This window comes from Myotis lucifugus, unplaced genomic scaffold (genome assembly GCF_000147115.1).
Source record: "Myotis lucifugus unplaced genomic scaffold, Myoluc2.0 scaffold_948, whole genome shotgun sequence".
Lineage (NCBI taxonomy): Eukaryota > Metazoa > Chordata > Mammalia > Chiroptera > Vespertilionidae > Myotis > Myotis lucifugus.
Genome location: NW_005871996.1, coordinates 19,497 through 89,729, shown reverse-complemented (window position 1 = coordinate 89,729; position 70,233 = coordinate 19,497). Strand labels below are relative to the sequence as shown.

General features: G+C 50.4%; 3 protein-coding genes across 5 annotated transcripts; all 3 read left to right on the top strand.

Moving 5' to 3' along the window:
- Positions 1-12,102: 12,102 nt before the first annotated feature.
- Positions 12,103-50,028, top strand: LOC102432823 (secretoglobin family 1D member 2). Of its 3 annotated transcripts, none has more exons than XM_023747679.1 (3): positions 12,103-12,242; positions 13,805-14,041; positions 14,563-14,700. In XM_023747679.1, exons 1-3 carry the CDS (start codon positions 12,188-12,190, stop codon positions 14,577-14,579), a joined length of 309 nt encoding a protein of 102 aa, XP_023603447.1. In that variant the 5' UTR covers positions 12,103-12,187; the 3' UTR covers positions 14,580-14,700. The 3 variants fall into 3 exon arrangements, with proteins under 3 accessions (XP_023603447.1, XP_014304361.1, XP_014304362.1); XM_014448875.2 differs by having other exon boundaries at positions 12,104-12,242; positions 13,805-13,992; positions 14,563-14,705; XM_014448876.2 differs by lacking the exons at positions 13,805-14,041; positions 14,563-14,700 and adding exons at positions 48,618-48,805; positions 49,892-50,028 and having other exon boundaries at positions 12,106-12,242.
- LOC102431871 (mammaglobin-A-like) lies at positions 28,420-30,770 on the top strand. Its single transcript, XM_006106922.3, has 3 exons — positions 28,420-28,555; positions 28,949-29,136; positions 30,573-30,770. Exons 1-3 carry the CDS (start codon positions 28,501-28,503, stop codon positions 30,609-30,611), a joined length of 282 nt encoding a protein of 93 aa, XP_006106984.1. The 5' UTR covers positions 28,420-28,500; the 3' UTR covers positions 30,612-30,770.
- A 12,968-nt stretch (positions 50,029-62,996) lies between the features above and the next one.
- LOC102431559 (mammaglobin-A) lies at positions 62,997-65,208 on the top strand. The gene is made up of 3 exons (XM_006106921.3): positions 62,997-63,130; positions 63,524-63,711; positions 65,074-65,208. Exons 1-3 carry the CDS (start codon positions 63,076-63,078, stop codon positions 65,110-65,112), a joined length of 282 nt encoding a protein of 93 aa, XP_006106983.1. The 5' UTR covers positions 62,997-63,075; the 3' UTR covers positions 65,113-65,208.
- Positions 65,209-70,233: the final 5,025 nt, after the last annotated feature.

The window sequence follows — 70,233 nt, the reverse complement described above, 5'->3', positions numbered from 1 at the left end:
ATCTGCTGAGCAGCAGTGGATTCGGAGTAAACTCTGCTTTGGCAGGAGCCATGGTATCTGCTCCCTCTGGGCTTCCATGATGCAAAAGTCCCTCCAGAAGGTCTAGGAGAGAGAAGAGCAGGCATGAGAAGGGAACCCAGCCCTGACCTCTAAAAGGTTTGCCAACGACCCAGATACCAGGTGATTGTCTTGTCGAGGGGCTTGGAACTCAATTGTGAAGTTCCCTTGGGCACCTGTAGAGACGGAGAGGACGATGCTGCAGCCAACGGAGCCACACGGGCCAGGCCCAGCACAGCTGTTCCATGAGGAAATGCGGGACTGAAAAGCTTGGCTGCACCTGCTGCAGAGGAAGCAGGTCTGTTCTAAGACACGGTCAAGAGCAAACGCCAAAAGGGTGTAGAATCCATGGATCTTCAAGGAGCCGCCAGTAGGAGATGGCTCATCAGGTGTCAGGGCTGATCTCCCTACACTTTTAACTCATCACACGTGTGACTGTAAATCCGCTCAGTGGGAACCGCCACTGCTACCTCTGCCTTCGAAGTGGCTTTTCTCGCCTCCCGCCGTTTGGTTTCTCAACAACCTGCGCCTCGTCTTCCTGGGACCTGGAGGTGCCCGAAGGGGAAAGGTGCCGAGTGGTGCGCCCCCATCTCTGTCGCTGCCCTTTGCCTAGAATCTTGACCCTCAAGTCCATACCGCCTTGGGGCGAACCAACTCCGTCAGGCAGCTGACTTCGCATTTCATGTAGATGCTCTGCTTGTTCTTGGGGACGTGTGGGTCTCACACAAGCTGTACGGTCATCGGCAGAAGTGGGAGTTTGTGGGGCTTCTTTACCGGGAGCGGGATGGCTCATAACTTTGGCATTTGCTCATGGATTATTAATTCAACTATTTATGATCCCATTGGTCTCACTTATGTCCTCTGTGGGGTCTAATTTCCCAGATGTCAGACCTCTCACATGGATCGCGGGGTGAGGAGTGGCCAGGCAGGTCCCCAGGGGGACTGGCACCCAGCAGGGAGCAGCCTGAGGTTTCCTTACACTGAGCGCAACTGTGAGTCCTGCCCACCAGGGGCGCCGTTTCATGCAGAACCTGGGCTCTCCCTGAACACGTGCAATCTACCACCCAACACTAGGCGGCGCCTGTAGGCTTCCTCTTTGAATGCAATGGCCAGTGACTCCAAAAGGCAGTTTCACTTGGATTTGAAATCCTTCAAAACGACGGGCCAGCTGTTCTCTCCTTTATTTTTAATTCTCACCCAAGGATATTATTTCATTGATTTTTAGAGAGAGTGGAGGAGAGAGGGAAAGACAGAAACATTGATGTGAGAGAAACACATCCATTGGTTGCCTCCTGCACGGGCCCCAACCAGGGTGGGGCCCGGGGAGGACTCTGCAACCGAGGTAAGTGCCCTTGACCACAATCGAACCCGAAGCCATTTGGTTGGCACTCTATCCACTGAGCCAACCCGGCCAGGGCCAGCGGACTTAATGGCTGTCTCTTCCGATGTCACACCCACAGAGCAGCAGACTTACTGGCCATCTCTTCCGATGTCACACCCACAGAGCAGCAGACGAGAAACTGAGGCCACCAGGAGCCCCAGAAGCTTGAGACACAGATGCCGCTGAGCCCGGGGAAGGCATGAGCGTGGAGGGCACAGGCCTGGAGGGGCAGCAGGTGACCAGCCTGGTGGTGTGGAAGCACAGGAGGAGGCCGTGGAGGAGGAGCCGGGAGGGAGGAAGGTGACTCAGAAGTGCCTTCTCTGAGAGGAAGGTCAGGGTCTGCATGGACGGCTCCTGTCAGGGGATCATCTGACCGAGACCCGGTGCGGGGTCTTGTACAGATGCGATCGTTTAATTCCTGTTATTTTCTTGTAAAGACAGAATAGCCTCCAGGTGCTGACACTCAGACAAGTTAACTGCCTCTCTCCAGCTGACTGAGTCCACATGCGCCCCAGGTGGAAATTGGAACCCGCACCCCAAATCCTGATGCTGCTGAGCGTTCCCCTGCCCCCTCCCTGCCTCCCCGGGAAGGCATCAGGGCCCCCTCAGTGGTGGCTGCAGAGACAGGTTCCACGCTGGACCCCGGGAGCCGGGCTCGCTGTCCCCCTTAAGCGACACGGAAATGATCTCCCTGCTACCAAGGCCTCTCCTCTCTGTCACTATCATCCAGTGTCGGAGACCAAGGCTGTCAGGACAGAAACAATGTCCAAAGGAGAGTTAGAGGGAGTGATGTTTCCTTAGAAACAGCCCATAAACACACTTCCATCGGCCGCCACAGGTCAAAGCCCCGACCCCATGGGAATCCACATCACCTGGGCTGAGTCCACAGCACACACTGAACCTGGGGTTCATGCCTGCCCGTCCTCCTTTGAAATCCCCCCACAAAACCCACCAAATATTAAACACTAAACCACCAAGTGGCCTTCAAATCCACAACGTGATATTGAAGAACAAAGCAGTACAGTCCCCAGTGCGGTGGGCAAAGAAAGTGGCAACACCTGGTTAGAAGTGTGTCCACGCGGATGGAGAGCAGGTGGGGCACCTGCTGAGACATAACCCTGGGGAGTGAGGGCCCAGCACGGGCTGAGGAAACTCCTGTAGAGCGAGCAGATTTCTGTGTAAAGGAGGAATGGGGTGACGGGGGGAGGGGGGGGGCCTTGAATAATCACTGGAGCTGGAAGTAGGAAAGGGTGGGGCAAGCACATGGCCCCACTGGGCAGCTCCCTCACCCCAGCGCCCCCTGGTGCTCAGCAGGTGGTGCTTCACCAAAGGAGACAGAGGAAAAGGCCGCACAGCTGATCTCCTTTCTGGGCAAGGGGCACAGGTCAGCGGGTGACACGGGAACGACCGGCATCACAGCGTATCACACGGGCACAGTCATCGTGGAGCCGCAGGTCAGCAGCATTTCTGGGGTGTTGGTCATGGGGTGGTCATGTGCGTTTGGAGAGGTCAGGTTCCTGGCTCAGAGAATGTAACATCAGGGCCTCCGCTAGGCGGACACTTTAGTTTTCCTCCAACGGGCAGCCAGTGTGACCACACAGTCCTGAGCAGGAGGGGGCTTCTCCCTTCCCTGTGTGACTGGCATGTGGTGCGTTTCCATGCAGGCGACCCAGCGAGCTGTCAGGCGCCTTTCCCCGTGTTTGTCTGTTTGTGTTTCATAAAGGAACTAGGACACATTCTAGAGACAGGGTCTGGGGAGAATGTCGCCCAGCAGTTATGGTGGCGAGAAGCACGGCTCAGGGTCCCATCTATTTCTTCTCCAGTTGGCCCGTCGTCCTTGCTCTGCTCATGTCTGTCTCACTGCCTCACACATGTGCTCAAGGATCCTGGCTCTGAATCCTTCAGGAAAAATAGACTTCGGTGGGCTCCTCTGACTGCTTGCATGCTGAGAGGGATGAAGTTTTCTTTCAGAGCCAGAGATCCTTGCTCTCTATCAGAGGGACGATGAGGCACGGAAGTAGGTAGGCTTGTGACCTGGCAGAGATAAACTGTATTGTAAAATTTGGTTTGATTAAGCAATTAGAACGGCAAGAGTTACAACAAATGGTCTGGTGAAAGGGAAAGAAAACATTCCTATGGGGGCCCGAGCCTGCAGCCTGCGTATGTGCCCTTGACTGGAATTGAACCTGGGACCCTTTAGTCAGCAGGCCAACATTCTGTTCGCTCAGCCAAACCAGCTAGGGCAAAAGTAACTTTCTCTTTACTTGTGGTGTCTCGTTAATGCTGAGATTTAATACTTGCATAATAATTGTTAGTTTACTTTATAAATGGTCGCAGGAGAGATTTTAAATTCCTCCTTTTTATTAAGCTTAAATTAACTTTTAGACAGCATTCATTTTGGCTAGTGCTTATTTGCATATGTATGCAAATTTTACTTTGGACTTTGTCAGAACCAATTACTCATAAAATATTGACTTCTCATATAACTGAGCTTATATGAGACCTTGATTATATTGTGAAAAGCTGACTCATTAAGTAATTGAAGTATGCACCTTTATTGAAAAAGCAAAGTAAGCAAACTGATACATTTGACCCGTAAATACAGATGCCACCCACCCCCCAGCCGATCTGAAGAGCAGGCTGCGTGGTGGTATGAGGCATTATTCATGCTCCTGTCTTAAAATTCCGCTGCTGAATATTCCGGTTTTGCTTAAGAAGTACTCAGCAACCTCCTCCTGCCCTCCCTGTCTGTATTAACCATGTACTCTGTCCTTGGCAGGGAGATAAGGTAGTGGTGTAGCCTTTGTTTAAGCTACCCTGAGATTTTATGACCCTTTTAGAACTCTTGCGAATAGTTAACTTTAGAACTTATTTCTTTTTTCAGCATTTCTTTTTTTTTCTTATTACATACGCAACCTTCACAAAATTCACACTCTCAAATTAGCCTTCAAACCTTTTTCTATGTCCTTCAAAAATGCAAACCTTCCATTAACTACTTCTACTCTAATTTTCTTTCTGTCATACCACCAGCAACGTGTACGGACCTTTTCTTTCTTTGAAATGTGTTAGAATTCTTCACTCTCAGACACCTTAATTTTTCAATGTTTACCAAAAAGTAAACAGTCAGCATTTCTTAGATTAACATTTATGAACACATTTTAAACGCACTTTTACTTTCAAGAAAATATACCTTCAACAATGTACTAGAGACGTTCTGCAATAAAAACTAAGAGCAGGCAAATTAAAACTTGTCTTGCAGCTAATGTTTCAGGTTTGTTTTTTCTAAAAATTTAGATGTTTATCATTTAACCCAGCATTGCTCCAAAGTCTTTAAGTTAATAAAGACCTTGGAAAATTATGTATAGGCAGATGAGGCTAGAGAAAGAGGGAGCAGGCCCTAGCTGCTTGGATTTAAACTGCTACCTTCTTCCTTAGAGTGTGAATTTTGTGAAGGTTGTGTATGTAATAAGATCTAAGTTTACTGCTGTGGCTTCTGTTGCTGGCCTCTGGGCCAGCCCTTCTCCAGGCGACTTGATCTACAATTGTGAACATTATGTTAGCATTTTCTTGAGATGTCAGGCCAACTATTGGTGACAAACTGTAATTTATAATATTTCTTTGCCCAACAGGTCCTCGGGGTCTGGCCCAGAGTACTTTCTCATTTGATCTTTTAGTGTTGGTAAATTCAGAGGCCCTTCGTCTTTGCCTTGCTGAATATTGAAGGCTTTGTTTAGGTTCTGAGTCCCACTGGGGCTCCTGGGTTTGGAAATCTTACATCTGCTAGCACACCAGGGCCAGCCAGGTGCTCCCTTCCCCAGATGGCCATAGCCGACTTTCAAATCATTCCCCCTTCTTTTAGTCTAGCTAGTCAGCTGAGCCAGTGGGTCTTCCAGCAGAGTTTTTAGCTCATTTTTACTGCTCCAACTCCTTTGCAGTCTAGAAAAGCTGGTTTCTGATGGTGCAATGGGCTCATGGCGGTTGGAGCCTTATCAAGATAGCTCTCCTCCCAAGCCGGAGGCAGGGATTGAAAATCGCCATCTTGGCTGTTCCCTCAGGTGGTCCCTGGGTCGCATTGGGAGGGGAAGGCAGGAAAGGGTCTATTGCCCTTGTTCTCTTTTAGGCCTCTCTGCCTTTACAGGGAGAAGGAGGACTGGCCCCTTCCTCCAATAGAGAGCACAGTCAGTCTCCTCTTGAGTGGCTGGACTTCCATTTTAACATGTTTATAATTGTTACTGAAAAGCTTTATCTACATTCTTCATTTTTGTTACATTTATTTATTATATCTTAACAACTTTGAGATTTTTAAAGCCAATATTACCTAAAGCATTTTCTTGACCAATAACCATGATTTCCCTTTCTGTTCAAGGAAAGGACACGCTAATCTGGCTGGGGGTCGTATGCCCCTAGGAAGATCCGCCCATTATCATATGGAAGCATTAATCTTGTTACCCAAACCAGCCTGCATAGCTTGCTTCCTTATGTAATTTCAAATATATTGTCTTGGTCTAATTTAGTTCAAAAATATTTCTTTTTAGGAAGAGAGCAGATCTCTGTGTCACATCAGGGCCCTTGAGATGTCACAAAGCTGTCTCTTAGTTAAATTCTCGAAAATATTACATTCGGAAAAGCTGTCAAATACACCCAATTTAAATGTTATTAAAACTTAAACCAGTGTAACATTAAAGATTTGGTCTTGACCACAGAGTTAATTATTTTCAATTTAGCTATTAAATGTTTATATTGTAGTAATGTCACAGATACCATATACTTTGAATGTCAAAGAGAAAATGCTAGGAGGACACGCCTACCACCCACCCATTTCCTTGCTGCCCTACCCTCAAGGGCACAGAAGCTGCAAAGTTGGGACTGCTTCATAGCCAGTCTCAGTTCCGCCTTGGCGGGCCTGGGTGGGTTTGTGATGTCACAAGCAGGCGCCGGCCACCCGCTTCCCATCCAGTTCTGTCCTGGTTAATACCAATGCTGACAATGGGATGTTTAATGGATGTGATGCTGGGCGGGGTTTTGCAAATTTCTCTGCCTTGCCGAGTCAGCAAATTCCGCCTCCTATTGTGCTGCTTGGAAACTTCCCGCTTTTTAATTTCCCTTTCCCCTCCAGACTCAATCACCTATGAAGGTAATGGTTTGCTAATCACAATCAGTCTTGGAACTAGCTGGCCTTTGTTTTAAACTTCCCTGGGTTGCAACCTTTACAAATTGTACACTTTTACATTAACCTTAGAATCTTAAAATTTTAACCCAGCACAGAAAATCATAATTCAGGGAAGAGCAAATTAAAGTCCCTACTTTACAGACATAAAGACAGGAATCTCACTAGCTAGGAGTTTCTGGCGGGCTAATACCCTGACAGAAAGCATGATGATTCCCAAGAATAAGGATTCTTGGCAGCTGCTGGGACATCCTGCAATCTCTGTCACATGTTCAGCCTCACCACACACAGCTAGGCTTCCCCCAAAGCGGGACTTGCCCCATCTTTAAACAAATTAAACAACAAAGAGCCATAAAACATCAACAAACACCCCCATGTTTCCCATCCTCGACCATAAGCTGAGGGCCCTGATTTCAAGGAGAGACATCTGCATTGCAGGCAGCGGTCTGGGCTCTTCTTAAAATTCTTTAGCACACTCTCTAAGGCAGCAGGTTTAGAGGAGCTACTTCCCATATTTGCAGTTAGACCGTGTAATCCCCTCCCAGTGAACAGAGACACAGGACAACACAGGTAGCTTTTGCCTCGCCCAGGCTCCCACACTCACAATCAGACACCAGTCAGTCTGAGTTTTGACTTCCACCCACAGACAGTCCTGAACTGAGGCAAATAATTTGCCTAAGTTGTGATCAGCTACTTCTTCTGTTCCCAAAGTCAGGCCTGAACTCGGACTGGTCACCCAGGGGGGAAACTCACCAGTCAGATGTCTGGTTCCAGAAGAGGGCTTTCCTGTCCTCCCTGGAGTCCACTGGAGGGCCAGCAGGGGCCCTGGTTGCCTGGGCCCGATGAGGACTGGAACCCAGTAAATCACTGGAGTGCGCCTTCCCGTCATCAGGGGCTCGGTTGAATGGGCCCGCCCGCCTGCTCACACACAGTGGTGCCTCAATGGGGCAATTTTGGCTATGTATTGGCAGTCTGGGAATCATTTTTATGTTACAGATTTTACCAAGCGAACGAAAAATACACAGGAGTACTTGGAGATACAGGTAAAAACCATTTATTGTCAGATGTTTCGCATGTACTAGTACAGTGACTCAGGGGAGAGAGACTGTTTCTCTCCAAATCCGGAGCCCCCAAGTATGGAGGAAGCTCTCCCTCTATACCCTTTGGTTTCCTTGTCCCCCAAATATGGATGGGACTTCCAGACCTTTCTCGGGCTTTGCAAAAAGCCCTGTGTGTTGGGATGGGGGAGTTGGGTATTGTTCATGGTTTATGGCCTCTGTAAAATGGGACTTCTTAGGTAAACAGGTCTGGCAAGGCCAGATCGTGGAGAAAGGGGCAGTGACTTAATTATAGGCTATGAAGCATGTACATTAGGTCACTGGCACAGATTCAGATTGCTAGCCCCCCAAAAATGTCTTATTTTTCCCATCAGGCAAGGACATGGCCCTCCCAGCTGGGAGGCTTTCCTGCCCTGGCCATTGCTGTATGTCCCATCCGTTCCCAGGCGGAGCTCCAGTAACTGTAACCGAGCCTCACCTGGGCCTTGGAGCCGGGCTCCTGCTGGAAGGGAGTGAGGATGGAGGAGAGCCTTGAGGCTCAAGAGCTTCTGCCAGGGCTTATGTATAGAAGCCCTGTATCCATGAGTGATATTATTTATTGGGCAAACAGAGGCCATTGTAGTCATGGCTTCCATCCTCAGGGGCATAACTGCAAACATGCTTGTCACATGATTGTGCGGATGTGAGAAGAATGAGCCGTGTCACTCAATTCCATGGATCTAAAATGACCTGCGGTCTATCACTCACAATTATTTTAGCCCAGCCAGTGGTTGAGCATCCACCTATGAACCAGGAGGTCACGGTGTGATTCCAAGTCAAGGGTACAGGCCCAGGTTGCAGGCTCAATGCCCAGAGAGGGAAGTGCAGTAGGCAGCTGATCAATAATTCTCTCTCATCATGGATGTTTCTCTCTCCCTCTCCCTCAGGCTTCCTCTCTGAGATCAATAAAAGTATATTAAAATTACTTTTAATGAGTTGTCACCACGGCTAAGAGTCCTTCTTTAATTCCATTCAAAGCAAGGCCAGGGAGGCCACTGTCATAGAGTTCCACACACGTCACTGACGCTGCTCGTTGGCACGAGAGCTGTACCTGTGGAGTGAATGCCTGCAGGTCTGACCTGACGTGTGGGCCTCCGTCGTGTAACACGGAACAGGCTGAGTGTGCCTGGGACGGGCCCACGGGCACCGGTGTCTCCAGAGGCTACTTAGACGGCACAAGCCCATGGGGACATCACGACCCAGAAGTGACGTCTGAGACGCCTCCATGACCAGGCACCTGGGGACCAGTTAGAGCCTGAGCACTGGAGGGGCCCTGGGATCGAAGGGACACACGTGACCAGCGCCTCCTGCTGAGGACGGGAGTGCAGAGACCCTGAGGGCTTCGGGGACCTTATCCCTGTCCCCACCCACCCCCTCCTGTTCCCTGACTCCAATACCCAAGGTGAACGGTTAGAAAGTCCCAATAAGCCTGGTTTAGATGTGACCATTAAACTGTCAATTAAGTGACTGAAAAGTAACCAGCTGGTGGTGCCAGAGAGAAATCCCAATAAAACCAGAGCCAAATTCAGACGCCCATCAGCCCTGAGGGTAACCAACACTCCCCTGGCAGAGTCGGTGAGTTCGCCTGATATTGGCCTTTGGGATGAGGCGGTCTGTTCTGTTCGACTGTCACTCACATTTTTCCATTTTGGTGCATAATTGTAACAGCTGACACTGGCTGCCAGGGACTGCGCCCAGCATTTGTCCTGGATGAACCTACTTGGCCTAACACACATCTGTGCTGTCCCCTTATTTCCACACGAGGACACTGAGGCAGAGGGGTCAGCACCTGCTGGGGACCCCACAGGCGGGAAGCTCCAGAGCTGAGCTTGAACCCCGGGAGTCTGGCCCTGAAGATGGGCTCTTGCTCACAACCCACTGAGGGAAACGTCCTGCATTTGAAAGAGAGACCCCAACGGCCTCCAGATTCTCAGCAATGTGTGAAGCTGCCGGTTAGGGCTCTGAGGTGGCGGGACTGAAACTGCAACAATCTGAGAATAAGTTGTGCAATAAATGCTCTAATGTTCCTCAGGGGCAAGGTGTGTGCCTGGTGTTCTTAGATCCCTCGTCCCGTCTCTGAGGAAATGTTGGTGATTTCATGCTTCAGCGTTTGCCTGCTTCAAGTGTGTGGACGTCAGTGTGTTTTTGTTGCTGCTACAGTTCCTGTCGCCAGGGGGCCACTGTTTCTATTAGGTCCACAGTGACAGGTTTGCAAGAAGGATTGCTGTCCCTGGGCCAATACTATATTCAGATACAGCATCAACTTTCATCTGTTATAACTGTGTTTCTCACTAGATTATCTTAGATTTCTCTGATGGTTGATTAATTATCTACATACTAGTAGCCCGGTGCATGAAATTCCTGCACATTAAAAGGGAATTAATTAAAGGGTATATTTTAATATTGCTATTTGCTCTTTCTCTATAATAGAAGTTTTAGAGATGAAAGAAAATTAGTAAAATGTATATGAAAATCTACCTCCTGTCAGAGTCTGGGGCAGGCTGCAGGACCCAGAGTCTAGTCCCCGCCCACCTGCGCCTGCCTCGAAATTGCCTGAGACCCATACCGGGCCAGCCCAACCCTCATCAGGTCCTGCAGGGCCGGTGGCTCAGCCTCAAGTCCCCCAGCCTGGCGCTGGCAGATCTTGCAGCCTCAGGTCTTCTGTCAAGCCCTGCCCAATGGAGAGTAGAGCCTCAGGTCCCCCATAAAGCCCCGCTGGGTGTGGGGGCATAGCCTTAGTCCCCTGTAAAGCCCTGCTGGGTGGGTCACAGACTCAGGTCCCCTGGCCCCAACACTGGGGTGGTGGGTGTGGCCTCAGGTCCCCAGACCTGAGCTCATGTCTCCCTGCCCTGGTATGAGGGTGTGAGGGTGTAATGGCCATTTGCATATTAGCTCTTTATTATATAGGATTATGACCAACTTATTGATGGCTTTTTATATGCTTTCCCCCTGGTTGGAAGAGAATGTTGTCAACAAGTTGAGAGCCTCTATGTTTACTAGTCTTTATTTCACAGCAGCTTTTAGTTCACAGAAAACTTGAGCAGAAAGTAGAGAGAGCCTGGCCGGGGCATCTCAGTGGTTGAGCGTCACTCTGTGGGCCGATGGGTTGCCGGTTCAATTCAAGGGCAGGTCCCACACCAGCTGCCACCTGAACGCCCGTCCAGCACGTACAGAAGGCGCCCGCTGGGTGCTTCTCATGGCCCTGGTGGGATTACAACACAAAGAGAAAGTAGAGAGAGGTCGCACCTCCCCCTTCTGTCCGGACACACGGAGCCTCACGGGTTAGCACCCGGCCCGGTGCTGCCGGGACCCCAGGCTCTCAGGTGCTGGGCCGGGTGTGGTGAGAGGGCGTGTAGGTCACAAGGAACTGCCCGGCTGTCCTGCCGAGTGGCCGTGCTCCTGTGCATCCCTCCAGCAATGAGGACGCGTTACTGCTGCCCCGCACCCCTGCCAGCTCGTGGTGTCGGTCAGTGAGCTTCTCCAAACAGAGAAAGAAGAGAAAGGACTGAGCAGGTGGAGGAACGAGGGTGGCATCACTGAGGAAGGATTGAGTCAGACACCCAGATGCAAGCAGCTGAGCTAGAACGTCAGTGCCATGTCCCTCCCTTCCGTCTGACAGGTCCCCCCCGCCCGACACCTGACAGAATCCTGTCTGTGCTGCGTGGTCTCAAGCCCGCTGCCCTGTCACCTGCTTCCCACAGCCTGTCTCTGAGTCGTGCGGCCTCCCTGTGCCCCATGGAGCAGCGGCCCACGGTCGGCACAGGTGGGGGACTAGCCCTGTGGGTGCTTCTCCTGTGGAGCCCGATGACCACAGGGGCCACCTCTGAACCGACAAGTGAAAGTGTCACCAGGACACGTGAGCGTTGATGGATCTGAAGTTGTGTGCATGGCTTTTCCACAGGCGCTCGAGTAGGAAGGTGGCAGTGGGAGGGTGGTCCTCCTCTTGGCACTGTTTTCTCCGAGGAGGCGGACACCACGGACTTACTCCCTCCACTGCCCAAAGCAGACCTGGCACAGCGGGCACCATTTTACCCTGAGGGTGCAGCCCAGCCACACTGAGAGCTCGTTCACTCAGGGTCACGCATCTCCCCCAGGAACATGTGCTGACCCTCTTCTCTGTGCCAGGCCCTGGGCTGAGGGAAGAGCAAAGCCGACCCTGTCCGCACTGAAGGAGCTGAACCCCAGGGGCTCCCTCCACTGACGGGGCGCACACTGTGACCCTCCCACCTGGGGCGGTGCTGAGGGAGCCGTGCCCGGTGCCAGCAACTCCAGCTCTGACCAAGTCCCCGGGCTGTGACGCTGATGGATGGCATCAGGTGACCGTGAGGAAGGGTGGCTGGAAGCCAGGCCTTGTGACCTGCCCTGTCCACTGTGGCAGGACCAGTGAGGCTCACTGGGTACAAATAGCCCTGGGCTCCCCAGGCTGCTCAGTCCAGCTCCTCAGCGCTCACTGTTTGCTCAGCTGAACGCTCAGCCGCAGGAACCATGAAGCTGGCCCTGTCTCTGCTGCTGGTCACTCTGGCCCTTTGCTGCTCTGACGGTGAGTGTCACGTCCACTCAGACACCATCAGCCAGGAAGGGCCCTTTTCCGGTCCAGGTGACTTACATGGGGAGGGGGAGAGGTCAGAATAAACCTTTCGCCCGCCCTGTGGACCAGCCCCCAAAGACCAGCACTCGGGGTATCCGATCCCGGGGCTCTGGAACTTCTACAGAAACCCCCGCAGGCCAGTGTGGGCGGTCCCGTGGGAGGCCCCACTCCAGTCTGGTCTGTGTCGCAGAAGCAGCAGGACAGAGTCACCTTCTTGTGAGTCAGGGTCCTGCCCCTGCAGCGCTGTGGCCTGGAACACAGGCTGCATCTCCCCAGGCCTCTCCTCCCTGGATCCCAGCGCCCAGGAGAGAAGCTGGGGCGATGGCGGAGAGGAGGTGGTCCGAGGCCGCCCTGGTCTCACCGACGTCTCCTCACCAGGGTCTCTTAGGTGCCAGGTGAGCCCAAGCTGTTGGACTCCTAGGTTCAGACTCAGAGAATGTTCCAGCAGGAGAGGGCTCCGTTCAAGAGGAGCAGTGCCGCCTGAGGCTCAGAGTGGCCAGTGTCCACGTGGCTCTGAGACCCAGAGGCGCTCAGGGGCCCGACAGGCCCGCTCCTCCTCCAGGGGCCCAGCCAGGACGTTTTGAGCCAGTGGGAGCGCTAGGGCCACAACTGCCCTTTTCCAGGTGAATGTGGCCAGTGGCCAGCAATGCTGGGCGTGTCCTCACGCCCTCGGGGCTGAGCCAAGTCCTTTTGAGTCTGTTCCATCTGACTGTCTGAACTGGGTCCTCTCTCCCCACGTGACCTCTGACCTGACCCTCCACCTCCCTGCAGAGCGGCTGTCTCCCAGGTGGGAGGGGCCTGGTGGGCCCAACCCAGCTGTAGGTGCTTGCAGAGGGCTGAGGGTGGGGATGGAGAATCCAGACCCGGAAGTGGTTCCTGCAGGTCTCAGCACAACCCACTGGGTGGAAAGTCAGCCCAGTCCCTGCGCCCCCTCCAGGGGCTTCTGTCCTCAGGGCGGAACCAAAGAGCCAGTCGTGGTCTGGCCTCAGCGTCAGGTGTGACACTCACAGACTTCCTTGGTTAAGCCTGAGCCCTCTCTGTCCCATGACATGATCCCAGTGTTAGACTGAGCCTCCAAGGGCATCCTCCATCCCTTAGTAGCGTTCCTCCCTCCTCTCCGCATTTACTGTCTCCCCCTCGGCCCTCTGCCAGGACCTGACCCTACCCTTCCCTGGAAAGACTGAGGGCTAGAAGCTCCCTCCCCCAGTACCAGACAAAGGCAGGTGTGGCTCTGTTGAGGGGCAAAGCTGAGTCCTTGAAATCCAGGGACAGTGACTGGGGCAAAGCAGGGGACTCTTGGGAAGGCCTGGGTGTACTTGGTAAAGGGAAGACTGACCAGGGGTGGTCACCTGTGCTCCATCTGGGCTCTGCTGCGTGCTCTGTGACTTGGGGGAGTTTGCTTTGTCAAGGGAGGCGCCCATCTCGTCCTGGGTTCTTGTCTCCTTTGGGGTCACAGTGCCATGGGGAAAAGTGACTTTCCTACCTCAATGGTATTTCTTCTTCTTCTGTTCCAGCAAATGCAGAAGTGTGTCCAGCCCTTGGAAAAGAAGTGATAAGCTTCCTATTGGATACTAAAGCGCGCTTCAATGACAAGATTCAAAAATTCGATGCCCCTCAAGCTGCTAAACAGGCCAAGCTGCAAGTGAAGAAATGCGTAGACAACCTCTCCATGTGGGACCGAATAACAGTTGCCCACTTTGTGGTAACTTCATTCTTTCTGCATAGAGGCTGCTGCTCAGCTGCATGGCCAGGCGGGAGGAGCGTGCTGCCCTGGGGGGCACAGGTGGGGGGCATCTGCCCCTTTGCTCACCTTTGAGAGAGGGGCCTGTGGCCAAGGGTGGATGGTAACCACACACCCACTGAGCCAGCCTCAGGCTCCACAGCCTCTGCAGGCCCCTCCCTGGGCTCAGGTTCCCCACGTGTCCTTAGTGGGGACAGCCAGGGCCCAGGTGGTGATGGTGAAGGGCCAGACACTGCTGCCTCCCTGCCTGGGACCGTTCTGGAGGGTGAGGTCCCTCAGCTGGATGCAGGAAGCACTGTCCCTGGGGAATGCCATGGGGTGGGGGTGCACAGGGGGAGGCAGGGAAGGGAGGGAGTTGGCCCCACCCCGTGAGGAGGGAGGCTCCTGGGGATCTGGCTGCTTTTGTAGAGCCAGGCCCAGTCCCTGTGGCCTAGCCCCTTTCCATCCTCACCCATCAGGCCAGAGGGCAGGGCCCGAGGCATCTCCAGGGGCAGCGGGATTGATGGACCTTTCTCTCTGTATCTATTTCAGGAGAGAGTAAAATTTGAGTGTAACAAGCAGCATTCATAAACCCCACCTACGAGGGCCCCTGCTTTCAAGGATGCCCTGACCTTCCCTGGAAAATGTAGAGGTTTCAATGTCTTACTTCAATAAATCACTTGCCCTGCACGTGCCGCCTGTCTTGTTTTATCCCAGTCTCTGGCTGTGGGTGGGGGGCATCATGAGGGGGCCTTGGGTGGTGACAACAGAGCATCATGCTGACCCGATGGGCAGTGACCTGGCGCCTGAGGGCACGGATCACAGAGGGAACGTTGGCTCAAGGCCCGGCCCGTGTCTCTGCACAGGCCTCCCAGGCCCAGGCCCTGCATGAGCCACGCAGGCTCCCGCACCTCCATCCCCGAGGGGCCCCCTCAGCCAGCCGCACACCTGAGAGCTCAGACTCCTTTCCAGTGGCTGCTGCCAGGCCCGCTGTGCACTGTGGTCAGGGGGGTCTGTCCCAGGGGCCAGGACAGGAGGCTGCGGTCTGTCACTCTCTGCCCAGACCCCAGGGTGCGGAGGCCCTGCTGGCTGTGCAAGTCCAGGGGGAAGCTCTTCCTGGCGGCTTCCCGCTGGGAGGCGGATGCAGTCCTTGTCTGGCTGCATGGGCTCCAGGGCCCAACGGAGCTGACATTGCCCCTCCTTCCTGTGAAACCTCTGCCTCCTCCTCCCCCACATGTGGGATGGCAGAGAGCAGGCCCAGGAAATCCAGGGTTGTTGCCCCCACTCAGAATCCGTACCTTTATCGCAGCTGCAAAGTCCCCATAGAGAAGAGAGGGAAGTCCAGGGCTTAGGACAGTTATGGCGACCCTATGACATGCGTGTCAGAGGTGACACTCGAACTCATTTTTTTGGTTGATTTTTCTGTGTTAAATGGCATTTAAATATATAAAATAAATATCAAGAATATAAGTCTTTGTTTTACTATGGTTGCAAATATCAAAAAATTTCTATATGTGACACGGCACCAGAGTTAAGTTAGGGTTTTTCAAAATGCTGAAATGCCGAGCTCAAAAGGTTCGCCATCACTGGCTTAGGGCATGGAACGTTTGGGGGCTTATGACCCCACTGCAGCTCATCTGACTCCTGACACCTGTGAGCCACCCCGTTTCTCTGCACGGCCCCCTCCCTCCTACAGCCTGTCCTTTCCATCTGCACAACCATCGTCATCGTCCTGCCCTCATCCCTCTCGGCTTGTGCCCAAGGCTCCTACCCGGGCCCTGGGGGTGGAGCTGCCCTCCCTGCCATGCGCCTGCGCATCCACACCGCAGTGACCTCCCACAGGAAGGGGAACCAGCCCTTCTTCTGCACCTGAGAGCCTAGGCTAGTGGTCGGCAAACTCATTAGTCAACAGAGCCAAATATCAACAGTACGACGATTGGAATTTCTTTTGAGAGCCAAATTTTTTAAACTTAAACTATATAGGTAGGTACATTTTATTAACTTAATTAGGGTACTTCTAAGGCTTAGGAAGAGCCACACTTAAGGGGCCAAAGAGCCGAATGTGGCTCTCGAGCCGCAGTTTGCCGACCATGGGCCTAGGCCATGGTCCCCATGTTTCCAGGAAGAGGACGTCTCATTAGTCCTCAGCGTCTCCCATGATGAAGGGCACATGATGCCCACGTGACTGAGAGCATAGCCGATGGGGGCCCATGTTATCAGTGATGCCCCTCGCGGCCACAGTGAGTGTGTGTGTGTCTCATCGGGAAACCCGCACACTCAGTTGCCTCTTTTCTGAAGCACATGATGTGCTCAGTCTACAGCCTGTGCTCCGTGGACGCAGGATTCTCGAGCTCTTGCCACAGCCTGAGAGACACCGGCTGGGGTCCCGCTGGCAGGGCCGAGGCCCCCGCTGTCGCTGCTCACAGGGCCTCGCACGACCCATCCCTGCACCCTCTGACCATCTCCCTGCTCGGCCCGGATCTGTGCTCAGCCATCCTTGTCTTTATGCCACTCACACAGGCAGTACGTTGGGTCACACCCCCGCACGTGGGCATGTTGGGGTCCCTCTGCCTCCACATTGCTCCCTGCACAGAACAGGTGACCACCACCTCTGTGTGGTTCATTCCATGTCTCCCCTCAGGGGCCCTCTCTCACTCTCACCCCTAAAATAAACCTTTATGCACAGACACATAATTTATACTTAGCGACACTCAGAGTGATACACATATTTACACACACACACAGACCTCCCCCTGAGACATGCATAATGAGACTCGCGTGTATACACACACAAAAACACATATTGACATGCACACACACAGACATGCACACAGGTAGACAGGCACATAGCTAGGCATATACATACAGACAGACAAGCACACAGACAGACATGCACACAGCGGACACATGCACACACACAGGCATAGTGAGCCTCTGTGCTCTCTGTGTCTTTCTGTGATGTACTAGTCGCATCACAGCGTGGTTGTGAGAACACAGTGAATACATCCATAGTAAGGACAAATGGTCTCACCCATTGCTGTGAGTTGTAAACTGCCTCAGAGTTTGCCAGCAGCCAGCAGCCCCTGGGCGGACGGGGTCCGGGAAGGTCACAGTCCTGCCTGCCATTTCCCGGTGACTGGTCTCCAGGAAGGTGAGGGTCGTCACCGCCACCGGACATGGGGACGAAGCATGTGCTCCCACAGCCCCTGCAGCCTGGCTCAGGTCCTCTCAGAACCCTCCAGGAAGACTCAGAAGCAGGGATGCCCCCACCCCGCCTAGGACCAAGGTGTGGGATCAATGTGAGGAGAGCCCAGGTGGTCCCCAGGCCTCAGCTCCCGCTTGAAGGGGGGCCCCCAGTGTCTGGAAGGTGGGGACCATAGACCGGGGCGGACAGCAAGGCTGTGCCTGAGGGTGAGCAGCTTCCAGCACAGCAGAAGCCCGGGCACCCTGCCCTCGGGCCCCCTAGCTCTGCTCTCAGCTCCCCCAGCCCTGCCCTTGGCACCCCCAGCCCTGTGCTCAGGCTCTGCCAGCCCAGCAGCTGCAGGCCCGTCCTCACTCCCAGGCTCTGCCACTGAGACCCAGGTCTGCACAGGCCTTGCCCTCTGAGCTGCTGACCGAGGGGGAGGGGGCCACAGGCTGTACTGGTGGGGCTGGGGGAGGAGAGGTGACTGTTTAATGGGGGAGCTCCTGTTAGGGGTGAACCTGGACTGGACAGTGGTGACATAAAGACGGTGCATGCAGCAATACCATGAATTTTACACGCAAATAAGGTGAAATGGTAAATTGTATGTTGTGTGTGTTTTACCAAACACACAGTCAAGCCTCCCATACCCGAGGGCTCCGAGAGGCGGAGCAAAGGCACCTGGAAGTGGGAGCAGGGCCTGCATCCCACCCCATACACCCTCCAGGCTGTCCACACCTCATGTCAGGCCATGTCTGCTTTTCAACTCCCTACTCCCCCCTGGATGAGGGTGGCGCTCTTTCCCTCTCTCACCCTTCACACGTCTCCTCTCCGCACCCGCTAACCCTCCATGACAGCTCAGTGTTTCCCAGCCCCCAAGCACTGGCTTTTGGCATCTGCCCACTTTGGAGCAAACTTTTGTGTGTGTGTGTGTGTGTGTGTGTGTGTGTGTGGAGATATTAATTTTTTTAAAATTTAAATTAAATCTTTATTGTTCAGATTATTACAGTTGTTCCTCTTTCTTTCCCCCATAGCTCCCCTCCACCGGGTTCCCACCCCACCCTCTGCCCTTACCGCCCCCCCCCACTGTTCTCATCCATAAGTGTACGATTTTTGTCCAGTCTCTTCCCACACCCCCCACACCCCTTTCCTCACCCCGGCCCCGAGAATAGTCAGTCCATTCCCTTTTTATGCCCCTGATTCTATTATATTCACCAGTTTATTCGGTTCATCAGATTATCTATTTACTTGATTTTTAGATTTACTTGTTGATAGATGTGTATTTGTTGTTCATAATTTGTATCTTTACCTTTTTCTTCTTCTTCCTCTTCTTAAAGGATACCTTTCAGCATTTCATATAATACTGGTTTGGTGGTGATGAACTCCTTTAGCTTTTTCTTATCTTTGAAGCTCTTTATCTGACCTTCAATTCTGAATGATAGCTTTGCTGGATAAAGTAATCTTGGTTGTAGGTTCTTGGTATTCATCACTTTGAATATTTCTTGCCACTCCCTTCTGGCCTGCATAGTTTCTGTTGAGAAATCAGCTGACTTTTTTTCCCTTGCTGCTTTTAAGATTCTCTCGTTGTCTTTTGCTCTTGGCATTTTAATTATGATGTGTCTTGGTGTGGTCCTCTTTGGATTCCTTTTGTTTGGGGTTCTATGCGCTTCCTGGACTTGTAAGTCTATTTCTTTCACCAGGAAGGGGAAGTTTTCTGTCATTATTTCTTCAAATAGGTTTTCAATATCTTGCTCTCTCCTTCTTCTGGCACCCCCATAATTCGGATGTTGGTACGCTTGAAGTTGTCCCAGAGGCTCCTTACACTATCTTCATATTTTTGGATTCTTTTTTATTTTTGTTTTTCTGGTTGGGTGTTTTTTGCTTCTTCATATTTCAAATCTTTGACTTGATTCTTGGGATCCTCTAGTCTGCTGTTGGAACTCTGTATGATATTCTTTATTTCAGTCAGTGTATGCTTAATTTCTAGTTGGTCCTTTTTCATATCCTCGAGGGTCTCACTAGATTTCTTGAGGGTCTCACTAAATTTATCAGCGGTTTCTAGAAAATTCTTGAAAAACCTTAGAAGTGTGGTTTTGAACTCTATATCCAGTAGTTTGCTTTCCTCAGTTTCTGTCATTTGTGACCCATTTCTTTGTTTCCGCATTCTTTATGCTTCCTGTGTTGATAGAGTGGCTTTCTGTGCTAGGTGTCCTATAGGGCTTAGTGACTCAACCTCCCCAAGACCTGAGGTGGACACTCTTGGTGCACCCCTTTGTGGGCTTTGTGCACAGTCTTGTTGTAGTTAAGCCTTGATTGTTGTAGGTATCACTGGGAGGAATTGACCTCCAGGCCAATTAGCTGTGAGAATCAGCTGTGTCTACAGTGGGAGAACTTCTGTGCTGGAGACACCCTTCTGGGGCAAGACTTGCTTCAGTGGGGATTTGGTGCTCACTGAGTCTGCTCCCTGAGTGTGTCCCTTATGGATCTGAGGAGTTGTAATCTGGATGGTCCCACTCTGACCACTGAGTACACTGGCTCTTGGATCTCTAAGGAGGTGCTAATTTAGCCTCTTCCTGAGGCTACCCAGCAAGAGCTATGGAGAGTTATGCACATTCCTCTTCTTTGTTTGGGGTTTGGAGGTGCCCAGATGAGGCCCAGCTGTGAAGCAATGCAAGCTGCTGTGGGGTCTTGGGCCTTCTTTTGGAAGTTCTGGGTCTCTCTGACCCAGCTGCAGTTTGTTAGGTAATTTTCAGATTGCAAAGGGCCAGGCCTTTCATATGCAAAAGCCTCTGTGCATAACTTGGGTGGGGCAGGGTCTCAGGGGATCAACAGGGCGGGGCAAACACCTATGGCTGCTCCTCAGTCCAACTCTAAGAGGCCCCAAGTCTCAGTGTCCTGTGGTAATTGCTGCAAGCACCTCTGAGAGAAAGCCGCCCTCGATTTCCGACCGATGCCAGACAGTCTCGTTTCTCCCCGTATGAGGCTGGGTCCCGAGAGACTCGCCCGGAACTGGAGTTCAGAACAGTCAGGAGCTTGAGATTCCCTCCCGACTGAAAAAGACAACTGTGTCCTCAGTTGCCAGCCCTTTCCCCGTGCACCTCCGTACCTCTGCACTTTACTTCCGCAGCTCCTCTGAGTCTCAGTGTGCTTTTCTCTTTCCTTCTAGTTGTAGAATTTCCACTCAGCCAGCCTTCCTGTGGTTCTGGATGATGCCCGTTTTGTCTTTTAGTTGTATTTTTGAAGTGGTTGTGCGAGGCAGCAATTTCTGGTGTTTACCTATGCTGCCATCTTGGTTTCTCCTTTAAGCAAACTTTTAATGAATCTACATTCCTATAGTAGGAACTCAGTGTCTGCATTCAGAAAGCAGCCTCTTCTGGCCTGTGTGGGCATCACAACCTCTCTCGTGTCCCAGTGAGAACCTTGCCTTCCTTCCCTCCTTTACTTCTGCTCTTCTCTCCCGGACGCCACCATCATTTCTGACGTATCGAGGGCATGAACATGGAGAGAGACAGAAGACAGGCAAGCTATTCATCAGTACGTGTTCTTTGAGACTGGTCTATGCCCTCTGGGCCGGGAAGAGCTCTTTCTCCAGGGACCCTTTCCTGGGTCTTCAGAAAGCTCAGTGCCTGTGCTCGCTGTTGACTTCATGGGGAATAAACATTCAAAGTTAAGCAAGGTGCTCTGGGAAAATAAAAACATGATGGCTGGGAAATCATAAAGGGTTTGGAAGACAAAGCAGAATAATGTAACAAAGGCCTAAAAGAACAGAAATGTGAGCGAAAAGAACAGCATGGAGCTTCCATTCAGGAGCTCCCACTAACAGGATTCCAATATGAGAGCGATCCAGGCGGAAAGACAGTCACCAAGGAAATACATCAAGCAAATCTCCCCACAGTGAAGAATATGAAATGAGCCCAGCCAGCAGGTGATGAACCATCAACCGATGAACCAGGAGGTCACAGTTCCATTCCTGGTCAGGGCACATGGGTTGTTGCCTCAATCCCCAGTAGGAGGCATGTAGGAGGCAGCTGATCAAAGATTCTCTGTCATCATTGATGTTTCTATCTCTCTCTATCTTTCTCTCTGAAATCAATAAAAATATATCTAAAAATAGAATATGAGATGGAATAGCTCACTCATTCCCCACAATAAAACACCTTTGTGTGACTTTTTGGACCAGTACCCTAAAGAAAGGTGTTCCTTTCAGAATGAAACACTAAGTCACAGGCAAGGATGGGGAATAAAACAGAATCCACACAAGACTGGAAGCCACAAAGTAATACTGAAACTTCTGAGGCTCTGACCTATAATTGAATATGACTAGAATTCTACATGCAGTTAACTACCATTTGAGCATAAAGAGAAATAGAGACATTTCAAAGTGCAGATCTTCAAAAGTTTGATCTGCAATGTTCTTTCTCTCAGAGGCAGGGAGAAAGTCTGCTCTAGAAAAAGGGGTAGATGGAAAAACAACAGCAAGGCATGGAATTCAGTAAACACAGGATATAACATAGATGCTTATGATGAATCTGTATTCCTCACAAATAGTCAAATATTTCTGCAGCAGAAGACACAGTGCTAATGTTCTCATGGAAATTGTCTTTCAATATTTTCTTTATGGAACAATGCTCCGATACCATTATATATGTATATAAAAGGCTAAGCGACCATCCAACCATCCAGCCGTCCAATTGCCTGACCGTCTGACACTCTACCTGGTAGCTATGACATGCAATGACCACCGGGAGGCAGACGCTCAACACAGGAGCTACCGAGCTGCGGTGACTTGGCAGCAGCGGATCTCAGGTATGCACTCTAGAACCAGAGGAGGAAGCCAAATTCCAGGGTGCATCACCTGAGAACTGCCCTCTCTCAATCTGGGACCCTTGGGAGATGTCGAAGAGCCAATTTTGGCCCCATCCCTGCAGGCCAGCCTGAGGGACCCCATCTGCCAGAGGGAACGCTCACCCCAAAATTTAAATTGAGCCGGGTAGGGACCTTGGGAGGTTGGCTCCAGGGCATGCCCGGTCCATCTCACCCAGTTCCGCCCAACCAGTCACCTTCTAATTAATTTCTTTTCAATGTGCACGAATCTGTGCACTGGGGCACTAGTTTCCAAATAAAAATGTATAAAATTACAGGAAGTTGTAAGGCAGAAATGCAAAGGAATGTCAGGAGTGAAGAAAAAGAGCAAACAATGGTTGGGGACAAAATTTGGCAAAAATAAAAGGATAAAATGCTGCAAATCATTTCAGATAATTTGGCTTCTACATTGAACCAAACTTAGGAGAAACGTGATGTCTTTTCTTGAAAGGATTAATTGATTTCCTTAAGGAATCAATTAACATGTTAAATGACAAGACCTAAGACAGGGAAGAGAAGGGAGATATGCGGTGTAACACTAGCATGAGATTCTATCATAGAAATTAAAGGTCTATAGATATTCAAGGAAGACCAGGCCTTATGAGCTTGCATTCTCCAGGAAGAGAAGCTCTGTGAGGAGGTGAGGACTGAGTTGGATCTTGAAAGACAAAGTCCATGAGGATGAGAGACAGGAGAAAGTGAGGCCCTCCAGGAGTGAGGACAAGCCAGGCGAAGTCACCACCTTGAAGCTGAGCTCTGAGTTGGAGAACACACAGGCGTCGGCCTAGGGCTGCACTAAGGGTCCACTCACTGTCCCACTGAATGTGAGACCACCTCAAGGCAAAGGCTTTCAGACTTTTCTCCATCACTGGGTGTCTCAGCCATGTCTCTAGTGCCATTGGATATAGAAGAGTTCTTTTCTGGGTGGATCCCCTGAGCACTGCTTACCGTTGAGCAACAAACCTGGTCTCACCCATTGGATGCCAATAGCACACCACCCAACTGTGAGAACACAAAGATAGCTCTAAACACGGACAAATGTCCTCGAGGGTGGGCACAAGGAGGGGGAGGATCATCCCCAGGAAAGAGGCATTGGAAAGAAGTATTCTTAGATCTCTCAGAATCCCCTTGCCATGCCCCTAAGGGCCAGGGGTTTCCACACTGGAGGCCCATGGTTTGCAGGAAATTCCGGCATAAGCTGCAGGGAAACTTAGTCACAGAATGAGAAGATAATGGTGTAGAAATCAAATGAGCCCTATGGGCTGTCACAAGTGTGTGGGGATTAAATATTTAACCACACGATTTGTGGAAACATCAAGTTATGTAAAGTTCATGGTTTTCATGAAGGAGCCAAGGAGAACTGGCTGGAGGCAACACCTGATCCTGAATCAGTTTCCAAATCCGGGTCCCTGTCCCCAGGCATGAGATGGATCAGGGTTAGATGGGATCAAGCTAATGTTTACTGATAGGCAATAGGAGGACAGAGGTGGCCCAGGGCCTGGATGTCAGAGCTCCAACTTCTTGCTCTCATGACCTGGTCCTAACTATGGTGATGCCACAGTTCTCTCCGGAAACACAAAGAACTCGGTGTTAGCACCAGGATGTCAGGCTGATGCCTGGGTTTAGTGTTGGGTAGGAGCCTTGCCTTTATTAGAGTTTCTAGTTAAAATGTGTGTCTCTGTCTAAATCGACCCAATAAGTAAACATGTTATGTAGTCAGAGAATTCTTTCTAGAATTGCAAATCCTGTTATACACCTAATTAGACACCTACTGTATCACTGTTGTCACTCAAAAACCAGAAAAGTGCAGGGCATGACCTCCAGGGGCTCAACATGGAGGAAAGGGCCATGGCGTCAGGTCCTGGTCACCTGGAGAAAGGTGCACCCAGAAGCCACGGGGTCTTGGGAAGGTGATCCCTAGAGATTCAAGGCCACCGTCCGAAACAAGAAATGGGCTGTCTGTGCTGTGGCATCGGGAGTAAATAATGAGTTTCAAGCTAAAGGGACTCAGGCAAGACAGTGGAGGAGACTTCACCTGGAGCCAAGGCCTCGAGCAGAAAACTGTGGTGCCTGCTCAGACATCTACCTGGAGCCCACACAGGGCAGTTGGGCAAGTCCAGGTCACAGGACTGCACCTGAGTAGTAACGTGAAGGGCCATAAGAGTCACACTAAGGAGACCTGTCTCTGATATCAGAACACCTGGCTCCTTACCTGGCTCTGCCACCCCTTCCCCCACGAGCTGTGTGCCCTTGGTCAAGGGACTTGACCTCTGTGGTCCCACTGTGTGCAGCTGGGGAGAAATGGTAACCCTATCTCATGGGAGGGAGACCACACATGTCAGTTGCTCAGGAGGATCCTGGTCTATGCTGCTGCCCAGGCATTCCACCCATTTAGTGACCTCTTCTCCCTTCAGAAGTGCCCAGTTTGGACACTATTTTCATCATCACTCTACTCATTGGGTTGTTGTTGTGAAGACAAAGAGAAGTGGTCACCAGTGCTCCGCAGGGAGTAAGTGATGTACCATTCTTGGCCTCTCATGTTTTACTGAACCTGGAAGTAAGTAACACAGGTAGCAGCTGGATATTGAGAAGGTTAATAGACCAACGTTATGTAGACTATGTTCAAAAGAGAAGATCTGCATAAACTAGATCTCAATGAAACGCTTTCAAGGAGTCAGAAAAATATCAGGTAAGAATGGATCAAAATATAGTGCTTAATTTTCAACTTTGACCTTTTCCCTCATATCTTAACGTGATTATCTCTGGATCTCTTAGAGGATGGACTTTAGCAGGAAGTTCCATGGTCTGTAGTGGTCCTTATAGGCCACCAGGGTTTAATAGAACATCCTTTTCAGTTTTATAAATTAATTGCTGGCAGCTGATGTATAGATGGCACCTACTCTGTGCCCAGCCCTGTTCTTAGGACTTACAGGTTGTAACTAATTCAGGCCTCACTACAAGCATAGGCCTCTTCCCATTGTACAAGGAGACCCCCTGTGAAACCCCACAGCTGGCTTGGCTCAAGGCCTGGGAGGTGCCTGCTCTAGGCCTGGACAACAAGATCAACAAACATCTCACTGCCATAAAGATGTCTCTAGGAACAGACCCTGTCCTGAATTTTGTTCTGGGAAAGTACCTCCCCAACCAAATTCCAGATGTCTGCATGATCTTAAGGAAGAAGAGGTTCACCGCCAAGAACATCCTGGAGGCTAGTGTCTTAACAGCCCTGGAAGTGAGTGGCAGAGCCAGTCTTACAGAATCAGTGAGAAATTAAACTACAAAGTTTCTTGTGTCCAAATACTGTAGAGCTAATTTCTTCAACTCCAGTGGGGTCTTAACTTACAAGTTTAATTCATTCCGTGATGGAGCTCGTTAACTCAAATTACTCTGTCAACTCAAAGCAAAAAATCGGCAGAGAGACAGCTGGTATCTCGAAAAACTCGTTAGTCTGGACACTAGTAAGTAAAGGCCCCCCTGTAACTTACAATGAATGAAAAATTCATGATCATATACTCTAAAGATCCTTGTATCCATTTTATTTTCAGTGAATCACTGAGAATAACAATAGCTCTCACTGAATGTTATTACTTTTATTAAGTACGACAAGACCCCAAATAAAGAATATTAGTGTGAGTGTATCTTAGGTCTTAGTGGAGCCTGATTCCCGGTCCAATATAATTCTAACCCCAAGTTTATGTCCCACATCTGACTGAATAGTTCACCTCTACAGCATGGTCTGTCATAGCAGGTACCCTGGACATGTCACACCAACACTGAAACCAAAGTGTACTTCAGTGCTCCAGTTTCTGAACTTAATTTGGGGACCTGAGTCAATGGACCTTTGGGAGCAGAAACCATCAGGCCAGCAATACAAGCATTCACACCTTTTGCTTTATCTATTTCTGCTTTTGAACACTTCTTTTATTTTTTAAAATATATTTTATTGATTTTTTTTTTACAGAGAGGAAGAGAGAGGGATAGAGAGTTAGAAACATCTATGAGAGAGAAACATCGATCAGCTGCCTCCTGCACACCCCCTACTGGGGATGTGCCCGCAACCAAGGTACATGCCCTTGACTAGAATCGAACCTGGGGCCCTTGAGTCCGCAGGCTGACGCTCTATCCATTGAGCCAAACCAGTTAGGGCGTGAACACTTCTTTTAAATGAATCTCTTGTGAGCCCAGTTATAGTTCTCTGATGCACCTGAGAATGGTCATCGGGGGCTCTGGGGAAAACATGGAAATAAAGAAACATAGCCTTTATTGTACATGACATGGGGTTGCTTATGCTATGGGGCCCAAAGTCCAGCAGACAACAGGGCAGGTCCATAACCACGTGGACACCAGCAGAGTCCTCACTGCGTCCTGTTCAAGGAGAAAATCTCCCAGTCCATTAAGAATGTCATTCAGGTGCCTTTGGAATGATGGCCAACAATGGTCAACTGGGAGAAGGTGCGCACATAAGAACACAACCTTCTTTATCCCTAGCTTCTTCCTAAACCAATATTTTGCTTGGAAACGTAGGATGCAGCTGAATGATGGAAAGAAATGGGTCCCAAATCATCCCCACAGAGGACAATGCATTCATGGGTCATTAACTATTGGCTCATCTCTCATGTTCTCTCATCCATTTCTTTTCTTTACTCTAAGCCACGTTGGCTGTGTTGTTCCTTCATACAGTTGCTGCTTAAACTGACGTGTGTTTTCTATCTTATGAGGTGGCCTGCCCCTGTCTGACACCGAGAGCCACAATCTCCATGCTTCCCGTCCCTTGCCGAGTGCCATCTGCACTCAGGGCCTCTGTACATGCTGTTGCCTCTCCTAGAACACGCTTCGCCAGAAGGTCCCTTGGATTCACTGTTCACTGAAGCAGGAAATTTCACACACATAAACAGTCCTGGTGGGATAGCCCGCTGGGACCTCCTTGCAGGATGCTGCCCTAGTGGTTTTCTGAGGTTCATGACACAATCACTTTCCTTTATCTCATATTTAATGGAAAGCTTGTTTGTTGACATCCAGTTACAGGTAAGCTGCACAGGTGCATGGTCTAGTTCTACCTTGTCTCTACAGCTGAATCTGTGACAGGAAGCACAGGCCCCAGTTTTAGGAGAATGATGACTGTTATGAACATTGATTCTTAAAGGAATGGATGGATGGATAGATGGATGGATGGATGAATGGTTGGATGGATAGATGGGTGGGTGGATGGACAAATAGAATGATGTTTGAACAGATAGATGGATGGATGACTGAATAGTTGAATGGATGGATGAATGGATGTTTGGATGGATGGCTGGAAGGATGGATGCATGGATGATAGGTGGATAGATAGATTAATGGATGGATGAAAGGATGTATGTATGTATGTATGAATGCATAGATGGATGCATAGATGTGTAGATAAAACCTCTGATTTAGTCATGATTACCTTTCTAAGCCCTGTGTCAGGCTCCTACATGGAGTGTCTGGCATTCTTACAAAAGCAGCCTTGGTGTCATTTATGCTCATTGTAGAAATGGAAGCTGGGCACAACCAGCACAATCTAATCCAAGGTCACTTCGTGGTTAGCTGTGGCATTCAAGATGCAAATCCACATGAGCACGCACCCACATAGCATCCCACCACCATCCAGCACTGCCTCCCTTAAGCATCAGTAATTCTACTTCTCACATCATCTACTGAATCACTGGAAGAAAAATCCTAAAGCTAACAAAACTGAACAAAATGTAATTCTACATTTATAACTAAATTTATAAAATTGGCTTAACTAATGAGATAGTCTTTGTACAAACAACCTTCAATCAAGGGGAGAACCTATTGCTTGTCCAACAGAAGGCACCTGACTTAGTCTATGGGCAAAGAAAGCCTGCCCTCCACAGGCGCTGGGCGGTATGGCCCCCAGCCCAGGTGATTGGTGAAGGAGGAGGCACAGAAAGAGGATGTGAAGATCTCTGTACTTGGCAGAAGCAGAAGAGAAAAAGAGGAGTAAGGGGGGTGGAGGGAGAAGGAGAGGGGAGGAGGCACATGGAAGGGTAGGAAGAGCTGGAAGAGGAGGAAGAGGTCATGAGAACCACAATAATAAAAACACAAGAATGACAACACAGACTCACAATGCTGTAATTTACCTTCTTATTTCACAAGCTCTTCAGCATGAATTTCATCTAATGTCGTTACCATGATTGCAGTTCTGAAAATTCTCAGATTTTTTTAAAGCTCAGTTTCCTTGGCTTCTACAAACAGACCACAGGCAGGCTGGGTTCTAGATGATTCTCCTGTCTTTTCTGGGCCCAATGCCAGGTTAATCCCGTGACCCATTCCATCATCTGTGGGAGGGATTAAGTGGCCGCCAGGAGAATAAAAGGAGGAGTCTGGGCTCTCACCTCCAAAGTGATCCTTCTTCCCTGCCACGTCCGTCCAGTGACCAGCCAACAGCAGCCGCCTGAGCCATGAAGCTGGTGGTGGTCCTCATGCTGAGCGCCCTCCCCCTTTCCTGCTATGCCGGTGAGTGCTGACAGGGCCAGGCTTTGGGGGAGGTGGGTGTCAGGGCCCCTGTGGCAGACCTCCTGCTCCCCAAGTCCCAGGCCAGAGCCCCTCCTATCTCTGGTGTCTTCATTCCTCATGGCTCCATCGTGTTTTGATCTCTGGGCTGCGGAAGCCAGGGAGCTGGAGGTGTTTGGAGTGGGAGGGGGGACAAGGAGGCAGATGTCTTGCTGCTCAGAGAAAACCCAAGACCCTGAGTTTGCTCTCCCAGAATTGGGGACTCGGACCATTGCCCATAATCTCTCTGAATGTCTGTCTCTACTGGGAGGTAAGAAAATGACAAACGTCATGGTTACGCCCAGCAAGGAGTTGGTCCTCTGGATCTGAGCCTGGCTTTGTGTGCTTTCTTCCCAGGTTCTGGCTGCGCATCGTTGGAGGACATGATTGATAACACCATTAATCCTTCAGTGACGGAGGATCAATACATCGAAGGTCTTGAAGAGTTCCTACCGGATGATGACACTGAACAGTACCTCAGGGAATTTAAGCAGTGCTTTCTCAACCAGAGTAACAAAACTCTGAGCACTTTCAGTGAGATGATGGTAATGTGGGTTTCTTCCTACCTGCCCTTGAAGCACTGGCCAGGGACACGCGGGCTCTCAGTGTGCTACTAACTTCTGAGAAGCTAGTGTTGATCACGCTTCATGTCACCTCAGTGAACGTGGGTGCTGACATCCAGAAAGCCCTGCAAGGGGCCGGGGCTGGTTTGCCTGCTCACGTGGTGGAGTCTTTAGTGAGTGACACATGAGAAAGGCCACGAGGGAGGAGAGTGCGTGGGCAAAGGCTTGTCTCCCCCTCAGCCCAGAAACATCTGATTCTCAAGAGAACCCTCACGTTGACGAGTGATAAACACAAATAGGAAAGCGTTTTAAAGAATACCTAAAGAGAGCAGAAAGTTACATGTCAGACAGATCCCACCTCTCAGGAACTCGATCCCAGTGCCCTTTGGAGCACCCACGTTTGCTAGAATAAGTGGTTGAACGTCCTGGCCATGAAGGAAGGCCCCATGAGTGACAGGTGGACACCTTGGCTATGAACCCGCCATGGGTGGTGGAATTGTTGAAAACAAAAGTCAGTATAAGCAAGGAGACCTTCTTTCTATTTAGAACAGATATGGTTCAGACTTTCCTGGTATTCATTCCCTACCCAAACAGCCCATTGCAAACCGTCGAGGGCAGCAATAGAGAAATATTGCCCCAGCAGAGACATAAACATCTGCATAACTAGGAGCTTTCTGACACAGGTGTCTGACAAGCTGGGGAATCTGCAGGAACCATGATAAACATAAGCGCGTCAGGAAAGGACACGTGTCGTGATGTGTGCAGTGGCCAGTCTCTGAGGAACAGGCAGAGCGTGGCTTCCAGCGGAGGGTGGGGGAGTGGGAGACGTTCAGGGCCCGGAGCTGCACTTGAGTGAGAGGAGAAGGCCCTGGAGGTTGGGACCTTAACACGACTAAACTGTCCATTGAAAAAGGTGAAAGGGTCCTATTTATGGGACAGGCATTGACCATAGTCACACCTGAAGCCATGAGCAGCCCCTTCAATGGCAGGTGATGGCCTTTCTCTTTGCAAACGGAGGTCAGACAAACCCCTCGAGTGCGCGTCTCCTCAGTTCTGTGGTCACAAGCACGTGCCAGGCTCAGGGGGCAGGCCTGCAGCCCCCAGATGCACACGGGCTCCTGCTGGGCTGAGACCCGGAGAAGTGGCAGCACAGCGGGTGCATGGGAGGCCTCTTTCAAAGCAGAGGAAACGCGCAGGGAAAGGCTCCCAGGGCCCCGGCGGGACCGGGTCTGGTAGCAGCGTGTCCTTGGCATCAGGACGTGCCTCCTGAGTGACAGACAAGGAGAGAATTCTGGCTGAGCCCAGCCCGCTTCTCTCCGTGGGTGCGGACACAGCCGGGAAACAAGGAGAGGCCACGTCTGTGCTCCAGGACGGCCTCTGTGGGAGAGGGGGTGTGAGTGCTTCTTGTCTGTTTCCAGGACAAAATATACGACAGCGCGCCGTGTGCCTCCTACTGACCCACAGGACCTTCCCTCCGACGACAGATGGCCCGACAGCGACTCTCCATGGCAGAACCACAGCTTAGCTCCCCTCTGTGCCTTTTGATCCAGAAACTGCAAGACAATTGTTGAAACCTCCCCCACATGTTCATTTCAATAAAGCACCTGCAACACCAAGGCTCTCTTTGGTTACTGACCCAAATGGGGACCTTAGGAGACGCCCCTCACTGAGCTGCTCACAGCTGGGACAGAGGCGTTCAGTACAGAACTCAGGGCTGAGACATTGGAGCTGCAGGGTGCTCTGCCCCTGACCATCGAAGCCCAACAGGACCCTGTCCCTGGAAAGTGTCCTCCTCCAACCCCTCCCCACCGGGCCCTCTGGGCCGAGCTCCGGCGCTCAGACTCCAGGACCCACCCATGTCCTCACGTCCACGCTGTGCCCTCTCCCCAGGGCCGGGCTCCCCTCTGGGTGCTCTCTGCCCCTGACCCGAGGTGCAGGCAGGTAGCAGAGCAATGAGAGAGGGGACTCGGGCAGGGCAGGGCCGCATCCTGCCTTGAATGACCTCCCACTTCTTTAGAACATCCCTTGGGCCCTGACACCACTAGGCCCAGGCAAAGGACCCTTTCCCCACACCCACAGCTTATAGCAGTGATGGCAAACCTTTTGAGCTCGGCATGTCAGCATTTTGAAAAACCCTAACTTTACTCTGGTGCCGTGTCACATACAGAAATTGTTTGATATTTGCAACCATAGTAAAACAAAGACTTATATTTTTGATATTTATTTTATATATTTAAATGCCATTTAACAAAGAAAAATCAACCAAAAAAATGAGTTTGAGTGTCACCTCTGACACGTGTGTCATAGGTTCACCATCACTGGCTTATAGCTTACACAACACACATGCACACACACACATGCACACATATATGCACGCGCACACACAGGCACATTCACAGACTCGTGCACACACACACATGCACACACACTCACATGCAGACATACATATGCATGCACACACACTCACATGCAAACAGTTCTATAGTGTGAACTCCTGGGCCATGCAGTCCTGGGGCTCTGAGGCCTTTGGGAAGTGCCCTTTGCTCCTGCTTGTCCCTGGCCATTTGCAGAGGCGTCTGTCCCTTCGCAGTTGGTGTGGACATTGTGATGGAGCCCTGAAGGCCCTGCGTTGTGAAAGTCGCTGAGTTGAAGGTAAATGGTACCTCAGATGAAAACTCTATATTTTTACACATCTAAGCATGATAAACACTGAGTTCTGAGTGGATACAGACTGTACATACTGTCCTAGTGTGCTCAGGCCGCCTAAGGAGGTACATAGACCAGGTGGCTGAAGCAGACATTTACTGAGACTGGGAACTCCAAGGTCAAGGTGCTAGCAGAGTCAGTGTCTGTGGGGGCCCTCCCCCACACCCCGCCTCTTCCCGCCCCTCCCCACTGCTGGACTCGCCACAGATCAGCCACCCACACCTCAATCAGCGGCAGGGCTGGCCCGAAAACCTCCAGCCTTCCCTCCCCCCATCAGGACCCCACCTGTGCACGAATTGGTGACCGGGCCTCTAATAAAAGTATAAGCAGAAGAAGGGAAATAACAAAGGTAGGGCAGAGATCAATAACATTAGAAAAAAGTAATAGAAAACATTTAACCTGAAAGCTGGTTCTTTGAGAAGCTCAAAAACAATTCACACACCTGTGTAGACTGAACAGGATAGAGAGAAAGAAATGACCAATGCCAAGAATGATGGAGGTAAAACCACTACAGACTCTACAAATATTAGTAACAACGATGGCAATACATTTTAAATGTAGATGAAATGAGCACAAATTCCTTGGAAGGTACAAAATATCACAGTTTACTCAGGAAGAAACAAAAAACCTAAATAGCCCTATTTATGAAATTAAATTTGTAGTTTAAAATCTCACAAAGAATACTCTAGGCCAGTGGCCAGCAAACTGTGCCTGGAGAGCCACATGCGGCTCTTTGGCCCCTTGAGTGTGGCTCTTCCACAAAATATCGACTTCTGCGCATGGGCCACGAAGTTTCAATCGCACTGTACATGTGCGCCCGCACGTGGTATTTTGTGGAAGAGCCACACTCAAGGGGCCAAAGAGCCACATGTGGCTCGCGAATTGCAGTTTGCCCACTACTGCTCTAGGCTAAATCATTTTTGTGGTAAATGTTACCATTTATTCAAGGAAGAAATAATACCATTCTACACTGCCTCTCCCAGGAAATTGAAGAGAAAAGAATACTTTCCACTCCATCTATGAGGTCAACCAACATTGTTGGGATCCCTAAACCAGACAATTATTCTTCATGAACATCAAGGTAAGAGTTTTAAACCAATTGCTAGCACGTCAAATCCAATGTGATTCTACATTAAAAGGGGTAGAACATCTTAATCAAATAAGTTTATATCAATAATATAGATTGAACATTTGAAAGCCAACTAATACAGTTTACCATATCAATACATGAGGAAAACCATATGATGAACAGAGGCTGAAGATGGGTTTGACAATTCAGTAATTTATGATAAAAACTCTAGGAAAATTATAATTTAAAGGGAATTTCTTTGGTTTGTTAAAGCTCATTTAAAAAAAAACCTCTACCAAATATCATGGTGAGTGGATGCATTCCTCCCAACAAGCTGAGTGCAAAGATGACCAGTGCCATTGCTTCTGAATATTTTGTAGGAGGTTCTAGCCAGTGCAGTGGAGCAAAAAGGAAAAGGCACCATAAGTGAAGAATTGCTTCTCGGCCTTTTGGCTAAGATCAAGTGTAAAACTATTTTCAGAGATGACTTGTACAAAATCTGAGAGTGTCTACCAGAGGGTTAAGTGAGTTTAGCATTGTTGCAGGATATAAGATAAATATACAAAAATCAATTATATTTCCATATTCTTGAACAATCAGAAATTGAAATTAAAAAAGTGCAATGTACAATAATGTCTAAAATTATCAAGATCTTAGGAATAAACTTAATAAAAGACATGAAAGACGGCTACAGTAAAACTTATAAAATATTGCTGAGAGAAATTCATGAAGACCTACGAGGGATACACATAGTGTTCATGGATAGGAAACAATATTCTTAAGATGTCAGTTACCTGAAAATTGATTTAGGGATTTAATGCAATGCAATCTCAACCAAAGTCCAAATAGGCTTGTTTTATTTTGGTAAATTTATGAAAAATCATGTTTCAAAATTTATATGTAACTGCAAAGGACCTACAATAACCAAAACAATTTTGAAAAATGAGAACAAATTTGGAGGGGCAGTATTCCATAACTTCAAGATTTATCACAAAGCTACAGTAGTCAGGACAGTATGCTACTGATGTAAGAGGAAAAAATTGATGTAAGGAACTGTAGAGTGCAGAAACAGAACTATGTATATATACATGGTCACTTGGCTTTCCACAAAGGTGGGTAAGCTCCAGTGTGGGAAGGATACCTTTCAACAGATTGTGTTGGAACAACTAGATATATTAAAAAAACCTCCAGCCCCACCAGTATATCAGATTTAACTCATGATGTACCATAGAACTAAATGTAAAATCTAAAAATATAAAACTCCTAGGAGAAAACAGGACAAAACGTAGTTTCTTTATGTTTGGTACAGATTTCTTACACATGGCAAAAAAGTAGGAACTATAGAAGAAAATATATCATCAAAATTTAAAACTTTTTGCTCTTTAAAAGTCACTGTTATACAGCATTTCTTCCCCTTCTCCTTCCCCATTAGTGCTATGGTGCAAATAACCAACCACATTCTAGGAATCGAGTTGGTAATGATCACCACCTGATCAGAGTGAAGGTGATGAAACAGGTTCAGCCAGGGGTGGGGAACGTCCGGCCCGCAGGCTCTATAAGGCCCAAGAAATCATTTGCTCTGGCCCTGTCAAGGCATTAGGGGCGAATTAATTAAATGTTTGATCAAAGTTATCAGCAAATTTTAAAGTTGATAATTTTGTATGGCCCATGAGTGATGTTCTAAGTATCCAAATGGGCCTTGGCAGAAGGAAAGGTTCCCCACCCCTAATCTAGGCTCTCTTGCATCCACAGGACCCATCCATGCGTGCCAAGCCCACCCCTAACTGTAGCCCATCCCCTCGCCTACCTGCCACTGCCTGTCAGGCCCCAGCTGGTTACCTGCCTCACCAGGCTTTCCCTGTCTCACTCAGGTCACTGAGGCACAGCTGCTTCCTGCCTCCGTCTGGGTTGTGGGCAGCTTCGTCTGCTGAGCAGCAGTGGATGCCGGGTAAACTCTGCTGGGGCAGGAGCCATGGTATCTGCTCCCTCTGGGCTTCCATGATGCCAACGTCCCTCCAGAAGGTCTAGGAGAGAGAAGAGCAGGCATGAGAAGGGAACCCAGCCCTGACCTCTAAATGTTTGCCAACAACACAGATACCAGGTGATTGTCTTGTCCGATCGGCTTGGAACTCAATTCTGAAGTTCCCTTGGGCACCTGTAGAGACGGAGAGGACGATGCTGCAGCCAACGGAGCCACACGGGCCAGGCCCAGCGCAGCTGTTCCATGAGGAGATGAGGGACTGAAAAGCTTGGCTGCACCTGCTGCAGAGGAAGCAGGTCTGTTCTAAGACACAGTCAAGAGCAAACGCCAAAAGGGTGTAGAATCCATGGATCTTCAAGGAGCTGCCAGTACAAGATGGCTCATCAGGTGTCAGGGCTGATCTCCCTACACTTTTAACTCATCACACGTGTGATGTAAATCCGCTCAGTGGAAACCGCCACTGCTACCTCTGCCTTTGAAGTGGCTTTTCTCGCCTCCTGCTGTTTGGTTTCTCAACATCCTGCGCCTCATCTTCCTGGGACCTGGAGGTGCCCGAAGGGGAAAGGTGCCGAGTGGTGCGCCCCCGTCTCTGTCGCTGCCCTTTGCTAGAATCTTGACCCTCAAGTCCATACCGCCTTGGGGCGCACCAACTCCGTCAGGCAGCTGACTTCCCATTTCATGTAGATGCTCTGCTTGTTCTTGGGGACGTGTGGGTCTCACACAAGCTGTACGGTCATCGGCAGAAGTGGGAGTTTGTGGGGCTTCTTTACCGGGAGCGGGATGGCTCATAACTTTGGCATTTGCTCATGGATTATTAATTCAACTATTTACGATCCCATTAGTCTCACTTATGTCCTTTGTGGGGTCTAATTTCCCAGATGTGGGACCTCTCACATGGATCGCGGGGTGAGGAGTGGCCAGGCAGGTCCCCAGGGGGACTGGCACCCAGCAGGGAGCAGCCTGAGTTTCCTTACACTGAGCGCAACTGTGAGTCCTGACCACCAGGGGGCGCAATGTCATGCAGAACCTGGGCTCTCCCTGAACACGTGCAATCTACCACCCAACACTAGGCGGCGCCTGTAGGCTTCTTCTCTGGATGCAATGGCCAGTGACTCCAAATCGCAGTTTCACTTGGATTTGAACTCCTTCAAAACGTCGGGCCAGCTCTTCTCTCCTTTATTTTTAATTCTCACCCAAGGATATTATTTCATTGATTTTTAGACAGAGTGGAGGAGAGAGGGAAAGACAGAAACATTGATGTGAGAGAAACACATCCATTGGTTGCCTCCTGCACGGGCCCCAACCAGGGTGGGGTCCCGGGAGGACCCTGCAACCGAGGTACATGCCCTTGACCACAATCGAACCCGAAGCCATTTGGTCGACACTCTATCCACTGTGCCAACCCGGCCAGGGCCAGCTCTTCTATTCTTGACAAAAGAGGCCTTTCCATAGCCCTGCCCAGCAGACTTACTGGCCATCTCTTCCGATGTCACACCCACAGAGCAGCAGACGAGAAACTGAGGCCACCAGGAGCCCCGGAAGCTTGAGACACAGATGCCGCAGAGCCCGGGGAATGCGTGAGGGTGGAGGGCACAGGCCTGGAGGGGCAGCAGGTGACCAGCCTGGTGGTGTGGAAGCACAGCAGGAGGCCGTGGAGGAGGAGCCAGGAGGGAGGAAGGTGACTCAGAAGTGCCTTCTCTGAGAGGAAGGTCAGGGTCTGCATGGGCGGCTCCTGTCAGGGGACCATCTGACCGAGACCCGGTGCGGGGTCTTGTACAGATGCGATCGTTTAATTCCTGTTATTTTCTTGTAAAGACAGAATAGCCTCCAGGTGCTGACACTCAGACAAGTTAACTGCCTCTCTCCAGCTGACTCAGTCCACATGAGCCCCAGGTGGAAAGGGGGACCCGCACCCCAAATCCTGATGTTGCTGAGCGTTCCCCTGCCCCCTCCCTGCTGCCCCGGGAAGGCATCAGGGCCCCCTCAGTGGTGGCTGCAGAGACAGGTTCCACGCTGGACCCCGGGAGCCGGGCTCGCTGTCCCCCTTAAGCGACACGGAAACGATCTCCCTGCTACCAAGGCCTCTCCTCTCTGTCACTATCATCCAGTGTCGGAGACCAAGGCTGTCAGGACAGAAACAATGTCCAAAGGAGAGTTAGAGGGAGTGGTGTTTCCTTAGAAACACCCCATAAACCCACTTCCATCGGCCGCCACAGGTCAAAGCCCCCGACCCCATGGGAATCCACATCACCTGGGCTGAGTCCACAGCACACACTGAACCTGGGGTTCATGCCTGCCCGTCCTCCTTTGAAATCTCCCACAAAACCCACCAAATATTAAACACTAAACCACCAAGTGGCCTTCAAATGCACAACGTGATATTGAAGAACAAAGCAGTACAGTCCCCAGTGCGGTGGGCAAAGAGAGTGGCAACACCTGGTTAGAAGTGTGTCCACGCGGATGGAGAGCAGGTGGGGCACCTGCTGAGACATAACCCTGGGGAGTAAGGACGAGCATGGGCTGAGGAAACTCCTGTAGAGCGAGCAGATTTCTGTGCAAAGGAGGAAGGGGTGGGGGTGGGGGGAAGGCCTTGAACAATCACTGGAGCTGGAAGTAGGAAAGGGCGGGGCAAGCACATGGCCCCACTGGGCAGCTCCCTCACCCCAGCGGCCCCTGGTGCTCAGCAGGTGGTGCTTCACCAAAGGAGACAGAGGAAAAGGCCGCACAGCTGATCTCCTTTCTGGGCAACGAGGCACAGGCCAGCGGGTGACACGGGAACGACTGGCATCACAGCGTATCACACGGGCACAGTCATCGCGGAGCCGCAGGTCAGCATCATTTCTGGGGTGTTGGTCATGGGGTGGTCACGTGCGTTTGGAGAGGTCAGGTTCCTGGCTAAGAGAATGTAACATCAGGGCCTCCGCTAGGTGGACACTTTAGTTTTCCTCCAACGGGCAGCCAGTGTGACCACACAGTCCTGAGCAGGAGGGGGCTTCTCTCTTCCCTGTGTGACTGGCATGTGGTGCGTTTCCATGCAGGCGACCCAGGGAGCTGTCAGGCGCCTTTCCCCGTGTTTGTCTGTTTGTGTTTCATAAAGGAACTAGGACACATTCTAGAGACATGGTCTGGGGAGAATGTCGCCCAGCAGTTATGGTGGCGAGAAGCACGGCTCAGGGTCCCATCTATTTCTTCTCCAGTTGGCCCGTCGTCCTTCCTCTGCTCATGTCTGTCTCACTGCCTCACACATGTGCTTAAGGATCCTGGCTCTGAATCCTTCAGGAAAAATAGACTTCGGTGGGCTCCTCTGACTGCTTGCATGCTGAGAGGGATGAAGTTTTCTTTCAGAGCCAGAGATCCTTGCTCTCTATCAGAGGGACGATGAGGCACGGAAGTAGGTAGGCTTGTGACCTGGCAGAGATAAACTGTATTGTAAAATTTGGTTTGATTAAGCAATTAGAACGGCAAGAGTTACAACAAATGGTCTGGTGAAAGGGAAAGAAAACATTCCTATGGGGGCCCGAGCCTGCAGCCTGCGTATGTGCCCTTGACTGGAATTGAACCTGGGACCCTTTAGTCAGCAGCCCAACATTCTATTCACTCAGCCAAACCAGCTAGGGCAAAAGTAACTTTCTCTTTACTTGTGGTGTCTCGTTAATGGTGAGATTTAATACTTGCATAATAATTTTTAGTTTACTTTATAAATGGTCGCAGAAGAGATTTTAAATTCCTCCTTTTTATTAAGCTTAAATTTACTTTTAGACAGCATTCATTTTGGCTAGTGCTTATTTGCATATGTATGCAAATTTTACTTTGGACTTTGTTAGAACCAATTACTCATAAAATATTGACTTCTCATATAACTGAGCTTATATGAGACCTTGATTATATTGTGAAAAGCTGACTCATTAAGTAATTGAAGTATGCACCTTTATTGAAAAAGCAAAGTAAGCAAACTGATACATTTGACCCGTAAATACAGATGCCACCCACCCCCCAGCCGATCTGAAGAGCAGGCTGCGTGGTGGTCTGAGGCATTATGTATGCTCCTGTCTTAAAATTCCGCTGCTGAATATTCCGGTTTTGCTTAAGAAGTACTCAGCAACCTCCTCCTGCCCTCCCTGTCTGTATTAACCATGTACTCTGTCCTTGGCAGGGAGATAAGGTAGTGGTGTAGCCTTTGTTTAAGCTACCCTGAGATTTTATGACCCTTTTAGAACTCTTGCGAATAGTTAACTTTAGAACTTATTTCTTTTTTCAGCATTTCTTTTTTTTTCTTATTACATACGCAACCTTCACAAAATTCACACTCTCAAATTAGCCTTCAAACCTTTTTCTATGTCCTTCAAAAATGCAAACCTTCCATTAACTACTTCTACTCTAATTTTCTTTCTGTCATACCACCAGCAACGTGTACAGACCTTTTCTTTCTTTGAAATGTGTTAGAATTCTTCACTCTCAGACACCTTAATTTTTCAATGATTACCAAAAAGTAAACAGCCAGCATTTCTTAGATTAACATGTATGAACACATTTTAAACACACTTTTACTTTCAAGAAAATATACCTTCAACAAAGTACTAGAGACCTTCTGTAATAAAAACTAAGAGCAGGCAAATTAAAACTTGTCTTGCAGCTAATGTTTCAGGTTTGTTTTTTCTAAAAATTTAGATGTTTATCATTTAACCCAGCAATGCTCCAAAGTCTTTAAGTTAATAAAGACCTTGGAAAATTATGTATAGGCAGATGAGGCTAGAGAAAGAGGGAGCAGGCCCTAGCTGCTTGGATTTAAACTGCTACCTTTGTGTATGTAATAAGATCTAAGTTTACTGCTGTGGCTTCTGTTGCTGGCCTCTGGGCCAGCCCTTCTCCAGGTGACTTGATCTACAATTGTGAACATTATGTTAGCATTCTCTTGAGATGTCAGGCCAACTATTGGTGACAAACTGTAATTTATAATATTTCTTTGCCCAACAGGTCCTCGGGGTCTGGCCCAGAGTACTTTCTCATTTGATCTTTTAGTGTTGGTAAATTCAGAGGCCCTTCGTCTTTGCCTTGCTGAATATTGAAGGCTTTGTTTAGGTTCTGAGTCCCACTGGGGCTCCTGGGTTTGGAAATCTTACATCTGCTAGCACACCAGGGCCAGCCAGGTGCTCCCTTCCCCAGATGGCCATAGCCGACTTTCAAATCATTCCCCCTTCTTTTAGTCTAGCTAGTCAGCTGAGCCAGTGGGTCTTCCAGCAGAGTTTTTAGCTCATTTTTACTGCTCCAACTCCTTTGCAGTCTAGAAAAGCTGGTTTCTGATGGTGCAATGGCCTCATGGCGGTTGGAGCCTTATCAAGATAGCTCTCCTCCCAAGCGGGAGGCAGGGATTGAAAATCGCCATCTTGGCTGTTCCCTCAGGTGGTCCCTGGGTCGCATTGGGAGGGGAAGGCAGGAAAGGGTCTATTGCCCTTGTTCTCTTTTAGGCCTCTCTGCCTTTACAGGGAGAAGGAGGACTGGCCCCTTCCTCCAATAGAGAGCACAGTCAGTCTCCTCTTGAGTGGCTGGACTTCCATTATTAACATGTTTATAATTGTTACTGAAAAGCTTTATCTACATTCTTCATTTTTGTTACATTTATTTATTATATCTTAGCAGCTTTGAGATTTTTAAACTCAATTATTACCTAAAGCATTTTCTTGACCAATAACCATGATTTCCCTTTCTGTTCAAGGAAAGGACACGCTAATCTGGCTGGGGGTCGTATGCCCCTAGGAAGATCCGCCCATTATCATATGGAAGCATTAATCTTGTTACCCAAACCAGCCAGCATAGCTTGCTTCCTTATGTAATTTCAAGTATATTGTATTGGTCTAATTTAGTTCAAAAATATTTCTTTTTAGGAAGAGAGCAGATCTCTGTGTCACATCAGGGCCCTTGAGATGTCACAAAGCTGTCTCTCAGTTAAATTCTCGAAAATATTACATTCGGAAAAGCTGTCAAATACACCCAATTTAAATGTTATTAAAACTTAAACCAGTGTAACATTAAAGATTTGGTCTTGACCACAGAGTTAATTATTTTCAATTTGGCTATTCAATGTTTATATTGTAGTAATGTCACAGATACCATATACTTTGAATGTCAAAGAGAAAATGCTAGGAGGACACGCCTACCACCCACCCATTTCCTTGCTGCCCTACCCTCAAGGGCACAGAAGCTGCAAAGTTGGGACTGCTTCATAGCCAGTCTCAGTTCCGCCTTGGCGGGCCTGGGTGGGTTTGTGATGTCACAAGCAGGCGCCGGCCACCCGCTTCCCATCCAGTTCTGTCCTGGTTAATACCAATGCTGACAATGGGATGTTTAATGGATGTGATGCTGGGCGGGGTTTTGCAAATTTCTCTGCCTTGCCGAGTCAGCAAATTCCGCCTCCTATTGTGCTGCTTGGAAACTTCCCGCTTTTTAATTTCCCTTTCCCCTCCTGCTTTGCCTCTGGTGGTGAAGGTAATGGTTTGCTAATCACAATCAGTCTTGGAACTAGCTGGCCTTTGTTTTAAACTTCCCTGGGTTGCAACCTTTACAAATTGTACACTTTTACATTAACCTTAGAATCTTAAAATTTTAACCCAGCACAGAAAATCATAATTCAGGGAAGAGCAAATTAAAGCCCCTACTTTACAGACATAAAGACAGGAATCTCACTAGCTAGGAGTTTCTGGCGGGCTAATACCCTGACAGAAAGCATGATGATTCCCAAGAATAAGGATTCTTGGCAGCTGCTGGGACATCCTGCAATCTCTGTCACATGTTCAGCCTCACCACACACAGCTAGGCTTCCCCCAAAGTGGGACTTGCCCCATCTTTAAACAAATTAAACAACGAAGAGCCATAAAACATCAACAAACACCCCCATGTTTCCCATCCTCGACCATAAGCTGGGGCCCCTGATTTCACAGAGAGACATCTGCATTGCAGGCAGCGGTCTGGGCTCTTAAAATTCTTTAGCACACACTCTAAGGCAGCAGGTTTAGAGGAGCTACTTCCCATATTTGCAGTTAGACCGTGTAATCCCCTCCCAGTGAACAGAGACACAGGACAACACAGGTAGCTTTTGCCTCTCGCAGGCTCCCACACTCACAATCAGACACCAGTCAGTCTGAGTTTTGACTTCCACCCACAGAAAGTCCTGAACTGAGGCAAATAATTTGCCTAAGTTGTGATCAGCTACTTCTTCTGTTCCTAAAGTCAGGCCTGAACTTGGACTGTTCCCCCGGGGGTCGGGGTGTGAACTCACCAGTCAGATGTCTGGTTCCAGAAGAGGGCTTTCCTGTCCTCCCTGGAGTCCACTGGAGGGCCAGCAGGGGCCCTGGTTTCCTGGGCCCCATGAGGACTGGAACCCAGTAAATCACTGGAGTGTGCCTTCTCCTCATCAGGGGCTCGGTTGAATGGGCCTGCCCGCCTGCTCACGCACAGTGGTGCCTCAAGAGGGCAATTTCGGCTACGTGTTGGCAGTCTGGGAATCATTTTTATGTTACAGATTTTACCAAGCGAACGAAAAATACACAGGAGTACTTGGAGATACAGGAAAAAACCATTTATTTTCAGATGTTTCGCATGTACTAGTACAGTGAGTCAGGGGAGACTGTTTCTCTCCAAATCCTGAGCCCCCCAGTATGGAGGAAGCTCTCCCTCTATACCCTTTGGTTTCCTTGTCCCCCAAATATGGATGGGACTTCCAGACCTTTCGTGGGCTTTGCAAAAAGCCCCGTGTGTTGGGATGGGGAAGTTGGGTATTGTTCATGGTTTATGGCCTCTGTAAAATGGGACTTCTTAGGTAAACAGGTCTTGCAAGGCCAGATCATGGAGAAAGGGGCAGTGACTTAATTATAGGTTATGAAGTATGTACATTAGGTCACTGGCACAGATTCAGATTGCTAGCCCCCCCAAAATGTCTTATTTTTCCCATCAGGCAAGGACATGGCCCTCCCAGCTGGGAGGCTTCCCTGCCCTGGACATTGCTGTATGTCCCATCCGTTCCCAGGCGGAGCTCCAGTAACTGTATCTGAGCCTCACCTGGGCCTGGGACCCTGGCTCGTGCTGGAACGGAGTGAGGATGGAGGAGAGCCTTGAGGCTCAAGAGCTTCTGCCAGGACTTATGTATAGAAGCCCTGTATCCATGAGTGATATTATTTATTGGGCAAACAGAGGCCATTGTAGTCATGGCTTCCATCCTCAGGGGCCTAACTGCAAACATGCTTGTCACATGATTGTGCGGATGTGAGAAGAATGAGCCGTGTCACTCAATTCCATGGATCTAAAATGACCTGCGGTCTATCACTCACAATTATTTTAGCCCAGCCAGTGGTTGAGCATCCACCTATGAACCAGGAGGTCACGGTGTGATTCCAAGTCAAGGGTACAGGCCCAGGTTGCAGGCTCAATGCCCAGAGAGGGAAGTGCAGTAGGCAGCTGATCAATAATTCTCTCTCATCATGGATGTTTCTCTCTCCCTCTCCCTCAGGCTTCCTCTCTGAGATCAATAAAAGTATATTAAAATTACTTTTAATGAGTTGTCAGCCACGGCTAAGAGTCGTTCTTGATTTAATTGAAAGCAAGGCCAGGGAGGCCACTGTCATAGAGTTCCACACACGTCACTGACGCTGCTCGTTGGCACGAGAGCTGTACCTGTGGAGTGAATGCCTGCAGGTCTGACCTGACGTGTGGGCCTCCGTCGTGTAACACGGAACAGGGTGAGTGTGACGGGGACAGGCCCATGGGCACCGGTGTCTCCAGAGGCTACGTAGACGGCACAAGCCCACGGGGACATCACGACCCAGAAGTGACGTCTGAGGCGCCTCCATGACCAGGCACCTGGGGACCAGTTAGAGCCTGAGGGCTGGAGGGGCCCTGGGATCCAAGGGACGCGTGTGACCAGTGCCTCCTGCTGAGGACGGGAGTGCAGAGACCCGAGGGCCTCGGGACATTATCCCTGTCCCACCCGCCCCCTCCTGTTCCCTGACTCCAATACCCTGTGAAGGATTATAAAGTCACAATAAGCCTCGTTTAGATGTGACCTTTAAACAGTCAATTAAGTGACTGAAAAGTAACCAGCTGGTGGTGCCAGAGAGAAATCCCAATAAAACCAGAGCCAACTTCAGACGCCCATCAGCCCTGAGGGTAACCAACACTCCCCTGGCAGAGTCGGTGAGATCGCCGGATATTGGCCTTTGGGATGAGGCGGTCTGTTCTGTTCGACTGTCACTCACATTTTTCCATTTTGGTGCATAATTGTAACAGCTGACACTGGCTGCCAGGGACTGCGCCGAGCATTTGTCCTGGATGAACCTACTTGTCCTAACACACATCTGTGCTGTCCCCTTATTTCCAGACGAGGACACTGAGGCAGAGGGGTCAGCACCTGCTGGGGACCCCACAGCGGGAAGCTCCAGAGCTGAGCTTGAACCCCGGGAGTCTGGCCCTGAAGATGGGCTCTTGCTCACAACCCACTGAGGGAAACTTCCCACATTTGAAAGAGAGACCCAAACGGCCTCCAGATTCTCAACAATGTGTGAAGCTGCCGGTTAGGGCTCTGATCTGGGGGGATGAACCTGCAGAATGATCCCGGAAGAGTTGACTCTAAATGCTCCAATGTTTCCTCAGGGGCAAGGTGTGTGCGTGGTGTTCTTAGATCCCCCGTTCCGTCTCTGAGGAAATGTTGGTGATTTCATGCTCCAGGGTTTGCCTGCTTCAAGTGTGTGGACGTCAGTGTGTTTTTGTTGCTGCTACAGTTCCTGTCGCCAAGGGGCCGCTGTTTCTGTTAGGTCCACGGTGACAGGTTTGCAGGAAGGATTGCTGTCCCCGGGCTGCTCTTGAATTCAGCTCCACCATCAACTTTCATCCATTCTCACTGCGTTTCTCACTAGAGTATCTTATATTTCTCTGATGTCTGATTAATTATCTATATACTAGTGGTCTGGTGCATGAAATGCGTGCACATTAAAAGGGAATTAATTAAAGGGAATATTTTAATATTGCTATTTGCTCTTTCTCTATAATAGAAGTTTCAGAGGTGAAAGAAAATTAGTAAAATGTATATGAAAATCTCCCTCCTGTCAGAGTCTGGGGCAGGCTGCGGGACCCAGAGTCTAGTCCCACCTGCACCTGCCTCGAAATTTCGTGAGACCCAGACCTGGCCAGCCCCACCCTCATCAAGCCCTGCAGGGCGGGTGGCTCAGCCTCAAGTCCCCCAGCCTGGCACCTGTTGCGGGGTGCAGCCTCAGGTCTTCTGTCAAGCCCTGCTGGGTGGGGCATAGGTTCAGGTCCCTCATCAAGCACTGCCAGGTGCGGGGAGCCACCTCAGGTCCCCCGTGAAGTCCCACTAGGAGGGGGGAGTGTGGCCTCAATACCCCAGCCTGGCCTCAAGTCCCTCGGCCCCAGCACGAAGGCGCAAGGGTGTGAGCGCATGACAACCATTTGCATATTACCTCTTTATTATATAGGATTACGACCAACTTATTGATGGCTTTTTATATGCTTCCACCCCGGTGTGAAGGGAATGTTTTCAACAAGTTGAGAGCCTCTGTGTTTGCTAGTCTTTACTTCACTGCAGCTTTTAGTTCACAGAAAACTTGACAGAAGGTATCGAGAGCCTGGCCGGGGCATCTCAGTGGTTGAGCGTCACTCTGTGCGCCGATGGGTTGCCGGATCGATTCCTGGCCAGGTCCCACACCAGCTGCCGCCTGAATGCCCGTCCAGCACGTACAGAAGGCGCCCGCTGGGTGCTTCTCATGGCCCTGGTGGGATTAAAACACAAAGAGAAAGTAGAGAGAGGTCCCTCCTCCCCCTTCTTTCCGGACACACGGAGCCTCCACGGGTCAGCACCAGGCCAGGTGCTGCCGGGACCCCAGGGTCTCAGGTGCTGGGCCGGGTGTGGTGAGAGGGCGTGTAGGTCACAAGGAACTGCCCAGCTGTCCTGCTGAGTGGCTGTGCTCCTGTGCATCCCTCCAGCAATGAGGACGCGTTACTGCTGCCCCGCACCCCTGCCAGCTCGTGGTGTCGGTCAGTGAGCTTCTCCAAACAGAGAAAGAGGAGAAAGGACTGAGCAGGTGGAGGAACAGGTTGGCATCACTGAGAGGACGGGATTGAGTCAGAAACCCAGATGCAAGCAGCTGAGCTAGAATGTCAGTGCCATGTACCTCCCTCCCGTCTGACAGGTCCCCCCCGCCCGACACCTGACAGAATCCTGTCTGTGCTGCGTGGTCTCAAGCCCGCTGCCCTGTCACCTGCTTCCCACAGCCTGTCTTTGAGTCCTGCGGCCTCCCTGTGCCCCATGGAGCAGCGGCCCACGGTCGGCACAGGTGGGGGACCAGCCCTGTGGGTGCTTCTCCTGTGGGGCCCGATGACCACAGGGGCCACCTCTGAACCGACAAGTGAAAGCGTCACCAGGACACGTGAGCGTTGATGGATCTCAAGTTGTGTGCATGGCTTTTCCACAGGCGCTCGAGTAGGAAGGTGGCAGTGGGAGGGTGGTCCTCCTCTTGGCTCTGTTTTCTCCGAGGAGGCAGACACCACGGACTTACTCCCTCCACTGCCCAGAGCAGCCCTGGCACAGCAGGCACCATTTTACCCTGAGGGTGCAGCCCAGCCACACTGAGAGCTCGTTCACTCAGGGTCACGCATCTCCCGCAGGAACATGTGCTGACCCTCTTCTCTGTGCCAGGCCCTGGGCTGAGGGAAGAGCAAAGCGGACCCTGTCCGCACTGAAGGAGCTGAACCCCAGGGGCTCCCTTCACCAACGGGGGGCGCACTGTGACCCTCACACCTCAGGCAGTGCTCAAGGAACAGTGCCTGGTGCCAGCAAGTCCCGCTCTGACCAAGTCCCCGGGCTGTGACGCTGATGGATGGCATCAGGTGACCGTGAGGAAGGGTGGCTGGAAGCCAGGCCTTGTGACCTGCCCCGTCCCCTGTGGCAGAACCAGCGAGGCTCACTGGGTACAAATAGCCCTGGGCTCCCCAGGCTGCTCAGTCCAGCTCCTCAGCGCTCACTGTTTGCTCAGCTGAACGCTCAGCCGCAGGAACCATGAAGCTGGCCCTGTCTCTGCTGCTGGTCACTCTGGCCCTTTGCTGCTCTGATGGTGAGTGTCATGTCCACTCAGACACCATCAGCCAGGTAGGGCCCTTCTCCGGTCCAGGTGACTTACATGGGGAGGGGGGACGGGTCAGAATCAAACCTTTCCCGAGTCCTGTGGACCAGGCTTCAATGCCCAGCATCGGGGTATCCGATCCCGGGGCTCTGGAACTTCTACAGAAACCCCGCAGGCCAGTGTGGGCGGTCCCGTGGGAGGCCCCACTCCCGCCTGGTCTGTGTCGCAGAAGCAGCAGGACAGTCACCTTCTCGTGAGTCAGGGTCCTGCCCCTGCAGCGCTGTGGCCTGGAACACAGGCTGCATCTCCCCAGGCCTCTCCTCCCTGGATCCCAGCGCCCAGGAGAGAAGCTGGGGCGATGGCGGAGAGGAGGTGGTCCGAGGCCGCCCTGGTCTCACCGACGTCTCCTCACCAGGGTCTCTTAGGTGCCAGGTGAGCCCAAGACTCTTGGACTCCTAGGTTCAGACTCAGAGAATGTTCCAGCAGGAGAGGGCTCCGTTCAAGAGGAACAGTGCCGCCTGAGGCTCAGAGTGGCCAGTGTCCACCAGGCTCTGAGACCCAGAGGCGCTCAGGGGCCCGACAGGCCCGCTCCTCCTCCAGGGGCCCAGCCAGGACGTGTAGAGCCAGTGTGAGCGCTAGGGCCGCAACTGCCCTTTTTCCAGGTGAATGTGGCCAGTGGCCAGCAATGCTGGGCGTGTCCTCACGCTCTCGGGGCTGAGCCAAGTCCTTTTGAGTCTCTTCCATCAGACTGTCTGAACCCGCTCCTCTCTCCCCACATGACTTCTGACCTGACCCTCCACCTCCCTGCAGAGCGGCTGTCTCCCAGGTGTGAGGGGCCTGGTGGGCACAGTCCCAGCTGCAGGAGCTGGCAGAGGCCTGAGGGTGGGGATGGAGAATCCTGACCCGGAAGTGGTTCCTGCAGGTCTCAGCACAACCCACTGGGTGGAAAGTCAGCCCAGTCCCTGCGCCCCCTCCAGGGGGTTCTGTCCTCAGGGCGGAACCAAAGAACCAGTCGTGGTCTGGCCTCAGCGTCAGGTGTGACACTCACAGACTTCCTCGGTTAAGCCTGAGCCCTCTCTGTCCCATGACATGATCCCAGTGTTAGACTGAGCCTCCAAGGGCATCCTCCATCCCTTAGTAGCGTTCCTCCCTCCTCTCCGCATTTACTGCCTCCCCCTCGGCCCTCTGCCAGGACCCGACCCTACCCTTCCCTGGAAAGACTGAGAGCTAACAGCTCCCTCCCCCAGTAGCCAGAAAAAGGCAGGTGTGGCTCTATTGAGGGGCAAAGCTGAAGCTTTGAAATCCAAGAACAGTGACTGGGGCAAAGCAGGGGACTCTTGGGAAGGCCTGGGTGTACTTGGTAAAGGGAAGACTGACCAGGGGTGGTCACCTGTGCTGCACCCGGGCTCCGCTGTGTGCTCTGTGACCTGGCGCCAGTGAGGACTTGGGGGATATGCATTGTCCTGGGCACAAGTATGGGAGGAGACCATAAGCCCCTGGGGTTCCTTTCTAGGTCTGAGGTCAGGGAGCCGTGGGGAAAAGTGACTTTCCTACATCCAATGTGTTTCTTTTTCTTCTCCTCCAGCAAATGCCAAAACCTGTCCAGCCCTTCAAAACGAAGCGAGAGCCTTCGTGTTGGACATTAAACCGCTCTTTTATCGCGTCCTCAAGTCGTTTCCGGCACCTATACCCGCCTACGAGTCCACTATGGCTGTGAAGGATTGCGTAAATCGGATGCCCTTTAACGACAGACACAAAATTTACGAACTCATGGTAACTCCATTGTCCTTCTGCATAGAGGCTGCTGCTCAGCTGCATGGCCAGGAGGGAGGAGTGTGCTGCTCTGGGGGGCACAGGCGGGGGGCACCGGTCCCTCTGCTCACCTCTGAGAGAGGGGCCCGTGGCCAAGGGTGGATGGTGACCCGACACCTGCTGGGCCAGCCTCAGGCAGAACAGCCTCTGTAGGCCCCTCCCTGGGCTCCAGGTTTCCCACGTGTCCTGAGGGAGGCCAGCCAGGGCCCAGGCAGTGATGGTGAAGGGCCAGACACTGCTGCCTCCCTGCCTGGGAGCGTTCTGGAGGGCGCTGTCCCTCACTGGAGGCAGAAGGCACTGTCCCAGGGCAATAATGCCATGGGGTGGGGGTGCGCTGCAGGAGGCAGGGAGCTGGCCCCGCCCCGTGAGGAGAGAAGCAGGCGGGGCTCTGGCAGCTTTGCAGAGCCAGGCCCAGTCACTGTCCCCTCGCCCCTGTCCCTCCTCAGCCATCAGGCCAGAGGGCAGGGCCCCTCAGTCTGTCCTCTGCAGCCACGGGTGGAGCTGACCGCCTCCCTTTCTCTCTGAGGAAATCAGACTTGGGGGGAGGGGGTGTGTCTCAGCTCCTCCGTCCCTGAACCAGGTCGGGCTTTAAGCAGGAGTCCCCACACGCAGGGCCTCAGTGTGGACATGTCAGTGCGCCACCAGGTTGTAGATCTCTGCAGGCAGATCCTCCCGTGGCCCCTCCCGCCTGGCCCTCCCCCCGCATCCACTCTGGAGTGAACAGTCCCATCCAGGGACCTGGGACTCAGAGAAAGCAAATCCCGGGCTCTTGGCCCCCTTGTCCCCCTCCGGCTCCATCAGAAACCCGAGGCCACTCCTGGGCTCCTCGGCATCTGCGTCCGGCCGTGGCCATGGCTCTTCCCTGATGTGTCTGCTGCTGGGCCTGCACCGGGACCATTGAATCCCCACCTGCACCCTGTCCGCCCCCCGCCCCGCTGGCCTGTGCTGGTTGCAATGCTTCGCCTCTTGGTTGTGAGCACACGCTGTGCCCGTGGCATCTCCAGGGGCAGCGGGACTGACAGCCCTTTCTCTCTGTGTCTATTTCAGGAGGCTATCGGGAAAACGTGCAACAAATAGATTCAACAAACCTCACCTATGAGGGCTCCTGCTTTCAATGATGCCTGACCTTCCCTGGAAAATGTAGAGGTTTCAACGTCTTGCTTCAATAAATCACTTGCCCTGCACGTCCCGATTGTCTTGTTTTATCCCAGTCTCTGGCCGTGGGTGGGGGCATCATGAGGGGGCCTTGGGTGGTGACAACAGTGCATCATCCTGACCCGATGGGCAGTGACCTGGCGCCTGAGGGCACGGATCACAGAGGGAACGTTGGCTCAAGGCCCGGCTCGTGTCTCTGCACAGGCCTCCCAGGCCCAGGCCCTGCATGAGCCACGCAGGCTCCGCACCTCCATCCCCCAGCAGCCCCCTCAGCCAGCCGCACACCTGAGCGCTCAGACTCCTTTCCAGCGGCTGCTGCCAGGCCCGCCCTGCACTGTGGTCAGGGGAGTCTGTCCCAGGGGCCAGGACAGGAGGCTGCGGTCTGTCACTCTCTGCCCAGACCCCAGGGTGCGGAGGCCCTGCTGGCTGTGCAAGTCCAGGAGAAGCTCTTCCTGGCGGCTTCCCGCTGGAGGCGGATGCAGTCCTTGTCTGGCTGCATGGGCTCCAGGGCCCAACGGAGCTGCCATTGCGCCTCCTTCCTGTGAAACCTCTGCCTCCTCCTCCCCCACATGTGGGATGGCAGAGAGCAGGCCCAGGAAATCCAGGGTTGTCGCCCCCACTCAGAATCCGTGCCTTTATCACAGCTGCAAAGTCCCCAGAGAGAAGAGAGGGAAGTCCAGGGCTTAGGGCATGGAACGTTTGGGGGCTTATGACCCCACTGCAGCTCATCTGAGTCCTGACACCTGTGAGCCACCCCGATTCCCTGCACGGCCCCCTCCCTCGTACAGCCTGTCCTTTCCATCTGCACAGCCATCGTCATCGTCCTGCCCTCGTCCCTCTCGGCTTGTGCCCAAGGCTCCTACCCGGGCCCTGGGGGTGGAGCTGCCCTCATGCAATGCGCCTGGGCATCCACACCACAGTGACCTCCCACAGGAAGGGGAACCGGCCCTTCTTCTGCACCTGAGAGCCTAGGCCATGGTCCCCATGTTTCCAGGAAGAGGACGTCTCATTAGTCCTCAGTGTCTCCCATGATGAAGGGCACATGATGCCCACATGACTGAGAGCGTAGCCGATGGTGCCCATGTTATCAGTGATGCCCCTCGCGGCCACAGTGAGTGTGTGTGTGTCTCATCGGGAAACACGCACACTCAGTTGCCTCTTTTCTGAAGCACAGGATGTGCTCAGTCTGCAGCCTGTGCTCGGTGGACGCAGGATTTTTGAGCTGTTGCCACAGCCTGAGAGACACAGGCTGGGATCCCACCAGGAGCGCCAAGGCCCCCGCTGGTGCTGCTCACAGGGCCTCGCACTGAAGCATCCATCTTATATAAAAACTGCCGTTTGAAATTTTAACCCTGCTATTTTGGCTTCTGTAAATACTTGCTTGCTTAAATAATAAGGAAAGTAAGACTACTCCCATCCAGACAGGCCGTTAACTAGGCCCCAGACAGAGTTGTCAGTGCTGACACCAGGCCAGGCCTTGAGATATGGTGTCATGGCCCCTTCCCAGCATGCAGGCCTCCTTTCTCAGAAGCCCCGGAAGTCTCATTCCAAATTTGGGAGACAAAGGACTAGAAAAAGCATAAGTAAAGAGAGTTTCCTCCATGTTGGGAGGCCTAGAATTTGAAAGACATTTTTTGTTTTTTCTGGACCTGCACAGAATTGAATAATAAAATGTAACTCCCTTTCTCTAAGCGTGGCTGGTTTTTTCTCAGGTCTTCTGGAACATTAATGGTTCCCTGACTGAGAAGAAGGCCAAACATGCTGGCCTTTTGGCCTCCAGTGAGTGAACCGGGTTTGGGTCCGGGGGAGCCAGACAGACCTCCGGGAGGCGCCACTCTGCTGATTTAGCAGAATTGAACTGGGTACTCTGGGCACTCCCGGACCTCAGCCCAGGACCCGGCCGGCATCTGGAGACAGTGGACGGACACTACTGGACCTGTGAACAGAAACTGTAAGGGAGGGGCCCTATCAGTCAAGCCCACTCCCAGTGAGTGGAAGGGGAGCCTGATCACCTCCCTGGAGGTCATGCGACTTCCTCAGGCAAATTAATCAGGAATCAGGTGGACTGTTTAAACTCTGAGTCAACATGTGGTAGAAGTAAAAACTCAGAGTATCTGGTGTATGAATGTAAGTGTGAGAGTCTTTGTGAAGAGAAAGCTCCTTTGTGCCGTCTGGCTGTACACATGCGAGTATTTGTTTTATCTTTCTGTTGTTCAATTTGTTTAAAGATAGGGCAAACTCCGCTTAGGGGGAAGACAGTAGAGAACTTTTAATTGATTTTCCCTGATGTGTAATTTGGCTGTGTTAGGTTAAGATTTTAGAAGTCTAATGTTAATTAAAGGTATAAAATTTGTGAAGGTTGCAACCCAGAGAAGTTTAAACAAAGGCTTATTGGGTTAAGATTAGTACATTTTCTCATGGCCTGTGTAGGGTGAGGGAGAGGGACTGCCGGATTTTTATCATGTGTCCCGAGACCTGTGACCTGCCTGCCCTTCCTGATAGGTGCACAGTGGGTCTCTGTTGGGGACAGCATCCGTTCTGACTGGGGGAGGAAGAGAGCTGAAAACTGCTCGGGAGCGGGTGTGAGATGGGGTGGTGGTGGGATTCGCTAGATAGGGTGATAGGCTCTTAGACTGCTGAGATGGAGGAGCCCGAGGCTGGGGGGTAGGGGGATGGTCAGAGAGATCACAAGTGGTACCGGAGGAGAAGGATTTGAGCCTCTGGGGCTTAGAGTAAAGAAGGCAAAATCTAGGAGGCTTAGAGTAAAGAAGGCAAAATCTAGGAGGGAGAGCAGCTCAGAGTAAATAGTTAATGCAGAAAAGTGGGGGGTGTCGATTTTTACTTATCTGAACTATGCTGGACTCAAGGTCGCAAGCTCCTACTAAGCACAAGTTTTTCTCTGCCACAGTTTGTTCTCTTTAACCCTTCCAATACTAAACTAGACCAATACAATATACTTGAACTTACATAGGAAAAATATAGCAGTTTTTACTAGACAAATTTTAATTTACCTGCTCTAGTAATCTAAGAAATACTGGCTGTTTACTTTTTAGTAATCATTAAAGGATGGACCTTTCTAAGAATATGGAATTACTGAGTAGAAGGTCTGAGGCATGGTTATGCATTTTTAAAGAACATAGAAAGAAGGTTTAAAGGCAAGTTTAGACGTGTAAAATTTATAAAGGTTGGGTATGTAATAAGAAGGAGAAAAGAAATGTTAAAAGGAAATTAATCAAATATTACAGGCCAGTAAGCCAGGAAGAGTAAATAATTTACATTCTGCCTCCCTAAACAGAGAGTAAATAGTTAGGCCAAAGTACTTAGGGGGAACTGATAAAAGAAATTCAACAGTTACTGTTTTGTTTTAACTCTAGAGAGTCCATAAAAAGAACTGCCAAGGAAAGTCAGAAGATCTTAAAGCAGGTCAGTATATTTTTCCCCTTATACAATTCCTCCGAAATTTAGCAATGCTTAATAAATGATTTCAATACATTTCTTTGCATAAATTAAAAAAGGCTCGTTTCCAGTAGTGGTTTTATTGACCGAAAACTTTGACTGGAGTACCATGTTTTAAAGAGCCCTGTCTGAACTCTGAAGACTTGAAGCCAATAAGAGTGCCATGAAGAAAGCCTGGTATCCTGCTTGGTAGCCCTGAAAATAGCTGGTGCTAGAGTATCAGGCCCATGCCCTATAATCACTGGCGGTTGGTCAGAGTAGAAGGGGAGCAATAAGGGCGCCTCTGCGTCCCTGCAGAACCCCCACACACTCTGGGCCAAGATGAGTAGTAGGGCTGCTGAGAAGGACCTTAACGCAAGGACAATGGGCTTGGGTAGAGCCACTGCAGGTGAGGAATTCACCTAACTCAGCAGATACTGCAGGCAGGCCTGATGGCAGCTGGATGGCTTGGCTTCCTGGCCCTATGGGGCACATTAACATTAAATAATGAAATTCCGGCAAAGGTAGTCAGTTACCATTATTGTTGTGTTTATGCAAACAATCAGGCCAAATTAAATACAGTAAATAAATTAGTCTTTTATTAAACAGAGGGGTACTTTTAAGGAGGAAAAACTCTATTTCAATAAAGGTTATTAAAACTGAAATGTTTTCTTTCCCTTCCACCAGACCATTTGTTACAGTTTGCTATGTCAGGTCACAAGTCCACCTCCTTCTGTGCCCAGGCCTCATAGTCCCTCTGACAGACAGCAAGGATCTCTTGGCTCTGAGAGCAACCTCTGACCCACCTCAGCAGGAAGTAATTACAGAAGAAATCCAACATCCATTATCTCTGAAAGAATTCAGAGCCAGGATCCTTGAGGTAATATAGCAGGCAGATAGACAGACATGAGCAGAGCAAGGACGATGGGCCAACTGGCACTACCAGATGTAACTAAGTCTTTCCACCTCTATGTATGTAAGACAAGGGGACTCCCCAGAAGCAAGAGGGAACTAGGCTGTAGATAAAGCCGCTCAGTAGGCCGCCCTAAACCAATGGGGCCTCTAAAGATTCTAGTGACTCTTCCAGACCCTGACCTACTCACCTCGCCAGCTTACACGGAAACCCAATCTAGAAAAGCTGAAATCCATAACCAATCTTTAATCGAGTTCTTATAGGCTTTACAGTCCACCCAGAAAGCAGTCTGGAAGCATGTTCAAGATGCTCTGCCTATACCAACTTCTGATCTGGTTCATCCCTTCCAACCTGCTGACTCTATTTGGGTAAAGAAGTTTGCCACCCAAGGACTGACTCCTACCTGGAAAGGATCACCCCCACGGCAGTCAAGGTCGACAGGATCCTGATGTGGCTTCATCACACCCGGCTTAAGACAGCCCAGGCAAAATAGAGAGTCCAGGACTCTTCGGACCCTCTAAAGATTACTCCTGGCCCTCATTACAGGCCCTTATGTTATAAACAGGCCCACTAACTGTTTTTGGCAAATAATTAATTCTATTAAGCTTGTAGTCCTCAAGACCCTCCCAACAATGACCCAAAAGACTCAATGATTTGACTCATGTACATAAAACCAGTAGGGAAAGAAGCAGCCCTCTGATATAAAAACTGCAGTTTGAAACTTTAATCCTGCTATTTTGGCTTCTGTAAATACTTGCTTGCTTAAATAATAAGGAAAATAAGACTACTCCCATTCCTGAGAGGCCATAAACTATGCCCCAGACAGAGTTGTCAGTGGTGACACCTGGCCAGGCCTTGAGATATGGTGTCATGGCCCCTTCCCAGCATGCAGGACTTCTTTCTTGAAGGCCCGGAAGTCTCATTCCAAATTTGGGAGACAAAGGACTGGATAAAGTATAAATAAAGAGAGTTTCCTCCATGTTTGGAGGCCCAGAATTTGAAAGACACATTTTTCTCTGGGCCTGCACAGAATTGAATAATAGAATAGAACTCCCTTTCTCTAAGCGTGGCTTGGTTTTTCTCCGGTCTTCTACAACAGCACGACCCGTCCCTTCACCCTCTGACCATCTCCCTGCTCAGCCTGGATCTGTGCTCAGATCTATATGCCACTCATGCAGGCAGTATGTTGGGTCACACCCCTGCACGTGGACCTGTCGGGGTACCTCTGCCTCCACATTGCTCCCTGCACAGGACAGGTGACCATCTCCTCAGTCAGGCCCATTCCATGTCTCCTCCCTGGCGGCCCTCTCTCTCTCCCACTCCTAAAAGAAACCTTTGTACACAGACACACAATTACATTCAGCGACACTCACAAAGATACACATGTTTACACTCACACACAGACCTCCCCCTAAGACATGCATAGCAAGACTCGTGTGTGTGTGTGCCCTTGTGCGTGCAGGCTCACACGCACACACACTTGTGCGCGCACACACACATGCGCACACACATGCACTCACACAAACAGACATGCACACAGGCAGACATGCACACAGACAGAGAAGACACAGGCAGACATGCACACAGACACATGCACACACACAGGCATAGTGAGCCGTCTGTGCTCTCTGTGTCTTTCTGTGATGTATTAGTCGCATCACAGCGTGGTTGTGAGAACACAGTGAATACATTCATAGTAAGAAGGACAAATGGTCTCACCCATTGCTGTGAGTTGTAAACTGCCTCAGAGTTTGCCAGCAGCCAGCAGCCCCTGGGCGGACGGGGTCCGGGAAGGTCACAGTCCTGCCTGCCATTTCCCAGTGACTGGTCTCCAGGAAGGTGAGGGTCGTCACCGCCACCGGACATGGAGACGAAGCAAGTGCTCCCACGGCCCCTGCAGCCTTGCTCAGGTCCTGTCAGAACCAGCAGGGAAGACTCAGAAGCAGGGATGCGCCTGCCCCTCCCAGAGTGAGGTGTGGGGATCTCTGCAGGGAGAGCCCAGGTGGTCTCCCGGGCATCAGCTCCCCGCCTGCAGGGCAGCGCCCATGGCCCAAGAGGCAGGGCCCCATGATGTGGGGGTTAGTAAGGCTGTGCCTGAGGGTGAGCAGCTCCCAGCACAGCAGGTACCCCGGGACCCTGCCCTGGGCCCCCGCCCCCCAGCCCTGCCCTTGGGCCCTCAGGCCTGTCCTCAGGCCCCCAAGCCCTGCCAGCCAGGCAGCTGATGGCCCATCCTCATTCCCAGGCTCTGCCACTGAGACCCAGGTCTGCACAGGCCTTTTCTCCTGAGCTGCTGACTGAGGGGGAGGGGGCTACAGGCGGCATGGGCGGGGCTGGGTGGGGGAGGGGAGGTGACTCTTTAATGGGGAGCCCCGGTTTGGGCTGAACCTGGAGAGGGCAGTGGTGACATAAAGACGGTGCATGCAGCAATGCCAGTGAATGCTGCAACTCATTTCAGGCAACTTGGCTTCTACACTGAACCAAACTGAGGAGAAACGTGATGTCTTTTATTGAAAGGATTAATTGATTTCCTTAATGATTCCATTGGAACAGCGGTTCTCAACCTGTGGGACGTGACCCCTTTGGGGGTCGAACGACCCTTTCACAGGGGTCGCCTGAGACCATCGGAAAACACATATATAATTACATATTGTTTTTGTGATTAATCACTATGCTTTAATTATGTTCAATTTGTAACATGAAAATACATCCTGCATATCAGGTGTTTACATGATGATTCATAACAGTAGCAAAATTACAGTTATGAAGTAGCAACGAAAATAATGTTATGGTTGGTGGTCACCACAACATGAGGAACTGTATTAAAGGGTCGCGGCACTAGGAGGGTTGAGAACCACTGCATTAGCATGTTAAATGACAAGAGCTAAGACAGGGCAGAGAAGGGAGCTATGAGGTATATCACTAGCATGAGATTGTATCATAGAGATTAAAGGCCTATAGACATTCAAGGGAGACCAGGCCTTATGAACTTGCATTCTCCGGAAGAGAAGCTCTGTGAGGAGGTGAGGACTGAGTTGGACCTTGAAGGACAAAGTCCATGAGGATGACAGACAGGAGAATGTGAGGCCCTCCAGGAGTGAGGAAAAGCCAGGCGAAGTCACGACCTTGAAGCTGAGCTCCGAGCTGGAGAACACATGGGCCCCACTCCTGTCGGCCTAGGTCTGCACTGAGGCTCCACTCACTGTCCACTGAGTGTGAGATCACCTCACACTCCACCAGCGACAAGGCTTCCAGAGATTTCTCCCTCACTGGGTGTTTCAGTCAGGGCTCTGGTGCCACTGGATGTAGAAGAGTTCTCTTCTGGGTGGATGCCCTGAGCACTGCGTACTGTTTAGGAACAACCCTGGTCTCACCCATTAGATGTCAGTGACACACCACCCACCTGTGAGGACACAAAGATATCTCTGGACCCGGACAAATGTCCTCAGGGGTGGACGCCAGGAGGGGGAGGATCATCCCCAGGAAAGAGGCATTGGAAAGAAGTATTCTTAGATCTCTCAGAATCCCCTTGCCATGCCCCTAAGGGCCAGGGGTTTCCACTCTGGAGGCCCATGGTTTGCAGGAAATTCCGGCATAAGCTGCAGGGAAAATTAGTAATAGACCGAGAAGATAATGGCGTAGAAATCAAATGAGCCCTATGGACTGTCACAAGTGTGTGGGGATTAAATATTTAACCACAGGATTTGTGGAAACATCAAGTTATGTAAAGTTCAGGGTTTTCGTGAACGAGCCAAGGAGAACTGGGTGGAGGCAACACCTGATCCTGATTCGGCTTCCATATCCGGGTCCCTGTCCCCAGGCATGAGATGGATCCGGGTTAGATGGGATCAAGCTAATGTTTACTGATAGGGAACAGGAGGACAGAGGTGGCCCAGGGCCTAGATGTCAGAGCTCAAACTTCTTACTCTCATGACCTGGTCCTACCTATGGTGATGCCACAGTTCTCTCCAGGAACACAAAGAACTTGGTGTTAGCACCAGGATGTCAGGCTGATACCTGGGTTTAGGGTAGGGTTGGAGCCTTGTCTTTATTAGAGTTTCCAGTTAAAATGCACGTCTCCTTCAAAATGGACCCAATAAGTAAACATGTTATGTAGTCAGAGGATTCTTTCTAGAATTGCAAATCCTGTTCCTTAAGGAAGTTACACACTTAATTAGACACCTACTGTATCACTGTTGTCACTCAAAAACCAGAAAAGCGCAGGGCATGACCTCCAGGGGCTCAACATGGAGGAAAGGGCCATGGCGTCAGGTCCTGGTCAACTGGAGAAAGGTGCACCCAGAAGCCACGGGGTCTTGGGAAGGTGATCCCTAGAGGTTCAAGGCTACGATCCGAAACAAGAAATGGGCTGTCTGTGCTGTGGCATCGGGAGTAAATAATGAGTTTCAAGCAAAAGGGACTCAGGCGAGACAGTGGAGGAGACTTCACCTGGAGCCAAGGCCTCGAGCAGAAAACTGTGGGGCCTGCTCAGACATCTACCTGGAGCCCACAAGGGCAGTTGGGCAAGTCCAGTGCACAGGACTGCACCTGAGTATTAATGTGAAGGGCTATAAGGGTCACACTAAGGAGACCGGTCTCTGATATCAGAACACCTGGTTCCTTACCTGGCTCTGCCACCCCTTCCCCCACTATCTGCCTGCCCTTGGTCAAGGGACTTGACCTCTGGTCCCACTGTGTGCAGCTGGGGAGAAATGGTAACCCTACCCCATGGGAGGGAGACCACACATCTCAGTTGCTCAGGGGGATCCTGGTCTATGCTGCTGCCCTGGCATTCCACCCAGTTAGTGACCTCTTCTCCCTTCAGAAGTGCCCCAGTTTGGACACTATTTTCATCATCACTCTACTCATTGGGTTGTTGTTGTGAAGACAAAGAGGTCACCAGTCCTCCGCAGGGAGTAAGTGATGTACCATTCTTGGCCACTCGTGTTTTACTGAACCTGGAAGTAAGTAACACAGGCAGCAGCTGGATATTGAGAAGGTTAATAGACCAACGTTATGTAGACTGTGTTCAAAGAGAAGGTCTGCATAAACTAGATCTCAATGAAACTCTTTCAAGGAGTCAGAAAAATATCAGGTAAGAATGGATCAAAATATAGTGCTTAATTTTCAACTTTGACCTTTCCCCTCATATCTGAACGTGATTATCTCTGGGCCTCTTAGAGGATGGAGTTGTGCAGCAGAAAGTTCCATGGTCTGTAGTGGTCCTTGTAGGCCACCAGGGTTGAATAGAACAGTCTTCTCAGGTTTATAAATTAACTAGAGGCCTGATGCACGAAATTCGTGCATGGGTGGTGGTGGCGGTGGGGGTGGTCCCTCTGCCTGGCCTGCAAGGATGCCAACACCCCTCACCTCGGCCTCTGGACCGAGGCCTCTTCCCTTCCCTCCTTCCACCTGGCTGGAGCACGGTCCATGGAGGCGGACTCCACGAGCCCAGTGTTCCTCGCCACGGACACCAGCCCGAGGCCCATCCCCTCTGCTCCCTCCATGCAGCTGGGTTGGACGATCGGCTCAAGTTGCCAGAGCAATGCTGCCAGCATCTCGCCCTGGCCACTTAGGGCACGTCATCTTTGTTGTGGAGTGATGGTTACTTTACATATTACTCTTTTATTAAATAGGATTGCTGGCAGCTGACGTGTAGATAGCACCTACTCTGTGGAGTTACAGGCTGTACCTAATTCAGGCCTCACAACAAGTCTAGATCTCTTCCCATTGTACAAAGAGACCCCGCTGTGAAACCCCACAGCTGGCTTGGCTCAAGGCATGGGAGGCGCCTGCTCTTGGCCTGGACAACAAGATCAACAACCATCTCACTGCCATCAAGATGTCTCTAGGAACAGAGCCTGTCCTGAATTTCGTTCTGGGAAAGTTCCTCCCCAACCAACTTCTAGATATTGGCATGATCTTAAGGAAGAAGAGGTTCACCTCCAAGAACATCCTGGAGGCTAGTGTCTCCACAGCCCTGGAAGCCAGTGGCAGAGCTAGATTTACAGAATCAGTGAGAAGTAAAGTAGAAAGTTTCTTGTGTCCAAATACTGTAGAGCTAATTTCTTCAGCTAAGTTACAATGAATGAAAAAGTCAAGGATCATATACACTAAAGATCTTGTATCGATTTTATTTTCAGTGAATCACTGAGAATAACAATAGCTCTCACTGAATGTTATTACTTTTATTAAGTATGACAAGACCCCAAATAAAGAATATTAGTGTGAGTGTATGTTAGGTCTTGGTTGAGCCTGAGTACCGGTCCAATATAATTTTAACCGCACATTTATGTCCCACTGCTGACTGAAGAGCTCACCTCTGCAACAGGGTCTTTCATAGCAGGTGCCCCGGAGATGTCACTCCAACACCGAAACCAAAGTTTACTTCAAAGGTCCAGTTTTTGAACTTAATTTGGGGACCCGAGTCAAAGGACCTTTGCGAGCAGAAACCATCAGGCCAGCAATACAAGCATTCACACCTTTTGGTTTATCTATTTCTGCTGGTAAACACTTCCTTTAAATGAGTCTCTTGGGAGCCGAGTTATAGCTCTATGACGCACCTGAGAATGGTCATTGTGGGCTCTGGGGAAAACATGGAAGGAAAGAAACACAGCCTTTATTGTACATGACATGGGGTTGCTGTTGCTCTGAGGGCCCAATGTCCAGCAGACAACAGGGCAGGTCCATAACCACGGGGACACCAGCAGAGTCCTCACTGAGTCCTGTTCAAGGAGAAAATCACCCATTCCATTATGAATGTCATTCCTGTGCCTTTGGAATGATGGCCAACAATGGTCAACTGGGAGAAAGTGCACACATAAGAATACAAGCTTCTTTATCCTTAACTTCTTCCTAAACCAATATTGTGCTTGGAAACTTAGGATGCAGCTGAATGATGGAAAGAAATGAGTCCCAAATCATCCCCACAGAGGACAATGCATTCACGGGTCATTAACTATTGGCTCATCTCTCAGGCTCTCTCATCCATTTCTTTTCTTTACTCTAAACCACGTGGGCTGTGTTGTTCCTTCATACAGTTGCTGCTTAAACTGACATGTGTTTTCTATCTTATGAGGTGGCCTTCCTCTGTCTGACACCGAGAGGCACACTCTTCATGCTTCCCTTCCCTTGCCGAGTGCCATCTGCACTCAGGGCCTCTGTACATGCTGTTGCCTCTCCTAGAACACTCCTAACCAGAAGGTTCCTTGGATTCAATGTTCACTGGTGCAGCAAATGTCACACAATCGAAGGAGTCCTGGTGGGATCGCCTGCTGGACCTCCTTGCAGGATGCTGCCCTAGTGGATTTCTGTTGTTCATGTCACAATCACTTTCCCTTTATTTCATATTCAAATGCAGGCTTGTTTGTGGCCTTCCAGTTAGAGGTAAGCTGCACAGGTGCAAGGTCCTGCTTTAACTTGTTCCTGTGGCTGAATCTGTGACATGAAGCACAGGGCCCAGTCTTAGGAGAATCCTGGTTGTTATGAACATGAATGGATACAGTAATGGATGAATGGATGGATGGATGAGTGGATGAATGGATGGATGGATGGATGGATGAGTGGATGGATGGATGGATGTATGTATGTTTGGATGGATGGTAGGGAGGATGGATGGGTGGAAGAAAGGATGTATGTATTTATGTATGCATGTCTGTATGAATGGATGGATGCATGAATGTGTAGATGAAACATCGGAATTAGTCATGATTACCCTTTCTAAGCCCTGTGCCAGGCTTCTACACGGAGTGTCTGGAATTCTTACAAAAGCAGCCTTGGTGTCATTTATGCTCGTTATAGAAACGAAGAGAAGGAAGCTCAGGCCAACCAGCACTATCTTAGCCAAGGACACTTCATGGGTAGCAGTGGCATCCAAGATGCAAGTCCACATCTGCACGCGCCCAGATATCATCGCGGCAGCCAGCACTGCCTCCCTTAAGCATCAGAAATTCTACTTCTCACATCACCTACTGAATCAGTGGAAGATAAACCCTAACGCTAACACAACTGAACAAAATGTAACTATATTTTACTAAATTTATAAAATTGGCTTAACTAATGAGATAGTCTTTATACAAACAACCTTCAACCAAGGCGAGAAGCTATTGCCATTGTCCAACAGAAGGCAGCTGACACAGTCTATGGGCGAGGAAAGCCTGCCCTCCACAGGCGCTGGGCGGTATGGCTCCCAGCCCAGGTGATTGGTGAAGGAGGAGGCACAGAAAGAGGATGTGAAGATCTCTGTACTTGGCAGAAGCAGAAGAGAAAAAGAGGAGTAAGGGGCGGGGAGGGTGAAGGACAGGGATGGAGGCACGTGGAAGGGTAGGAAGAGCTGGAGGAGGAGGAAGAGGTACTGAGAACCACAATAATAAAAAACAAGAATGACAACACAGACTCACAATGCTGTAATTTACCTTCTTATTTCGCAAGCACTTTAGCATGAATTTCATCTAATGTCTTTACCATGATTGCAGTTCTGAAAATTCTCAGATCTTTTTACAGCTCTGTTTCCTTGGCTTCTACAAACAGACCACGGGCGGGCTGGGTTCTAGATGATTCTCCTGTCTTTTCTGGGCCCAATGCCAGGTTCATCCTGTGACTCATTCCATCATCTGTGGGAGGGATTAAGTGGTCGCCAGGAGAATAAAAGGAGGAGTCTGGGCTCTCACCTCCAAAGTGATCCTTCTTCCCTGCCACGTCCAGTGACCAGCCAACAGCAGCCGCCTTAGCCATGAAGCTGGTGGTGGTCCTCATGCTGAGCGCCCTCCCCCTTTCGTGCTATGCCGGTGAGTGCTGACAGGGCCAGGCTTTGGGGGAGGTGGGTGTCAGGGCCCCTGTTGCAGACCTCCTGCTCCCCAAGCCCCAGGCCAGAGCCCCTCCTTTCTCTGGTGTCTTCATTCCTCATGGCTCCATCATGTTTGGCTCTGTGGGCTGTGGAAGCCAGGGAGCTGGGGGCGTTGTGTGCGGGAGGGGGGACAAGGAGGCAGATGTCTTGCTGCTCAGAGAAAATGCAAGACCCTGAGTTTGCTCTCCCAGAATTCAGGACTCGGACCATTGCCCATAATCTCTCTCAATGTCTGTCTCCACTGGGAGGTAAGAAGATGACAATCGTCATGGTTACGCCCAGCAAGGAGTTGGTCCTCTGGAACTGAGCCTGGCTTTGTGTGCTTTCTTCCTAGGTTCTGGCTGCCAAAGGTTGGAGGACATGATTGCTAGCACCATTGATCCTTCGGTGACAGAGGATCAATACATCGAAAGTCTTGAAGAGTTCATACCGGGTGATACCACGGCACAGCTTCTCAGGGAATTTAAGCAGTGCTTTCTCGACCAGAGTAACAGAACACTGAGCAATGTACAAGTGATGATGGTAATGTGGGTTTCTTCCTACCTGCCCTTGAAGCACTGGCCAGGGACACGCGGGCTCTCCAGCAAGTGTTGGTCACGCTTCATGTAACCTCAGTGAACCTGGGAGCTGACATCCAGAAAGCCATGCAAGGGGCCAGGGCTGGTTTGCCTGCTCACGTGGTGGAGTCTTTAGTGTGTGACACATGAGAAAGGCCACGAGGGAGGGGAGTGCGTGGGCAAAGGCTTGCCTACCCCTCAGCCCAGAAACATTTGATTCTCAAGAGAACCCTTACGTTGACGAGTGATAAACACAAATAGGAAAGCGTTTTAAAGAATTTCCTAAATAGAGCAGAAAGCTACATGTCAGGCAGATCCCGCCTCTCAGGAACGCGATTCCCAGTGCCCTTTGGAGCACCCACGTTTGCTAGAATAACTGGTTGAACGTCCTGGGCATGAAGGAAGGCCCCCTGAGTGACAGGTGGACACCTTGGCTATGAACCCGCCATGGGTGGTGGAATTGTTGAAAACAAAAGTCAGTATAAGCAAGGAGACCTTCTTCCTATTTAGAACAGATATGGTTCAGATTTTCCTGGTATTCATTCCCTACCCAAACAGCCCATTGCAAACAGTCCAGGGCAGCAATAGAGAAATATTGTCCCAGCAGAGACATAAACATCTGCATAACTAGGAGCTTTCTGACACAGGTGTCTGACAAGCTGGGGAATCTGCAGGAACCATGATAAACATAAGCGCGTCAGGAAAGGACACATGTTGTGATGTGTGCAGTGGCCAGTCTCTGAGGAACAGGCAGAGCGTGGCTTCCAGGGGAGGGTGGGGGAGTGGGAGACGTTCAGAGCCCGAGGCTGCAGTTGAGCGAGAGGAGAAGGCCCTGGAGGTTGGGACCTTAACACGACTAAACTGTCCATTGAAAAGGGTGAAAGGGTCCTATTTATGGGACAGGCATTGACCATAATCACACCTGAAGCCATGAGCAGCCCCTTCAATGGCAGGTGATGGCCTTTCTCTTTGCAAACGGAGGTTAGACAAACCCCTGGAGTGGGCGGCCCCCAGATGCACACGGGCTCCTGCTGGGCTGAGACCCGGAGAAGTGGCAGCACAGCAGGTGCATGGGAGGCCTCTTTCAAAGCAGAGGAAACGCGCAGGCAAAGGCTCCCAGTGCCCTGGTGGGACTGGGTCTGGAAGCCGCGCGTCCTTGGCATCAGGACGTGCCTCCTGAGCGACAGACAAGGAGAGAATTCTGGCTGAACCCAGCCCGCCTCTCTCCGTGGGTGCGGACACAGCCGGGAAACAAGAGAGGCCACATCTGTGCTCCAGGACGGCCTCTGTGGGAGAAGGGGTGTGAGTGCTTCTTGTCTGTTTCCAGGACGCCATATACAACAGCAGGCAGTGTGCCTCCTACTGACCCACAGGACCTTTCCTCCGACGACAGATGGCCCGACAGCGACTCTCCATGGCAGAACCACAGCTTAGCTCCCCTCTGTGCCTTTTGATCCTGAAACTGCAAGACAATTGTTGAAACCTTCCCCACATGTTCATTTCAATAAAGCACCTGCAACACCAAGGCTCTCTTTGGTTACTGACCCAAATGGGGAGCTTAGGACACGCCACTCACACTGCGCTTCTCACAGCGGGGACAGGGGCGTTCTGTACAGAACTCGTGGATGAGATGCGGGATCTGCAGGGCGCACTGCCCCTGAGCATTCCAAGCCCAACAGGACCCTGTCCCTGGGATGGTGTCCTTTCTGCCCCCCCCCCACCGTCATCCCCAGGACCCTCTGGGCTGAGCACAGGTGTTCAGGCTCCAGGACCCACCCAAGTCCTCACGTCCACAATGCACCCTCTCCCGAGGGCCGGGCTCCCCTCTGGGTGCTCTCTGTCCCTGACCCGAGGTGCGGGGAGGGAGCAGAGCAGTGAGAGAGGGGACTCAGGCAAAGCAGAGCTGCCTCCTGTCCTGAACGCCCTCCCACTTCTCCAAAACACCACTCCCACAGGGCCTGACAACACTAGGCCCAGGCAAAGGACCCTTTCCCCACACCCACAGCTTATAGCTTACCCAACACACACACAAACACACACACACACACACACACATACACACGCACACGTGCGCACGCACACACCTGAACACACACACACATGCACACACACTCACATGCAGACACACATATGCACGCACACACACTGACATGCACACAGTTCTATAGTGAGAACTCCTGGGCCTTGCAGCCCTGGGGCTCTGAGGCCTTTGGGAAGTGCCCTTTCCTCCTGCTTGACCCTGGCCATTTGCAGAGGCGTCTGTCCCTTCGCAGTTGGTGTGGACATTGTGATGGAGCCCTGAAGGCCCTGCGTTGTGAAAGTCGCTGAGTTGAAGGTAAATGGTACCTTAGATGAAAACTCTATATTTTTACACGTCTAAGCATGATAAACACTGAGTTCTGAGTGGATACAGACTGTACATACTGTCCTAGTGCGCTCAGGCTGCCTAAGGAGGTGCATAGACCAGGTGGCTGAAGCAAACATTTATTGAGACTGGGAACTCCAAGGTCAAGGTGCCGGCAGAGTCAGTGTCTGTGGGGTCCTTATACCCAACCCCCACTGCCTGACCCGCCATGGATCGGCCATCCACACCCCGATCAGGGGCAGGACAGGCCCATGAACCTCCAGCATTCCCTTCCCCCGGGAGGATCCACCTGTGCATGAATTTGTGACCGGGCCTCTAGTAAAAGTATAAGCAGAAGAAGGGAAATAACAAAGGTAAAGCAGAAATCAATGACACTGGGAAAATGTCATAGAAACATTTAAACCAAAGCTGGTTCTTTGAGAAGCTCAAAAACAATTCACACACCTGTCTAGACTGAACAGGATAAAGAGAAAGAAATGACCAATGCCAAGAATGATGGAGGTAAAACCACTACAGACTCTACAAATATTAGGAACAATGATGGCAATACATTTAAATGTAGATGAAATGAGCACAAATTCCTTGGAAGATACAAAATATCATAGTTCACTCAGGAAGAAAGAAAAAACCTAAATAGCCCTATTTATGAAATTTGTAGTTTAAAATCTCACAGAGAATACTAGGCTAAATCATTTCAGTGGTAAATGTTACCATTTATTCAAGAAAGAAAGAATACCAATTCTACACTACCTCTCCCAGGAAATTGAAGAGGAAAGAATACCTTCCCACTCCATCCATGAGGCCGAGCAGTATTGTTGGGATTCCTAAACCAGACAAAGATATTGTAAGGAAAACCAGACAATTATTCTTCATGCACATCAACATAACAATTTTAAACAAGTTGCCAGCAAGTCAAAATCATGAAAAGGGATAATACATGTTAATCAAATAAGTTTATCTCCATAAGATAGATTGAACACTTGAAAGTCAACTGATACAATTTACCATATCAATACATGAGGAAAACCACGTGATTAATAGATGCTGAAGGTGGCTTTGACAACTCAGTAATTTATGATAAAAGTTCTAGGCAAATTATAATTAGAGGGAGTTTCCTTGGTTTGATAGAACTCACTAAAAAAAACCCTCTACCAAACATCATGGTGCATTCCTCCCAATAAGCTCAGTGCAAGGATGTCCAGTACCATTGCTTCTGAACATTTTTTAAAAAATATATTTTATTGATTTTTTACAGAGAGGAAGGGGAAGGAATAGAGATTTAGAATCATTGATGAGAGAGAAACATCGATCAGCTGCCTCCTGCACACCCCCTACTGGGGATGTGCCCGCAACCCAGGTACATGTCCTTGACCGGAATTGAACCCGGGACCTTTCAGTCCACAGGCTGATGCTCTATCCACTGAGCCAAACCAGCTAGGGTTGCTTCTGAGCATTTTGTAGGAGGTTCTAGCCAGTGCAGTGGAGCAAAAAGGAAAAGGCACCATAAATGAAGAATCGCTTCATGGCCTTTTGGCTAAGATCAAGTGTAAAACTATTTTCAGAGATGACTTGTAGAAAATCTGAGAGTGTCTACCAGAGGGTTAAGTGAGTTTAGCATGGTTGCAGGATATAAGATAAATATACAAAAATTAATGATCCTATCGAATAAAAGGCCAGAGGCATCATGACTGCAACAGCCAGAGACCAGACCATCATAGCCCATCACGGGCTGGCCCCACCCCCAATCAAGCAGTTAGGGGCAATGAGGCAGGCAGGCAGAGTGGTTAGGGATGATCAGGTAGGTAGTCCAGCAGTTAGCGGTGATCAGGGAGGCAAGCAAGTTGTTGGGGGCGATCAGGTAGGCAGGCCAGTGGTTAGGTGGGATGAGGCAGGCAGGCAGAGTGGTTAGGGGTGACCAGGTAGGCAGGCAGAGTGGTTAGGGGTGACCAGGTAGGCAGGCCAGCGGTTAGGGGAGATCAGGTAGGCAGACAACCCCTCGCAGGGCTGGCCTCACCCCCCAGCAAAGAAAGAGGGAGGCCCAGGCCAGCCAAGCCATTGCACCCCAGCCTGTTACCTGCAGAGGGAGGCCACAGGTGGCAGCTGAGGGGAGGCCGTGCCGCACAGATGGCAAGCACTGGCAGCGGTTGGGGTGGAGCCAGCTGCCTGCAGCTGGGGGAAGGAAAGCCCCAATAGGCCCTGATCTCAGGCCAGGCCTAGGGACCCTACCAGAGGGGTCCCGGATAGTGAGAGGGTGCAGGCCGTGCTGAGGGACCCCCGAGTGCATGAATTTTCAGGCACCGGGACTCGAGTATTCTATATTCTTGAACAATCAGAACTTGAAATTAAGGAAGTGCAATGTACAATAATGTCTAAAATGATCAACATCTTAGGAATACACTTAATAAAAGACATCAAATACCTGTACAGTAAAACTAATGAAATATAGCTGAGAAATTCATGAAGACCTTCATGGGATACACATAGTGTTCATGGATAGGAAACAATATTCTTAAGATGTCAGCTTCCTCCAAATTGATTAATGGATTTAGTGCAATGCAATCTCCACCAAAGTCCAAATAGGCTTGTTTTATTTTGGAAAGTTTATGAAAAATCTGGTTTCACAATTTATATTTAATTGCAAAGGACCTACAATAGCCAAAACAATTTTGAAAAATGAGAACAAATTTGGAGGGACAATACTGCATAATTGCAAAACATATCACAAAGCTACAGTAGTCAGGACAGTATGGTATTGATGAAAAGATGAAAAATAGATCTGAGGATCCATAGAGTCCAGAAACAGAACTATGTCTATATGGTCACTTGGCTTTTCACAAAGGTGGATAAGCAATCCAGTGCGGGAAGGATACGTTTCAACAGATTGTGTTGGAACAACTGGATATATTAAAACACCTCCAGCCCCACCAGTATATCAGATTTAACTCATGATGTACCATAGGACTAAATATAAAATCTAAAAACATAAACCTCCTGGAAGAAAACAGGACAGAATTGTAGTGTCTTTGTTTGGCACAGATTTCTTACACGTGGCAAAAAAGTAGGAACTATAGCAGAAAAAGAATGATCAAATGTAAAATATTTTGCTCTTTAAAAGTCACTGTTATACAGCATTTCCCCTCCGCATTAGTGCTATGGTGCAAATAACCGACCACGTTCCAGGAATCGAGTTGGTAATGATCACCACCTGGTCAGAGTGAAGGTGAAAGAAACAGGTTCAGCAAGGAGTGGGGAACGTCCGGACCCACGCTGTATAAGGCCGAGAAATCATTTGGTCGCCCTGCCAAGGCATTAGAGGCCAGTTAATGAAATGTTTGATCAAAGTTAGCAGGTTAATTTTAAAGTTGATAGTTTTGTATGGCCCACCAGTGATGTCCTAAGTATCCAAATGGCCCTTGGCAGAAGGAAAGGTTCCCCACCCCTAATCTAGGCTCTCTTGCGTCCACAGGACCCATCCATGCGTGCCAAGCCCACCCCTAACTGTAGCCCATCCCCTCGCCTACCTGCCACTGCCTGTCAGGCCCCAGCTGGTTACCTGCCTCACCAGGCTTTCCCTGTCTCACTCAGGTCGCTGAGGCACAGCTGCTTCCTGCCTCCGTCTGGGTTGTGGGCAGCTTCGTCTGCTGAGCAGCAGTGGATGCCCGGTAAACTCTGCTGGGGCAGGAGCCATGGTATCTGCTCCCTCTGGGCTTCCATGTTGCCAACGTCCCACCAGAAGGTCTAGGAGGGAGAGAAGAGCAGGCATGAGAAGGGAGCCCAGCCCTGACCTCTAAATGTTTGCCAACGACCCAGATACCAGGTGATTATCTTGTCTGAGCGGCTTGGAACTCAATTCTGAAGTTCCCTTGGGCACCTGTAGAGACGGAGAGGACGATGCTCCAGCCAACGGAGCCACAGGGGCCAGGCCCAGCACAGCTGTTCCATGAGGAAATGTGGGACTGAAAAGCTTGGCTGCATCTGCTGCAGAGGAAGCAGGTCTGTTCTAAGACACGGTCAAGAGCAAACGCCAAAGGGTGTAGAATCCATGGATCTTCAAGGAGCCGCCAGTACGTGATGGCTCATCAGGTGTCAGGGCTGATCTCCCTACACTTTTAACTCATCACA

Bases quoted from the DNA above. Each gene is read 5' to 3' on its own strand.
- LOC102431871 (XM_006106922.3), top strand. From the start codon at position 28,501: ATGAAGCTGGTGGTGGTCCTCATGCTGAGCGCCCTCCCCCTTTCCTGC. The intron at 28,556-28,948 runs GTGAGTGCTGAC...CTTTCTTCCCAG, and splicing joins CCCCCTTTCCTGCTATGCCG to GTTCTGGCTGCGCATCGTTG. The intron at 29,137-30,572 runs GTAATGTGGGTT...GTCTGTTTCCAG, and splicing joins GCACTTTCAGTGAGATGATG to GACAAAATATACGACAGCGC.
- LOC102432823 (XM_023747679.1), top strand. From the start codon at position 12,188: ATGAAGCTGGCCCTGTCTCTGCTGCTGGTCACTCTGGCCCTTTGCTGC. The intron at 12,243-13,804 runs GTGAGTGTCACG...CTTCTGTTCCAG, and splicing joins GGCCCTTTGCTGCTCTGACG to CAAATGCAGAAGTGTGTCCA.
- LOC102431559 (XM_006106921.3), top strand. From the start codon at position 63,076: ATGAAGCTGGTGGTGGTCCTCATGCTGAGCGCCCTCCCCCTTTCGTGC. The intron at 63,131-63,523 runs GTGAGTGCTGAC...CTTTCTTCCTAG, and splicing joins CCCCCTTTCGTGCTATGCCG to GTTCTGGCTGCCAAAGGTTG. The intron at 63,712-65,073 runs GTAATGTGGGTT...GTCTGTTTCCAG, and splicing joins GCAATGTACAAGTGATGATG to GACGCCATATACAACAGCAG.